Source organism: Bicyclus anynana, chromosome 7 (assembly GCF_947172395.1).
Source record: "Bicyclus anynana chromosome 7, ilBicAnyn1.1, whole genome shotgun sequence".
Taxonomy (NCBI): Eukaryota; Metazoa; Arthropoda; class Insecta; order Lepidoptera; family Nymphalidae; genus Bicyclus; species Bicyclus anynana.
This window is the reverse complement of record NC_069089.1, coordinates 9,658,069-9,719,016: the sequence shown is the minus strand read 5'-3', so window position 1 is coordinate 9,719,016 and position 60,948 is coordinate 9,658,069. Positions and strand designations below refer to the sequence as shown.

The following is a 60,948-nucleotide window of genomic DNA, read 5'->3' as shown; positions in this document are numbered from 1 at the left end:
AAAATTAAATATGAATCTTGGACCATGACTTTGTAAGAATTTGAGTTCCCAAGTCTCTTAGTTCATAGCATAAACAATTAGGTTTGATTTTTTTTTTCTCTACAAGTTAGCCCTTGACTACAATCCCACCTGATGGTAAGTGATGATGCAATCTAAGATGGAAGCGGGTTAACTTGCAAAGAATAGGATGAAATCCACACTCCTTTCGGTTTCTACACGACATCGTATCGGAACGCTAAATCGCTCAGCGGTACGTCTTTGTCGTCTAGTAACTAGCCACGGCCGAAGCCTCCCACCAGCCAGACCTGAACCAATTAAGAAAACCTCAGCCGGGGATCGAACTCAGGACCTCCGTTTTGTAAATCCACTGCGCATACCACTGCGCCACTGAGGCCGTCAAACAATTTGCTGTCACTTTCATATTGAATTTGCTGTATAATAAAAAAAATCAACTCGTATGATAACTTCTAGACAGTGAAAGAAGAACTAAGGGAAAATTAATAGATACAATTATATATAACATTTCAGCGTATATTACATATGTTTCAAAAAGATGCAACAACTCTATCCAGCTCGTCTTCGGTGAAGCAGAGCAACATAAAACAGAAGACGCGGCGTCGGTCTGTGTGGCTCTCTAACTTTGATGACATATAGTACTGATTTTCTTCAGGCGAATATCGGTCCATGTCCACACTACACATCTAATAATAAAAATTTAAATTTACTTTAATTTTATTTGAATGAATTGCGCTGTCTATTAATTCCGCTTTATCACTTAAACCGAAAATCGAAAGATTTTGAGTCAATTAATTAGGTATCCCAACAAAAACATACCTGTTAAAAAGGGACCAAGTTCCTATCGGCTAATTGTTCGCTTAAAAAGGGTTGAAATTCAATTAGCTATTTTCACAGGGTCATATTTCAGGATCTACTGAAGTTTTATCTATGAAAGTTGGCATACAGCTTTAGCACTAGTATGTGATTACGTAGGTATAATTTTATCTCCGTACTTGCAATAGGCACTGAGCTAAAGGTCAATAGTGGGTCGAAACGGTTCGTATAAATAGTGCACGGCATGCACGCGGCCTGTTGCCGGAACTTGGCCTTTTCACTGCCGCGCGCTTGGATATTATAATAAAATATATCCGATTCAATAGTATCCTACTATACTGATTTGTGGTAGAAGCGTGGGCTGCCCAAGTTTCAGGTTTAATAAAATTATGATGTTCTTACAGTCACAGGTTCTCGCTGCATTAAATTTAAGGTATATTCCTAAAATATTCTTATATTTTTAACTACTAAAACAAATAAGAAAATTATAAATGCTCTTAATCTATAAACTGCGTGTAAAAGCATCTTCACACTAGCGTACCCGCTCATCACGCGTGTCAACGTGATGTTACGTATCAAGGCAGCGCAGGTGAAACATTGTCGTCTCATCGATGAATTGCGTCTATGGACTGTTACCACAGTAAAAATATAATTCTGTGCTTATCTATATTCTGTGCTGTTACCGTTTACGAAGCGCTTTTGCTTTGTCACGGTATGCGCAGGCGTCGAATGAAGGCTCGAAATATTATGCTAATGTGAAGAGGCTTTAAGTTTTTTTTTTAATGTCCCAAAATATACAGTTTTGTTAGTTGTATTAAAAATTGATAAACCTTATTATCACATGTAATATTGTAACATGTAATATTTTCTAGAATGTTAGATGATAAGTAATTATTTGGCCAACGAAATCTTTTAGTATATTGCGAGATGATGGGTACTGCCCTTTCTCTTTGAGCGACGGCTTGTACAGTATACGCCCGGACATGCTCAAAATAGTATAGAGATATAGATCTTCGTGTCAAATTGACACCTTTTGCTTATCGGAGGCCAACAAAGGTCAAGGCTTGACCTCTCAGTTTTTTTCTGATTCCCAACGGCCGAAATCCACAAATTAAGTGAGCTACATTTTTAACACTTAGACGTAAGAGTAGGTATATCACGGCTTTTATCTATATATCTAGCTAAATTATCTGAATTTAGATTAAGTCGTACGTGACTTAAAAATAATTAGGTACCTTGTTTACTGATAATAAAAATCAGTGTGCATAAAACATATTTAGCATTACAAGTACTTTAAAGCTTACTTTTCCTTCTTCCTTATTATAACATGTCAATTCTTCGAAATGGCTGTTGAATTTAGCTTTTGGATTTTCATAATAACTCTTTAGTTCGCTGTATCGGCCTAAATGCTGTAAAAATAACAGAAAATTATTAAAATATAAAGAAACTTTCAAGATCCAATACCTACTATATTTATTTATATAGTATAAACTATTATACTATTATTTATATAGATTTTATCTTAATAGATACTATTACTACTAGTACTAGGTTAGACTACTATACTAGGTTTTTCCACTATAGAACTTGTACGTAAGGATTTATTCATGAATAAAACGTAAAAAATTATCGCCGATTTAACTTCGAGAATTAACAATAGTGTAATGTCAGGCTTACACACAACCGAATTGTACTATCGGACGCATCGCATTAAACGGATTACATCTACCGTAAAATTAAAAATACGTTTGATGCCATGCGTCGGATACGTAAAATGGGGATATGTGGACGCCTGCCTTAAAGGAGTTGTAAATCTCAAAATCTCATTACAGGATATAGTAGATTTCTATACAATAAAGTTATAAAGTATACTGATACCTCTGCATCTAACGCTCCACTTTTCCTGACAGTGTCTTGAGGGAATTCATTTGCAAATATTCTTCTTAGTTCCACGTCTTCGCTAAAATAATGCTAAATAGTATTACTTCCTGATAAAGGCATAATATTAATATATTTTTTAACCTTACATACCTAAGCACTTTTGAAGGTGGCGAAATATGTGGCGGAAAACACATCAACGTAAGGACAAAGTTATTTTTATTAAACTACGTCGCAAAAACTGTTTGTGAGTAAAAAATAGTATAGCTTCTAGTGGGTCGATTAGTTGATTAGTTAACTTTGTATAAATCTTAATAATACTATATGTATTTGGGTGCTATCTAATCGACTATATTCGAGACTAGCTGATGTCGGCAACTCCTTTTGCGTCAAATACTATTTTTCACAAATCCTGCGAGAACCATGGATTTTTATAATAAAAAAGTAACTAATACGGGGTCATCATCATGATCATATCAGCCGATGGACGTAGGCCTTATGAAGGGTATTTCCAATATCGCATGCGCATTCCGATGCCAAATTGACAACAGGCTGTTGAGTACTCGTGTATAACTGTCCGTAGAATTTCTCGACCTCACATAATATTTCGGGCTTTGAAGAAATTACCCTGCCCGGTCTTCAAACGTGTCAGCTACCTTTGGCCAATAGACAAATTTCTAGGAAAAACTTTTGAGCTTCGATTATTTTCAATCGCAATTTTAATACGCGGAATGTAGATAGTTTATACTGGGTATAAACTATCTATATTGCGAATTAAAGTCAAATCGGTTCAGTAGTTGCGAACCATCTCGGTCAAGTCTGCCTTCACTGCAAAAAACTATACTTTATACAGTCACGATATACCTACTAAGGTATATCGTGACTGTATCGGTCCATCCCTTTACACGCTGCTATGTCAAACTTACATTATCTCTCTGTTTTTACTTCGGGCGTTACAAATCTATAAATAGACAAATCCTTGCTTTGAATTTGGTACGACTTTGATCATTTATAAAAAATATCGTTAAGTCGTTGTTGTTTTTAAAAATCATTGAGTACTTAGCCGAGGTTCCTATAATATTAATGGATTTCTTAATGACAATATAATATGCTTAGAAGCATCTGCACATGAGATGTAATAACAATTTGTTAATGTTGGCAGAGATAAATGCAACCGATGATTTAAGTATTTTAAAAACTCTTTTACAAAGACTTCCTAGCCTCTCAATGCCGGGTCTCGGTAGTGTTCTCCAATTTTTCACGGAAGATATTCTGCGGTGGGTATACATGTCTAGTTTGGTAAGACTGGGTTTGGTTGTACTGGTTAGGTTAGGTAGGTATACAGGCGGTTTTGTGTGAAACTGAAAAAACGTTAGAAATGTAAGAACATATTAAACTGGTTTCGATGTCACACGTCTCTTCTATATTACTTTAAATAATTTACCAATGTGTTTATGCTGTGCTGACATTCCTTTACCCAATAAAAGGCTTTTAGGTTAACTTAGTACTACATCTAAAGTCAAAAAGTCTTCCAAAAGTAGAATATCTATTTATAATAGCCACTACAAACAGACTATACAAATGCTTTTTTAAAATAAATGTACAAGAAATTATCCAATTCAAATTTGAAATCACTCACTAAGTATATATTTCGCCATGGGTTTGCCTTACATGGTATTGAAGTACCTAAAAAAAGGCCATTAAATTATGCAATCATCCCCGCTTCTAGTAAGAAATATAGTAAGTATTGGTAAGCAATGTAGTTGGTAGTATACATATTTTAGTTTTGCTTGTATCAAATTACAGTGTTGCTTTTTTTGTCGTAGCTAAAAAAGTGGCATAATGTAAAACTCCTCTTCAAAGTTTGAGTTAAATATATTGTAACTAATGTGAGCAGTGATAGCCCAGTGGATATGACCTCTGCCTCCGATTCCGGAGGGTGTGGGTTCGAATCCGGTCCGGGGCATGCACCTCCAACTTTTCAGTTGTGTGCATTTTAAGAAATTAAATATCACGTGTCTCAATCGGTGAAGGAAAACATCGTGAGGAAACCTGCATACCAGAGAATTATCTTCATTGTCTGCGTGTGTGAAGTCTGCCAATCCGCATTGGGCCAGCGTGGTGGACTATTGGCCTAACCCCTCTCATTCTAAGAGGAGACTCGAGCTCAGCAGTGAGCCGAATATGGGTTGATGACGATATTGTAACTAATACAACTTACAAAGTAAGGTAAAAGGTGTAATACGAATTTCCACATAGGTAATTTATTTTAACATAAATTTTAGCACACTAGTTTTTTCCAACATATGTGTTTCGTAAATTCAACGTGTTGCAAAACAGGCAATTTTATTTTATTTTATGGGAGCAAATATCCTTACTATAATAGTTATCGACGATATATTTTAGTTTTGAAGTAATAAAAGATTTATCGGTAAGTAGCGTACGCAGTTATGCCCGAGTTTATTCAGTACCTCATATCGCGGGATACGGAAAAAAATATGCGCTATGTTACTAATGTTACTGATAGAAAGCTACGTTATGAGCAGATAATATAATTTCCATTGGTGAAAGTATTTATTTAATATTGTTTGGTGTTTCAGGCGTAAAAGGCGTAACAAACTAACATTCGCATTTGTATAAAGTAATGAAAATTTATGAAATCTTTAAGTGTATACCAATTTAAAATTATTATACAGGGTTATTAAAGGAGAATGAAACAACTTATAATAGTTATAATTTTATTTATCTAATAGTTAAATAATCGTTAAATAATCCGTCTATCATTAAATCTGATATCATCTTTCTGCGGTCGATAGCCGTTGGCATCGGCGACGTATCGCACTAAATGTTGACGTCCCTCTGGATCTATAAACCCATATTCACCTCTTACGACATAGTCACGTCCATTATTAGTGACAACACCACCCTCCTCCTTGCGATATGTACCATCTTTGGTCGCAAACCTGTAAATAATATAAATATTTAGATTTAATTATAACTAAACCGGTTTTTTTGCATTATTAAAATATTGAGAACAGCAGAATGGATATGGATTATTAGCAAATACACTTAAGTCTAGAATTGTTATTCCGAATATTACCACAGAAACGAGAACTACACGGGTGAAAACGTGAGACATAACTAGTACCTAAAATAATATATTCAAACAACACATATAGAAGCTCAAGTCAAGTGTAGAAGACATAATCAATTAATCTGTATCTACAGAGAACAAGACGGCTGGCTAGACTTTAAGTTTTTTAGACCCTACTTCGCGATGCAGGTGCAATAATTTTTGTATACAAACTTCTTATTAATTGAATGTATTGAAACTACTTCAATACATACTACTACATACTACGTCAGGCTAATAAGCAATTGGAATATTTGGAACAGTGGGTATAATTATCTACTAGAAGTGTGCGCTTATTTTCTTCTTTTGATTTAAATTTATTGTAGATAGAAAAATATACAATATGAATATAATATAAATTAGTGTAGTAAATTTTAGACAGTAATCTTTTTTTACAAAAGATACCAATTTTATTCAAAAGCAAAAATGCCAAAACAGACTGCATTCTGTTTACAGTTTAAAACTCAGAAAAGCATACAAATACAAATTATGGTTCTGCATGTTGTCAGGAGGTTTGTTGGCCCATTCTTTTGATATACCCTACTTCCCTATTATGTACACTCAATACATCACAGTGCCTAAAATATATTTTGTCAATATCTTGTCCTGTTAACGATTATTTTAATTTATAAGATGCCACACAATTTTATAAATTGCTTATAATAATAACATCGGAATAAATGTCACATAGACCATAAACAATATGATGTATCTATTTATTAGACAAACCTGTTTAAAAAACCTTGAAAGTTATGCTAACTAATTAAGCAAATTATAATATCAAACTAATCCGTCAGTCCAGTGGTTAGCTTATGTAGCTTCTAATATGATTCAAGGTAAGGGTCAGTCTTTGAATTATAATGATCTTTCTTTCAATAAATATTATTATAATAGTATTTAATTTCATTTTCATATATATACGTGTATATCAATGATATAATAAATACATGTCACCTAGATAAGATACGTAATATTTTGGAGCTATCTAAGAAGGAGTTAAGTCATTGGCTATATGCTTTACTACTATTATCTATGTATCTAAGCTTTACTATCCTAAAGTCTGTGGACGTTTCTTGATAGGAGAATGCTTCGTATAGTCGCCCTATAACCGCCATCACGCACTGGTGCATATTGGTGAGTCTAAGCTCCATATCCCCTCCCCTTTATGTTTTTCCCTGTAGAGGACTTAAGCTATAACGTTGATCAATATTCAGCCAATTATCATTAATAGTTAAACTTGAAATTTATTTGTGATTTTTCAAGAAGTTAGAATACCATTCTCCATGTTATTTAAGATGTTATTATAAAACTATTTTTTAATTCGATACTTATTATTAATTATCATATTTATGGTGTAAAAATTAGAATTCATATTTTAATATGAATTAGTTGCTTACAAATTATTACTGTTTTAAAGAATGTGGTTTTGTTATTATAATATACTCTTTTAATGCAAGTCAATAAAATATCTTATTAATTTTGTATATAATACACCGATTATTTTTGATTGAACTTACAAACTATTAAAATCCATCATCTACACACAAAGTGTACACATGTACACTTTTGAGCTTAACCCTTTCTTTAATTTGACATGCTTATTTAGTAATTCTGATGCTAGATTTAGACGGCTGCGTGGTGCAGTAGGTAGCACACCTGCTTTCTGCATACTCAGTCCTGAGTTCTCTACTCACTCTACTCTACTGTAATACGTAAACTTCAGTCCAAAATTTACATATACTTACTCAAAACTGTACGTTCCAAATCCATTGTTATTGTAGACTAGCTCTTTAATTTGACGTTCAATGCCAGACGAGCTGTGCACAAAAACAGTATAGAAGATGGCAGCGTAGAAGCAGAAGCGCACGCCTTTTACCTGCACAGTATAATTATACAATATGTCAAGGTCAATAGCTAATATACGAACATTTTGCTGGAATTTAAAAACAATGGAAAAAAATCGAATTAAGTATTATGAGAATGCAAATGCGGATGTATTTTATATGGTTTTATTACTAGACGTGACCTAAGTTCAAGCAAGCCTGTTCGGTTTAAAAAAGATTATAATTTTAAGTCTGAAACACGTTTGAAGGCAATACGTCTTTTTTGTTGTTATAAGAATTAAATAATTTAACCTATGATTTATTTCCAGTGCGTTATAATTATTACGCCATTATATTCAGGGTTAAAGGTCGGTCTCAACAATACCAGTGGGTGCTATTCTGTAAAAAGATTTTTATAACTTGACAGTAACAAAAATTTTTTTTTGGCAGGTATCGTGATGTTTGGAAGTCCCTACAAAAGGCCTATTTCCTGCAGTGGACGTCCATCGGCTGATATGATGATGAGGATGATGAACTTGACAGTTAGAGTTTCGAATTCTACTCTATCTCTGGTATCGTATTAAAATGCGAGATAGAGGCGAAATCGAGACACTGTCGAATTGCAAAAACATAATTACAGAATAGCGCTACAAGTGGGTTCCTGTGACCTATTATTATTAGGTATTCGATTCAAAAATGAAAAATGGTAAAATAAAAAAAATGGGTTGCATTCTTTTTTGTTTTTGATCTACAGAATGTGGTTTGACATATTAAAATGAAATAATATATTGATTATAAATACTCTTTTAAATTACAAATGGACACATTATTTTTTTTTATTTGTACTAAAATGTATGATAGTGAACTTACCATATTTTGGAAATGTTTTCCCACTGTGTCTAAGTAAACTGCGATATCGGCTCCACTGCCCACACCTTATATCCAGTTGTTCAAGAATGTCAAGTCTGGACTTCATTCCTTAACAAACAATGCGACGCCAAGGACTCTATCATGTCATTGACACCACCACACTTGTTACGTAAGCGCTGGAATGGCTTTTACAATTGATTGGCTGATTGGCTAAAAACTCGTAACGTAATTGCCTGTCTTTGCCACAGCTCTATTACAGAAACGCATAAATTATCTCGAGACAAGTTGGTCTCGAGTTTTTTTTTTTAATGACAAACTGAGCGTTTGTATTTTTACACTAATGATCGCGAACCAGCATCAGCTAGACTTTATTTTAGGAAGACTGTAATTTTTTTGTAGATTGTGGACATGTTTTTCATATTATGTTGAGAAAAATATCAAAAAGTTTTCTTATTATACTTGGGTAAGGATAAGGATTGGACCATGAAACCGACCTTCCTAAGTCACAACGGTCTAACTCCTTTTTAAAGCCTCCATAGCTCAGTGGTGGACCGGACTTATCACCCAGCGTTTTAACGGCCTCCATGACGCAGTTGTGTACGCAGTGGATTTTCAAAACCGAGGTCCTAGGTTCGATCCCCAGCTGGGCTAATTAAGGTTTTCTTAATTGGTTCAGCTCTGGCTGATAAGAGACGTACCGCCAAGCGAATTAGCATTCCGGTACGATGTCGTGTACAAACCGAAAGGGCTGTGAATTTTCACCCTCCTCCTAACAAATTACCCCACTTCCATCTTAGATTGCATCAGGTGAGATTGTAGTCAAGGGCAAAGTTGTAAAGAAAAAAAAAACCGAGGGCTGGTTTATTGTCATAACCACTTATAGCACATTATTCTCCGACTAATGGTCATATTAAAAAAAAAATCGCAAATATTATTAAAAAATAATAAATAATACAGTTGGCCACCGTACTTACCAACGGACTTAACTTAGAAGAACAAGCTGATAAACTTCCAACATTCCAAAAATAATATATGTCTGGCTATCGCAGGCCATTATAAGTTTTATTTAACAAACAAAGTATCTAAAATATAGAAATATACATATTAAAATAAGAAGGCACACAGAAAACGATAGAACGAACTACGTTCGGAGTACCTCTGCGTGATCGAATCAGAAATGAGGATATCTGCAAAAGAACCAAAGTCAGCGACCTAGCTCAAAAAGTCGCGAAGGTGAAGTGGAAATGGCCGAGGCACATAGTTCGAAGAGCTGATGGTCATTGGGATCCCAAGGTGCTGGAATGGCGACACGCACTAGAAAATGCAATGTTGGTCCTCCCTCCACCAGGTGAACTGACGATATCAAAGGAGTCGCAGGAACTAGCTGGTTGCAGGCGATTCGGGACCGTATGTAGAGTGTGTAGAGTGTTAGTTAGAGTAGGCCAGTTGTATAATAAATACGAGTATAATAAATAACGAGCCGTGATAGCCCTGTGGTGTACGACCTCTGCCTCCGATTCCGGAGGGCATAGGTTCAAATCCGGTCCGGGACATGCACCTCCAACTTTTCAGTTGTGTGCATTTTAAGAGATTAAATATCAGGGGTCTCAAACGGTGAAGGAAACACCGTGAGGAAACCTGCTTACCAGAGAATTTTCTTAAAACTCTGCGTGTGGGAAGTCTGCCAATCCGCATTGGGCCAGCGTGGTGGACTATTGGCCTAACCCCTCGCATTCTGAGAGGAGACTCGAGCTCAGCAGTGAGCCAAATATGATGATGATGATGATGATGATGATATATATATATATATATATATAGATAACAAAGTACTGTACAGTAATTAAAAAATAAACTATGAAAACCGTTTCCAAGTATTTGACGCAAAAAATTGTTAGAAGGACTGCTTTATATGCTCAGAGATTCACAGAAAGGTGAAGGCCAAATCTAGATGAACTTGAAATCGACAACTCGCCCAGTTTCCGATTTGATTAAAATTTTAAATAGTGGAATCGATTAACCTCTTTGACCAATATGATAAAATTCTGCGTATGGGTACAAATATTATTAGATTCTAGCGTACACCCGTGACTTTGTCCGCGTTGAAAACACTCAATACGTATAAATTTTTCTCTTGAATTATTGAAAAATAATCTATTGGAAAAAACCGCTTTAAAAGCTGTTTTGTAAATTAAATAATCCAAACGTACATGGACTATGAAAAGCGAATTAGTTTAGGTATCTACTATGGATATACAAAACAAAGAAAAGTTTGGTCAGCATAATACCATGTTTATTTATATTAAAATAATTTTACTTCCCAGCTCTTCATAGTAGATTCTGCCTTCAGAACCGGCTAGCTAAATAAAATAGTCGTACTAGTTTTCTAGTACAAAAACAAAATTAACCAAATCATGGTACTTACATCGATTTTCCTTATTCCGCTTGCCACTATAACAATAATAAATGATATATAGTATGTTCACTTAAAATATTTTTAGATAGATAAATTTTGATTTTGTACAATAAATATCGAATATTGAAGAAAGGCCGAAACAGAGACAAAATACGGGTGACAGAGGGCAACTGGGAAAAATCAGCAAGGGATCGATAATTGTGGAAAAGCTTGGAGGCTGTCTTTTATCTAAAGGACAATCATACGAAGTCCGAATAAAGGCTCTTTTTATTATGGTTATTTATGAAAATAATAAATAAACGGTTTTGATAGCTAATACATTTAATTTGATATTAATAGTTAGATACCTAACTTAGTCATAAATTCGTTAAATCTAAAATATTGTTGTAACTGAAAAACCGATAACAATTTGAAAAGATTATTGCCCTATTTATCCAAGTAGCGTTGCAACTACATTACCGGGTACACCAGAAGTATTTGTGCCCTGGAAAATATAAGATTTTATGGTTTATAAATAATTATTAAAATGTTTCCATAGAAAGCATAAAAAAACCTTTATTATTTAGATATTGTCTAACTTGTACAAGTAATATTAGTGTTTTGTATCTTAGTTGTTCAGAATATTTCATTTATAATACGAAGGTGTGTAATACATTGTTTAGCTTTGGGTTCATTCTTTTTAATCGAAGGAATGTACTTGGTATGTACAAATATAACATATTTTTATATCCCGATCGAAACTATTTAAATTATGTTCATTTAGCAATGAAGATGGTGAATTAATTTAAAATACGTACTAGTGGTAAGATATGATATCCTCTTTCGTTGGCAGAGTATAAAACAGACACTTTTTCTCCATTTTCATTAATGTAGCTGTATTTACCGACAACTGACAGATGCTCATTCGGTTCACCCTCGTAAGCTTTTATTCCCGTTTCTTCTCTTTCTATTCCATTTGATGTTTTAAATCTGGGAAATGCATTTTCATTAAAATTTGGCGTCTGTAGAAGAAACAAAGGTATAGACAATATTATATACTGTAAAGTTTGAATGAATTTGAATGGTATGTATGGTAAGAGGACAGACCAACCACGTTGGAGTATATACACTAAAGAAGCGTTCATTGCTTTAGTTTTACTGTAAGCCGTACTACTGTAAACAAAGCCAAATGAACTTCCCGGACTATAAATTGTATATACCTAAATCTATAATTTCCCTTTTCATTTTTGTATACTTATTTAGAGTTACGTCTGTCCTATTGATGTTGAGCTATGTCGGTGACTGGATTTTCTGCGGATCTCCTCATTTCTGATTCGATCATGCAAACATACTCCTAGCATCGCTCGTTCCATCGCCCGCTGAGTGACCCATACCCTTCTTATGAGGCCCATAGTCAGTGATCTAGTCACTATTTAATATACGTATAATAAAACATGCGAAAATATAAAAATATGCGGGTGAAATAGGGGTTAAAAGCTTACATCGATTTTCACGCTGACGAAGTCGCGGCCATTCACAAGTATAAACTAAAAGACCATTTCGTAAGCTTTAGGTTAGTTTGTACTTACCTAAATCTATAATTCCCCTTTCCATCTATAGTATACATATTTAGCATTATTGTTGCTTCTTTATCCTTGTCTAAAGGAGCAGAATTTGCCAGAACAATGATTATAAAGCAAACTAAAAAAAGGCATTGCTCCTAAAATAGAAACATATCGTAAAATATTTGAGATACTTGTATTTAAAACTGGTCACCTTTTTAATAACAAACCTTGAACATTTTAAAACGAAATATAATATAAACTGATATTCAAACAGACATCTGCACTTCTCAAGGGATTGCGTTGATGATGATGATTTTATGACTTTGAGGCACTTTTTATACAGAGTTGTTATGAATCCTGTTACCTAATAGAACATGATTTTAGACTTAGTCAAGTTTCGTTGTAGAAATCTACAATTATGAATGTATCATTGATATGTATCATTGGTATGAATTGGTATGTATCATTGGTATGAATGTACACATTGATTATGAATTATGAAGAAATAGTTATTTGTTCAACAAGAGAGCTAAGTTCGTTTTAATTGAGAGTGCTGAGTTTGAATCCCGAATAAGCACAGGATTCTATAATAGAGATTCAAAGGCGCAAGAAGCGAAATACTTTGCTCTAGTGTGACACATAATTGTTTTTAACCTTACTAGTGAAATAATACAACATGTTATAAAAATATATTATATAACTAGCACACCCGGTTAAGCTTCGCTTTGACTTTTATGCACTTCTTCCTTACCCTACCCTAACTCTACTCTACGTATATAGTAGGTAAGCTAATTACTAAAAGGTGTGCATTTCGGAAATCTAACGCTTTGAGCGAAATGTAATGGAATAGGAGGGTCTCAAAGTTACAAAATAAAAGCCTTTTATTTTAGTTCTCGAGTTACGAGCGCAATCATTTTTTTACTTATTTTAAAGGAAATGATCTCTTAATTAATCGCAAAAATTTTCTGACAATTTCAGTAAGCCAAAATAATAAAAATTGCTTTTAAATTCTGTAGTTTTTCCACCGCTAAAAGCGAAAAAAGTAAATAACCATTTATTTTTCCTAAACCAAATGTAATCGGTCCCCATGACGCTTAAGTAACTGCAAATTTAGCATGTTGGGCTCCCCTACTATTACTATTAAATGGCAGTAACAGCAGTGAGATTTATTTTATATCGATATTTTTATTCATCATCATCATCATATCAGCCGATGGACGCCCACTGCAGGACATAGGCCTTTTGTAGGGACTTCCAAACATCACGATACTGAGCCACCTGCATCCAGCGAATCCCTGCGACTCGCTTGATGTCGTCAGTCCACCTGGTGGGGGGTCGGCCAACACTGCGCTTACTAGTGCGGGGTCGCCATTCCAGCACTTTGGATATTTTTATTAGACTACGGCAATCCAATTCCGTCCTTGAAATTAATGGCAAGCGGGCCGGGACCGGGCATCACGCTGAAACTATTGAAATTAATTTGAAAACTGAGTGAATTGAAATGAATCATGGCACGATTTGAGATCACGCATGTTTTAAATATTTTGTATTATATAATTATTTTTTACATAACTATGATAAATATAATTTAAACAATATAAATTATTCCGTCCCCACTCTAAAATGTTTCTGATTTCAGATAATATCAAAAAACGAATTTAACAAAAAATCTCATCAAAAAAATAACTTTACTATATTTATGAAATTATTATTGAATATTGAAATCAAAACACTCTTGATGCTAATACATTTTATTTGACATTCATTAGGAGATTCATTAAATCTAAAATACTTTTTAACTTAAAAGTATGAAACCTATAACATTTTTCGAAAGGTTATGATTTGCCCATTTATCCAAGAAGCGTTGCAACTACATTACCGGGTACACCTGAAGTCACTGTGCCCTGGAAAATATAAGATTTCATGTTTCATAAGTTTTCCTAATGCTTCCATAAAAAGTATAAAAAAATCTTCCTTCCATATTAATACATAGCTTAACTTTTAGGAGAAAAAATAATTATTCTGATGTATGTCTCTAAGCTGTAGTACATTAAAATTGCATTCATGAAACAAAAGCTCAGACCAAATACTTATGGACTTGTATCGCACCCAAATTCACCAACAAAATTGTCGGTCGTATTTTAAGAGGGACGAGGTAAACTCACACATCGACAACTCGCAATACAGACACGTGTAAGTTTTACACAGACTAATAAACTTATTGATTAGACTCGTCACCACAGACTATTTGATTACATGAAAAATATTCAAACTTCATTTATTGAGCTTAAATACTTGAAACAAAAACACTCTTGATGCTAATGCTTTTGCAGTTCCGGCTGAAGAATTGATTCTGTTTATATATTGTTCTTATTATTATTATAAACTCGATAAAATGAACGTATATATACTTCATTTAGTAAATTAGAAGTCGTTGACCAGTTTTTATGTCATTCAACTATACAAACAGGCATTTTTAGGGAGCTCTTTACACGACGAATACAATTACAATAATGCAACATCAGTTCTATAGAAACAGTTTTTATAAAGGCGTTAGATCGTTGAGCTTATACTTTGACAACGGGGTACCTAACCTACCTACTAGCGAGGCAGGTCCTTAATTCATCTGAGTACAAAAGTGCATTTTGTAAGTTGGACTTATTATTGGTATATATGTCCTCTTATTATAAGCTTAGCATAAAGCTATTTGAAAATTAAATTATGTTCATTTACCAATGAAGACAGTGAATGAGTCTAGAATACTTACTAAAGCTCCTGGTGGTAAAATATGATATCCTGTTTCGTCGGCTGAATATAGAATAGAAACTTTTTCTCCTTTTTCATTAAAGTAACTATGTTGACCGATAACTAAAAGATGCTCATTCGGTTCACCCTCGTAAACTTTTATTCCCGTTTCATCTCTTTCTATTCCATTAGATGATTTAAATCTGGAAAATAATAAAATTTGGCGTTTTGACAAGAAACAAAGATGCATAGACAATATTATGTTCTGGAAAGTTTGATTTCTTTGACTTTGGATGGAATGATAAGAGGACAGACCAAGCGCGTTGGAGTATATTACTAATAACTAAAGGAACATATATTGCTTTAGTTTTAGTTACTATAAATTGTACATACCTAAATCTATAATTTCCCTTTTCATCTATTGTATAATTATTTAGCGTTATTGTTGCTTCGTTATCCTTGTCTAAAGGAGCAGCATTTGCCAGTACAACTATAAAACAAACTAAAAAAAGCCATCGCTCCTAAAATAGAAAAATATCGTAAAGACATCTGAAATACTAGTATATGAAACTGGTCACGTTTTAGTAACAAACCTTGAACATTTTAAAAACGAAATATATAAATTCAAACAGACATCTATACTTCTCAAGGGATTGCGTTGTTGATGATAATTTTATGATTATGAGGCAGTTTTTATACAGAGTTGGAATGAATCCCGTTACATAATATTAGAACTAGATTTAGACTTATTCAGATTTCGTACATAAATCTAACATTGAATATGACAAAAATATATTTTATTAAGAAGTGCTTACTCGTCTTTAATTTACTTGTTTATTTAATGTAATCCTTAAACTGCAAGTTATTCTGATACGTCAAATATTGAAGTAGGTACTTTTAATTTAAATTCTTTTGAACAATAAAAAATAAGAGCAAAGTATAATTTCAATCTAATAGCTCGCTCACATTATAATCAAATAATTGCATTTATTAATTTTTAATCGACTTCCAAGATATGTTCGACTTTTGGTATGTTTTTTTTCGTGTGTTACTCACTCAATGTGTTCACATAATTAAAGACTATTGAGTAAATTAATGTATTCATTAAATTTTCATCATAATATCTCTGCTAGATAATATAGAAAAACTATTTTTTCAACTAACGCTTCCAAAATTTGTCAATTAAGCTCATTTAGGTAGAGTAGAAGTTATTTATTGTACTTCTATTCTCATTCTATTATCTTAACATAGTAGAAATCCAAGTAGCTGTCTGTATTCTTACGAGATCTTGTATATATACTAAACAATGGATTTTTAATGCGGTTTTCGACAATGATTTAGGAGTAAGTTTAACTAACTAACTAAGTCTAACATAATAAAGAGTGTCGTGGTTTAAAGTTTAAGCAGACGAATAATTAGATCACAGAATCTAGAAAATGCTAAAACTAACGCTGTAATTAATTCCATAGTAGATACTCGTAGGTAAGAAATAACATACACTTATGAAATTAGTCCACGTATAATAATTTAACCATTGTATATGTACTATAACAGTTAAATATTTCCAATGTATATTTAAAATTAAATGCTTTTTCTGACCAATGCGGTTTAATTTTTCTAGAGCCTTATTTTCCAAGTAGCGATGCGACAAGGCTTGGAGGTACTCCAGATATAGGTTCCTGAAAAATTTAAACAATAGGTTAGGTAGGAAACTTATTTGTTTATTTTTAATCTACATTTTCTTTTGAATGTGTTCATTCATCAATGACAGGTATGAGGTAGTGGTTTTATTTTTGCTCACAAATTTGACGAAAAAATACAACCTTGTTTGTCGAATTATTCCGATCGATGCCAATTGATTAATAGGTACTGTTCCTACGATATTTATTATTATAATAAGTTCTCTAAGCTATAATAAATTAGCCAAAATAATAAAATAAACGGTGAAGGAAAACATCGTGAGGAAACCTGCATACCAGAGAATTTCTTAATTCTTTGCGTGTGTGAAGTCTGCCAATCCGCATTGGGCCAGCGTGGTGGAATATTGGCCTAATCCCTCTCATTCTGAGAGGAGACTCGAGCTCAGCAGTGAGCCGAAAATGGGTTGATAACGTAACGTAATATATTAATAATGATGAGCACTTACTTCCCGGATCGGTGGTGAAATGGTGTACCCGTTCTCATCAGCTGAGTATTCAACAAATTCTTGTATCCCTTCTGTGTTAATGTAACTAAATCGACCTTTTACTGAAATATACTCATTAGGTTGACCCTTATTGACAATTGTCCCTATTTCATCTCTCGTAATACCATTTGATGTCTCAAAACTGGAAATTTCATGTGACTTAAAAACATTTGTAAACAATACAGGTCAGCCATAAATCAAGATAAATGTATTAAATACCTGAATCTGTAATTCCCAGTTTCGTCGATGACATACTCATTAGATGTTATTTTTGCTTCACTGTCCTTATCTATAGGTAAAGCATTTGCCACTAACATTATGAAACAAAACACATACAAACAGCGCATCTAAAACAAAGACACAAGTTATGGATGTTTTTGTTGGTAAAATTTATAACACACCGTTTTACCTCAAGATTATAATTATTATTTATTACCTTGAACATCTAGTAATTTTAAATATTCAAACTAGATAGACATGTGATCTTCTCAAGGGTTTGTGTTATCGATGATGGTTTTATGATCGGTAGGCTGTTTTATACATTTTTATGGTCCGTTATTCAAGGATTTATTTAAAATAGCAGAAGCCCTGCGGTTTCACTCGCGTAGTTCCCGTTTCCGAAAGAATACGCAAACAACGTGGATGAAAGAATTTTCAAAATCAGTTTAGTAGAGATTATCCCCTACAACCTCACAAACTTTTTCTCTATATTGTATTACTATAGAAGTATAGAGTTAAAATCCTTTAATATAAGTAACGCTTATATAATAATAAACCGAACCTAACCCTGCAAACTATGTTTAACCAAATAAATTATTTCTTGGGTTTAAAATATTTTGGGGAGCACCCTCATCACTTAGGGGTGTGAAAAATAGATGTTGGCCGATTCTCAGACCTATCAGATTTGTACACAAAATTTCATAAAAATCGGCCGTGCCTTTTCGGAGGAGTTTGGTAATAAACACCGTGACACGAGAATTTTGTATTAGATATATAAGCAAGGAATGATTGTAGAAATACATTTTTGTATGTTGGAAAATGGTGAGACGATTTCTTAAAGTGTAGTAAATGTGTGTTTGCTTCTTGAATTTATCTATATACTTAGATAGCTGTTGAAAACTGTAACTACAATAAACTTTTTTAAAACTTTATTAAACTTGAATATTTTTTTCAAGTTTTAATAAAGTAATAATAATAACCCATTTTTGACCGAATGATTAGCACTGGCATATATCATATTGATGTCAACAGAGCTTATATAGTGCTAGTCGATCGGTCGGTGCGTCGTGCAATAATTGTGGGTATCATTGTTCCACATGACGATAATCCGGTTAAAACGGAAAAGGAAATATTATCTAAATACTTGAAATCTTGATCACAATCTGCAATGTTGAGTAACTATTATTGTTGCGAGTTATCAATAGCTGTCGCTTAACTGCTAGATCAAGCATCGGATACAGAAGGCAGTTATTCTTGAGACGTCACGTATTGTGAATAGGTCCCTCACTCTAGAGCCCAGACCACCAGTTGCTTGGACACTCAAATTGTCCAATAGCGTGAGGGTTATTTTTTTTTTTAATAAAATTTTTAATACTGTTTTGCATAATAACATTTATTTATCAAGTCCAAACACAAGGTAGCTACTGTGAACCGTCGAGGAGTTCTCTTCACTGTCCCTCGTCTTCATCACCAGACCCTTAATACAGTCACAACCCATATAGGTGGAAAGTACTCATCAATACAAATTAATCAAGCCCAAACAAAAGGTGACTGCTGTAAATCCTTGACGATTTCCATCGTCTGTGTTTCGGCTCCATCATCAAACCAACTCCAAACCTTCATAAAGTTGTAGTGGTTTAAAATACCTTATGGAAACACTAACAAACGTACTAGCCGTCTCTACAACTTTCGAAAGTTCCCCTCAATTTCTCCAGGATGCCATCATCAGATCCTGACATGAAAAAAATGGGACCACCACGGAAGTAAACCCTACAAAACAAAAAAAGAATTTTCAAAATCGGTCCATAATTGACGGAATTATCGCTGGACATACATAAAAAAAAAAAAAAAAAAAACATACATACAGCCGAACGTAGAACCTCCTCCTTTTTGGAAGTCGGTTAAAAAATAAAAAGAGAACTAACAAATAGATGAAAGTGAAAAAATAACCTATTTCAGCGCTATCTCGTTACTTTGAAGAACAATCTCGTATAGTTTCAATCACTCATTCAGACGTACAAAATGGATCATTACGTAGCGTATATAGCTTGAAATGAAGATAGGGCCGCGGCAAGTATATTACGTTATTTTTCCTTTTCATTAATTAACCTAAGAAGAAACACAGAGTGCAGATCAGTTATTATAGCTTATATTGCTTTAAGCATTATGATGCTTTTAATTTTAAAGCAGATTTTTAATTTCATAATGCAGTTATTATTTTCTGTATTAAAGAGACACCAAAGAATACATAAGGTGATACCCAATTAATATGTCTGATGAAATATACTTTAAAATGTTATTAATTAGGTAGTTAAAGTACAAAATTTATATACCTAGGGAAATAATTTATTTAAAATTAAATACTACTTTACAGCAATAAAATATTTATACACATTTTTTTATTTATAAATTTGTTTTTCTATTTTACGTCACTTGGAACTTCCTCAAACAAAGCCTTGTATTTGTAGTCTCATACATACATACATACAATATATATATTATATAATATATTGTATATCTTAGTTTTATATTTAATATTAAATATAAAACAAAGATATGATATACATAAATAATATACTAATTATAAATACTATACTTATTTATTTATTATTATAACGATCCTATATCATTTACAATTAGTTTATTCCATCAGTCGCTTATAATAAATATGTTCAAATTAAAACACTGAGAGCGATTTATTCTCTGCTTTTTCTCCAAACTTCATTTTCCAAGTAGCGTTGCAACGATGTTTGCAGGTACACCAAAGGCTGCCCCCTTAAACAAAAAAAAAAAAAATTGTGTATTCCAGTAGTAGATATGTAATGCATCAATAGAAAAGGTAGAATATGAAAATAGCATATTACAAATTAGCCCACAAGCAAATTAAGGTCAAAACTTATTATTACGCCTCGCTCGTGTAACGGATACACCGTCGCTTACTGCGCGCGATCACCTCGCCGACCGTTTGACAGTAAGCACGAGAGTTTTTGAAGTTAAATGAGTTAGTTCCAACGCCAAAAGTTGAAAATGTAACACTGCTAAAAAATCGTGTTTTAAAAACGCTGTCGTGTGAACATATATTTGGGAATGCATTTGTTGTATTTGAATGCTTTTTTATCGGACGTTGAAAAACTCTCGTGCGAATGAGGGCTAACGCGCCTGGTCACTTTGGATGTTCATTTTTGGGTAGGAACGTAAACGCGGTGTTGGTGGTTGGACGGTGCGGTAATACATAGCCGGTATGAACAGTTTAGAGCATTACATATTCAACGTTCTCTTAAAAATCAGTTAATTGTCAATCGTAACTTATAAAACCGGCTAAGTGCGTGTCGGCCCACGCGCAGTACAGGGTTCCGAAGATGTATATCACAAATTCCAATTTTTCTACATGGGTTTTTTGGCTAATCATAGATTAAATAAGCAGGCCTTGAAAAATGGTCACAAAAATCCACATTATTTTTTATAAAGTATATAAAAGATAATGTGGATATAACCGTAAACAAACAACGCTTACCGTGTATTTAGGTGGTAAAATTATATATCCATTCTCATCAGCTGAGTATTCAACCATTTCTTGTTTTCCTTCTGTATCCATGTAACTATATCGACCTTTAACTGCAATATGCTCGTTAGGTTGACCCTTGTTGACAATTGTTCCCGTTTCCTCCCTCGCCATACCATTAGATGTCGCAAAACTGGAAATTCAATAATGGTAACGTATAATGGTCAACATTTAGAACCCATATTAGGCTCACTGTCGAGCACGATTCTCCTCTCAGAATGAAAAGGATAATTAGTCCACCACGCTAGCACAATGCAAATTGGTAGATTTCACACAATTAAGAAAATTCTCAGGTCTGCAGGTTTCCTTACGATGTTTATCCTTTACGTTGGTAGGTAATAGTAAATTTTCTTAAATGTACTAGGTATATTTATCTCAACAAGACACGTACCTGAATCTGTAATTTCCATTTTCGTCTATTGAATAGTTATTGTATAATACCGTAGCTTCGCTGTCCTTACCTAACGGTAAAGCATTTGCTGCTAAGGTTATAGAACAAAATACAAATAGGCATCGTATCTAAAACAAAAACATAACTTAAGACTATACTCGTAGGTAATAATTTATTGTAACTGCTCACCGTTTTGTGATTACCTTGAACATGTTGTAATTTAAAATATTTAAACTTATAATCACGCAGACATCTATTCTCCACAAGGGTTTGGTGTGGATGATGATATTGCAATCGTTAGGCTGTTTTTATACAAGTTTTTGTGATCCCGTTATTTAATACTGCCAGGTATTATAGACGTATCCAAAATAACTAAATCTGTCTTATTCGCCAAAGAAGAAAACGTTTATTATGGAAGGTTATAACTTTTCAGCAATACATACATCAATAAAATTGAAAATTTCTGAAGGTCATGAAATTATTAATTAACCTTTCGATCAATATTCTCTTTCAGTGCTCTTTCATTTGAGATCCTACTCGAGTATATTTGCAGACATTCGGTTATTCTTCCTCACTTTAAAACCCCAGAATTTTTAAACGGCTCAACCGATTTTCATCACACATGTTTACAAATAAGTCCATATATATATAAGTCTTGCTTATAAGTCTTGGAAGCCAGCGGTTGTCGGGCCGTACGATTCGTCCAGCACCTGCATTCTGTATAGTTACAGCGATGGGACATCGCTCGTTTCCATGGCAACGTCATTGTTATTGACATTTTATTTTTGGCATCCCATAAAAATAAAGTTCAAATTGTATTATAACTTGTTATAGGGCAATATTACATCGACGAGTATAAAGAACAAGAATCGATCTCCTGGTTGGCACTTGTCGACGGGCGAGGAGTGCGCTTTAAAGATAAGCTGTAATAAAGACTAATCATAGCACCCGTGCGAAGCCAGGACGGGTGAGCGACCCGCCCCACTCCGGATAAAATAAAGGCGTATCATAATCATACAAAATACGTAATCAATGCAAGGTCAACTGTCCTAATGTAAAAGCGCTGCTCATATTTTATGTTTTCTCTATATTTTTTGGGCTCAGGAACAAAACATTCATCCATGACAATACAGATCAAATTTATTGGATGTGATATCGGGACTTTAGTCTTTTAGACTTATAAGTATATTCGTTAAAATCTTTCACGATGATGTTCCAAAATTGTTTCTAAACATACTTATTATAACAATTATATTATTACTTGAACATTTTTTTTATAGTGCCTATACAAAACTTGTAAATTTATATTTAGGAAATTTAATCTTACATGGAAATAAGGTTAACTCAACATACATAGAGTTCATAAGTCGAATAAACAGTAATTTATTGTAAAAGGAGCTTTACCTTTTAACTCCCCCGCTGCGAAAGCGCATCGCGATATTGCGGTCAGAGTGATACGGGGGTATTGAGATACCCCCGTTGGCCGTCGCAAGCCATTTTGAGCAATGGCTTGCGAGGTAGTGTGTAGATTGTCCCACCTCGCCCTGGAATGAAGACGCTAAACCGACTTTAGAACTTGTACTGGCGAAGTTGGATGCCTAAAATGATGACTTACACCCTACGCTAGAAGAAGAGGATTCCAATCTCGTCGCACTAAAGCGGGAGTGGTTTCTTGCGCCAATGTCCGGCCACCGCATACTGTTAAGCTGGATTTATATTTGTCTGACGTGTCGTGTTGTGACGCATCAGAACAGAATCGGTTTCATACATTTTGTATGCGACGCATCAGAAGCCGTCACGACATGTCACAACACAGAAGTGTAAACGTTGCCATACAAAATGTATGATACCGATTCTGTTCTAATGCGTAATTTTATTTGTAATCAATAATTGTAATCTGTATAATTACCATTTAATTCCTAATTGAATTTTGGTAAATTATTGTAGTACTGGGAAGAGCGGGACCTTCTAATACAGGTCCAGTACTTACAAGAAGGTTCCAACCCTTTATTAATGTTATTGTAATTTTGATAACTGAATAAAATATTCGATGTTGGATTTGATCTGAGGACTGTTGTTGACTTAGCATGCCGAGCTTATGGCGGCAAAAGGTAATTACACTGTCAACCTTTATTTTCCTCGTGGAAAGCGAGTCTTGGAACGCCGTCGTCTCCTTTCAAATCTTCTTAATCTTTCTTATCAAAGAGCGGGACTTTAGGCGATGGATCACAGGTATCCATCGCTAATGGAGACTGATTGACAAATCCACGAACAAAATCAAACAAAAAAAATGTATGTGTTCAATGTATGAAATGTCATACACAGGTATATGTCATTTTGGTTATTACCAACGTATTTCTGCAGTCGTACATAATATTTTAAATAAAATATTGTTGGTTACTTATAAATTTATTTTAGTTTAATACAAATGATTATGTTGTTTAATACAGAAACAATATAATCATTTTCCATATAAACTCGTTTTATTTTCCAAGCAGGCTAGCCACTACGTTCCCAGGTAAAGGTGCAGCAGGGAAAGGTATTATATCCTGAAAATAATACAAGATGATTAAACATAACAATTGTTAAGTACAAAATAAATTTATTAGAGGAAATATTAATACACATTGCGTATGTACTCGTACGCAGTGACGTAAACTTAATAGTTGCAAATATACGCTGCCTATCCTAAGGACTTACGAATCTGTATTCAACAAAAATGTAGGAATCCGATAAAATATAGTTCTGTTAAGGCATGAAACAAACAAACAAACAAACTCACTTTCGTATTTATAATATTCAGTACCACTATAATTAAGCTATAGAATAATATTCTTTAAAATTAAAATATTAAGACCACTTACTTCAGGGGTTGGTTTTAAAATGTTGTATCCGTTCTCGTTAGCTGTGTATTCAACAATTATTTGTTTTCCGTCTTCATCAATGTAACTATATCGACCTCTAACTGCAATAAACTCATTAGATTGACCCGTGTTGATAATTGCTCCTGTTTCCTCTCTTGATATACCATTCGATGTCTTAAAACTGGAATCGGATTAAGTAAATCTTTTAATAATATTTGTATATAAATAATATAACTTTAAAATAGTTTAAAAACTAAATCTAGTCTAGTAATCTAGTGGTAAGAATCCAAACCCACATGGGTTTAAATCACGAAGTCTCGGGATCTATTCCTGGATCACACTATGATATCAGCTTGGAGTTGAGAATTTGGTGGTATACCCAGAGCCCGTTAAGCCGTCGCACTCAGTAATTATCATTAACATAATATTATCTATACTCATATTATAAAAAGGAAGGATTAGATTGTTTGTAAGCTTTAAATAAGCTACAAAACTACTTAATTGATTTGAAAAGGTAGCTATATTTTATCCCCAATTTCCTACGGAACGGGAAATACGCGAGTGAAATTGCGTGGCGTCTGCTAGTAATTGATAGACACAATGTCCACCCTACAACAAGCAAACAGCGAGGTGGTCTTAAACTTCATGTTCCCTCTGCTTTCGCCTATTATTTACTTTAACTAATGAGAAGTGTTGTACCTGAATCTGTAATTTCCCTTTTTATCGATTGTGTAGTCGTTATTTACTATGGTAGCCTCGCTGTCCTTGTCTAAAGGGGCAGCATCGGTCAGTAAGATTATCGAACACACTACAAACAGATATCGAATCTGAAACAGAAACATGATTAATGGTACAGATGCTCGTAATAAATAATAACTGCTCACCGTTATAGCCCAAGTTACCTTGAACATTTTGTAATTCAAAATATTTTTAACAGATCACACATCTACGCTCCTCGAGGGTACGTGTTGTAGATGATGATTTAAGATTGATAGGCTGTTTTTATACAAGTTTTTGTAAATCCTGTTACTTAATACTGCAAGAAATAGACTTATCCAAGATAATTACTGAGTCTAACGTAATGGACTTAGAGCCTATATTAGTCAGACATACCTTATTTTAGGAAGTCTGAAAGTTTGTAAGTCTATGCTCCTGCCGTGATAATGGTAAGTACGATATCCAATAGTGGAGTTTGAACTGTGTTTTTAATCCAAACTAATATTGTAAAGAGGTTTGTTGTATTGTAGGAGTAATTTCTGGGTCTACTAATCTGATTTTGAATTCTTCCACAATTATTTTACCTGTGAAAAGCCACGTAATTTGTGAGTGTTATAGGCTATATTTTATCCCCGTATTATCACAGGAACTGGAGCAAAGCGGGTGAAACCGCGGGGCGTCGGCTAGTGTAATATACTTAAACAATACACACATCACTATCTAGCGCTAAGGTAAGCGTAGCTTGTGTTATGGGTACTAAGATAGCTGATTTTATATCATATAAATGTAATGTACATATATAGTAGAACTAAAAACACTCATGTTCATCAAACACTGAGGGAATCAAACCCACAGCCGTGGATGAAGTAAGCAGGGCCAGCCACCTTTAGAAGGTAGCAGGTTTCAATAATTATAATAATTCAGCTACCGGAACGCTAAATACGATTAACTTGGCAGTACGTGTTTGCCGGTATAGGGTAGTAACTATAGTCACCAGACAAGACCTTTACCAAAACTTACCCGAAAGTTTATTAGGTCGTTTAAACCCTAATAATAATAATAATAATTAAACATAACACCTACGCCAGTATGTAGAGCCGTATCACGGCCCAGTGAATATGACCTCGGCCTCCGATTCCGGAGGGCATAGGTTCGAATACGGTGCGTGCATGCACCTCCAACATTCAGGTGCATTTCAAGAAATTAAATATCTCGTGTCTCAAACGGTCAAGGAAATACATCGTGAAGAAACCTGCATACCTGAGAATTTTCTTAATTCCTTTTCTTAATGTGTGAAGTCTGCCAATCCGCATTGGGCCAGCGTAGTGGACTTATTGGCCTTACCCCTCTCGTTCTGAGAGGAGACTCATGCTCAGCAGTGAGCTGAATATCGGTTGATGACTACGCGAGTATGTGTTGCCGGTTGTCACTCGTATCTCTTCTTTGTAATGTATTATAAGAATACTAGTAGACGCCACGTGGTTTCACCCGCGTTGGTTCCCGTTCCCGTAAGAATACCGGGATGAAATATAACATATAGCCTTTGTCGATAAATGGACTATCTAACACTGAAAGAATTTTTCAAATCGGACCAGTAGTTCCTGAGATTATCGCATTTAATCAAACAAACAAACAAACAAACTCTTCAGCTTTATAATATTAGTATAGATTCATCTGCAACTTCAAAAGTTCTTGACTATAACAATTATTACAGTACCTAATGTGAGTCCACTCATTATTACAATCTAATAACAAAAATATCTTGTAATAACAAAAATACAATTATTTTGTTAAGTGCCTATACAGAACGTGCTTTATGCCTAAATTAGTACTTAAGCAGCTATTATTTGCATTAAGTAATCATCATCTCACATCAAGTTTCTAAGAGTAATATTTAATTATTTACCTGTTGTCTTTTATATTTTTGATTAATTTGAAACTTGGTAACGATGGTATAAAAATTAAAATAAACATGTTTTCATTTCAATTTAGCTCATTTCTCTAGAATAATTTCAATTAATGTAAAACTAATTAATTCAGTTTTTGTGACGTGAAGGAGTAACAAACTTACACGCTTTCCAAGCAGCACCTCTTCGCAGCAGAACCTGCCTTTCGACCGGTGATTAGAGGTCACAAATAGTTAAAATTGCTTAGATACTAAGCCTACTTGAAATAAATTAATTTTGAAAACTACACATAAACTACCTATAAAATATTAGTGTGATTGTACCTACTTAGCTACTTTATTTACAACTTCCAGCTATTGAATACAATAGAAATCAAATTTTGGTTGTATTCATTATTCATTTCGACATAATACAGTTGAAATAAGCAGCTGAATGGTTGTCAATTTGATAACATGAAACCACGACAATACAAGTGTTCGGTCTATTGTAAAATACAGCCGAGATCATCGCTTTGTCTTTTGTCAATAGCTGCCGCCCATTATTGATATATGGCGGGTATCGTAATCGTGGTGAAATTTCCTATCGAGGTTTGTTAATGCTTCTGTGACATATGACATTGGATCATAGGTGACTAACAAGCTTTTGTATCGCGAAGCTTGCAACTCCCTTACATAAGATACCTTTATTGCCAATGATTGAAATACCATCTGTTGACCAAAAGTGGAACGAATTGGTGTGAAATAGCATTAATGCAATTAGTGGTGTTAGGTTAACGGTTAAGTTATTGGTCGTAAACTGCAATATTCAAACTCGAGTTACTTCTTTTTAATTAAATTCTACGAAACAAAGGAACGTTGCTAAATAGCGGTCTGTTAATGCATATTAATTAATTAATCCAAAAAAGAACACAGATTATTCAATCATAATAATATTATGAGAGTCGAGAAAGAAATAATAAAGGAGGCGAAATGTTGTACGTTGTATGTAAATATTACACAGGTACCTTTGTAATGTGAGACGGTTACTATAATAATAATAGATGCTTTTAGTAGGTTTATTATTTTGCTATACTAAATAACAAATCGTATTAAATTCTATTACTATACTAATAAAGGTAGATATACATAACAAGTACTTCGCGGAAGTATTAGTATTGTACCGTATACTAGCTAACGCCGCGCGGTTTTACCCGGGTGGTTCCCGTAAGAAAACGGGGATAATATATAGCCTATAGCCTTCCTCGATAAATAGGCTATCTAACATTGAAATAATTTTTAAATCGGACCAGTAGTTCCTGAGGTTATTGCGTTCAATCAAACAAACAAAACAAACTCAAGCTTTACGTATTAGTATAGAGTATAGATATAGATATAGATTTCTACAAACAACATAGTTAGCTCAGTGAAAAGGCTATTGTTGCAGGAATTGCGGGCACATGAGGCTTAAAATCCATGTCGCTGGTCAACTGGCGAACTATAGGACATTGTTGTATGATTATTCTCTGTTGAAGGCCATGATTTTTTTAAGTCATCTTTCAAATAAAAAACTGCATCATAAACTATATATTCCTTTGAAAATAAGATGCCACAAACACAAAGCAAATATACAATATCTTTTCTTACCCCCGACGCAAAAATAGGGGTGTTAAGTATAAGTTTGACATCGATATTTGTCTGTATATGTGTTTGTCTGCGGTATAGTAGCTTTCAAACTGATGGACTAATATCGATGCGATTTTTTTCATTGTTTTTTTCAATTTGAAAGCCAGTTTCTTTGCGGTCGTTCTTAGTTATGTTTGATTAATGTAGGCCCAACAGTGTAAGAGTATCACTAAAATGATGTAAGGCATTTTTAACCCCAGACACAACATAAAGAAGGGTGTTATAAGTTTGACTGCGAAACAATCGCAGTACAAAGTGCCATAGACCAGAAAGAAGAAGACAAGTCTGACGGCGATGGCAGTCTGTGTGTGTGTCTGTCTTTCGTATCGTAGCTCTCAAACGGATGGAGCGATTTTGATACGATTTTTGTCATTTGAAAGCCAGTAAGTAAATATTTTTCTTTTTAGCCAACTCACATTATTGCAACACCTTTTATACATTTTTAATATTATGAAAAAAATATCGGGCTTTTTTGGATTTTAAAAATATAAAATTTATACATCTTTTATCATACATCTTTTTTACGTCGAGGTAAAAACACAAGTGAAACACAAAGTTTCAAGCGCCACCTATCGTACTCTGTGTAAACTTTTACGCTCTCAGATTAAGACTATCGATGATAAAGGCTTTTGGGTTGAAGGCTTTTACGTTCATAACTTTGGCGATGAGTTTTCGGATATTTATTTAAGATGGCGTTGTTCACAAAATTGTGAACAACGCCATCTTAAATAAATTGTCACAAGAGCAGTATAGCAAAGATTACAGTGTAGTATAGCCAAGATAGCCCAGTGGATATGACCTCTACCTTCGATTTGGAGGGCGTAGGCTTGAATTCGGTCTGGGGATGGATCTCCAACTATCCAGTTATATTATGTGCATTTTAAAAAATAAATATCACATTTCGCAGCATACGAGTAGCTAAGATTTTCATAACTCTCTACGCCAGAGAGAATTCTATGCCAATCTGCATTGGGTAAGCGTGGTGGACTATAAGCTTAACTCCTCTCATTCTGCGAGTAGGCTCGTGCTCAATATGGACCCAATATGGGTTGTTAATGATGTTAATGAATTATTATTGTTTGTTTTAATTTTTACATTCATTATTTAGCTTAATCATATTAAGCTAGCTGGCTGGAAGAATTCGATCGTTCCTTTATTCATCAAGGGCAGGTATTCACCATCGAAATAAGGCAAATAGGAGCAAATCACCTACATCAACAGAGTCTGCCTTCCGAACCGGTGGTAGAATCTTTACAAATAATCAACGTATCAAAAGTGCTTGTAAACTGAGCCTACTTGAAATAAATGAAATTTGAATTTGAATTTGAACCTTTTGATGATGTAGGCTTGCCCAGTTGCTAGAAACCAGCCGTTTCGCCAGACACGTAGACACATGTAAGTGTATTTGAATAGATAAGATAATAATATTCATACACCAGCTAAGGTAAAATTTATAGACTCAATTCTATTTGTACCATCGTGTTCGACCTACATTTTCGTAAACAAACGATCGATTTTCGCCAAAACTGCACTTGGCCGCGGCATCGATTCACCAATTTAGTGTTTCGTGCACACCAAAGTCAATTTAAACCGAAAAAAACGTTTAACACCGAAAATCTGAAGAAAATTGCCTAATTGTATAACAGCGTGTTTGTCTGTTTTGATAGTCGAAAGCAGTCAAATTACTGCGTAGGCCACGGATATATTGCTAGAAGCGTTAGCTTTAGCGTTTTCTGTTCTGTGGTGTAGATGATACGCGGGTCGAGTTCAACGGTTACCGTGGCGGCGGCAGTTTCGTTCGAGCGGTTAAAGTGGCTTTTTCTTAAACTACCTCCAAATTGGTGATTCAATTACCCACCTAGATGTCGAAGAAATTATTGAATTATACATTGATCTGTACAAACTGCCCAAAAACACACGTCCCAAGTGCGCAACTAAAATATATCATATACTGCTCATTATTAGAGCCGTGGTAGCCCAGTGGATATGACCTCTGCCTCCGATTTCGGAGGGTGTGGGTTCGAATCCGGTCCGGGGCATGCACTTCCAACTTTTCAGTTGTGTGCATTTTATGGAAATAAATATCACGTGTCTCAATCGGTGAAGGAAAACATCGTGAGGAAACCTGCATACCAGAGAATTTCTTAATTCTCTGCGTATGTGAAGTCTGCCAATCCGCATTGGGCCAGCGTGGTGGACTATTGGCCTAACCCCTCTCATTCTGAGAGGAGACTCGAGCTCAGCAGTGAGCCGTATATGGGTTGATAACGACGACTGCTCATTATTAAAGTAGCATAAATAAAAACCATATTGTGAGTAGTTATAAGTATCGCTAACTATGGGCCTCATAAGAAGGCTCAGAGAGAGCTATGTTAGAGGTATCTCTGCGTGATCGAATCAGAAATGAGGAGATCCGCAGAAGAACCAAAGTCATCGACATAGCTCAACGAGTTGCGAAGCTGAAGGCACATAGTTTGAAGAGCCGATGGACGTTGGGGTTGGGGTCCAAGGTACTGGAATGGCGACCCCCCACTAGTAAGCAGTGTTGGACGATGGACGTCCACTGCAGGCCTATGTCCTGCAGTGGACGTCCATCGGCTGATATGATGATGATGATGATGAATTGCTTGGAAATGAAAGGTATTAGGTACATGACAGGCTACATATAATACCTATTGTTAAATGGTGATAAAGTAAAAAAGAAACAACCTGGCTGAGTTTGTTTTAGGCTCTTCTCGGATCTTTTGGAACCCTCGTAACTTGAATTTTAAGTTTTCGACTAATTATTATCACCATTATCTTAAGTATAATATTATTGCCTGATGTTTCAAAATAGCATGTAAACTAAGCCTATAGCCCATTTATCGAGGAAGGCTATAAGCTATATATTATCCCCGTATTCCTACGGGAACGGGAACCACCACGAAACCGCGCGGCGGAAGCTAGTGGATCATATTTGAAAGAACTTCAGTTTTTCTCCATATTTTGTATAACATTTTAAACACAAATGAATCATATTTTTATTATAATAAATCAAATTAATGTAAATAAAGTTCCGGGGAAAAGTGTATCCTGACTTTTCCACACATGGGATAATGTGTGAGTGTTGACTGCTATTAATTTTTATTTAAATTATTTTAGGTATAATTCAAGAGTAGGTATTGATTTTTCTGATTTATATTCTGCGTGATTAATTAATAACAGATTAAACTTTATATCAATGTTCTTGCACTCGTATATATTTGAAACACTAGCGGACGCCTGCGACTTCGTCCGGGTGGAATTTAGTTTTTCTCAAATCCCTCGGGAACCATGGATTTTTCCGGGATAAGCCTATGTGTTAATCCAGTCAATAATATATCTCAATACCAAATTTCAGCTAATTCTCTAAAGCTAATCGAGGCGTGAAAGAGTTGTTACTCTTTCATATTATCAAAATCATCAGTTTTCGTAAATCTCGGGAAATCATGGATTTTTTCGGGATAAAAAGTAGCCTATGTTTTATTCCAGAGTAAAATCTATTTCCATTCCAAATTTCAGCCAAATCGCTTCAGTACTAGCGGCGTTAAAGAGTAACAAACATCCAATCATACGTCCAAACATCCATACAAACTTTCACGTTTATAATATTAGTGGGATAATAATTCTCAATTGCAAAAAAGTTCGTTGGTTTCTTTACATTTGCCACTTTTTAGGACAGCTACTATTAGTAGGAAATGCATCAAATTGCAGTAGATTTCAAGGTATTTTTAAGTAACTATGCAAAGCACATGGGATGAATAAATAGTTAAGACATCAGGAGCAAATAATAAAAGAGTTACAAAGTTCTATAAAAAATTATCTTTATTTATCTCATAGTTACGAGTACTTAAAAAATAAAATAAATCACAGTAGGATTATACTTATCGCTAAGGATCGTTGAGTCAATCGTTTTGTTCACATGTTATACATGATTCGGTTGTATATTAATAGTAAGCTCGAGTCAGTGGTCGTGGTTGGGAAGTTAACCGCGGAAGCCTTGGTACTGGTTTTGCTGTTGTTGAGTTTGGGGATTGGCTGCGATGTACTGGAGCGCGCGGGCGATGGCTTCTGGGATTGGTGGGGGAGTGGGAAGATGAGCGCCTTCAGCACGGAAACCTGTGGAGGAAGTGTGTCATACAGTTCACTTAATAGATGCAAAAACACATGCCTTTGTGTGTACACTGCCTAACCTACTTTGGATTCGTATCTACGCCCTCGGAATCACGGCTCTACGTACTCTTTAAATAATTATGGTCTTCGCATTTCTTTTTTTAATTTATTAATACATATTTATATTCAAATTATGTAAACACACATTATGTAATTATGTTACAGGTTAGAAATGCAAACATAATAATTATATCGATGACATCATTAGGTTAGTATTGAACTCGCAGTTCTAAGCAGTCGTTTGTAGTATCAATCATTATGATAAATCACTGTACGCATTACACATTGGATGCTAGCGTAAAGTTTGCAGTATTTTACTAAGCATACGAGGTTTAAGCCCTACACCTTAGGTTAGGCACATGAAGGCACTTTATATGACATGTTTTAACATGCCTGCAAAATGTGGCTCTGTTTATATGCTATACTTTTATATTATTTCTATATTTAAATAGTCCATCAATTGTATAAAGGCTGTTTCATGAAATAAATTATCTCAAGCTGTCAGTCTTACCGTTCTCGTCAGCGATGTATGTGACAGTGATGGGGATACCCTCGGGGCCGGTGTAGCTGTAAGAGCCTTGAGCTACTTGCGCCTCGGCGTCCTTGATGCCGGCGTTCTTGAGGTACCCCTGTTCTTGGGCTTGGATGCCGTTTCCGGTCTCGTAACTGTAATTGACATTTTACTCGTATTAAACAATATTAAAATAAATAATTTACGAACATAATTATACGCTATCTGATTGTTTACCCATTAGTAGGGAGAAAAATGTTGTTTTTTCTGTTTATTGTTTCCCCTGTGGTTGGCAAGGCTAACCTTTGGACTATTTCAGTGCCTGCTTTTGAGTTACATGACCATGGAATAGGCCAAAGTCTCAAATAATCAAGAATAACATGCCGTTATCCTGTCTAAGTCTATCGAGTCGCGAAGCTGAAGTGGCAATAGGCAGGCCACATAGTTCGAAGAGCCGTTGGACGTTGGGGTCCCAAGGTGTTAGAATGGCGACCCCGCACCGGAAAGCGCAGTGTTGGTCGACCTCCCACTAGATGGACCGAGGACATCAAGCGGATTGCAGGAAACCGCTGGATGTTGGCGGCTCGAGATCGTTATGCTTGGAGGTCCATGCAAGAGGCCTATGTCCAGCAGTGGACGTCCATCGGCTGAAAATGATGATGATGATGATGATCCTGTCTAAATTAATAAACTTATCTAATAAAACTTTCAGCTTAAAAACATTTTGAGGGGTTATAAAAAAGTATCTATTGTAGTACGAGTATGTAGTGATTTTAAATGGCTTATCTACCTACTTGAGGAGGGCGCTGCAAGCGAACTGTGGAACATTGGCTCCGTACGAAAAGTGAATTATAAATTTAAAAAACGCTTAATATTTGTCGTTAATGTGATAAAAACATTAAGTGCAGTGTAACTCACGAGTAAAAACGTTAGCAACGCAAGTTATTGAGAGAAACGAGAGAACTTACGTGTTTTAAGTGACTCCAGTCGCGGGATTAAAAAGTACACAAACACCAACAAAAATATCCGAAACAGCACAATAAACAACGCGAACTGTGATTATATAACTAACTGTTCTATAAATACTAGCGAAACTACCCAGAAAGTACACAAACAAGAAGTATTTTAACAAGAAAGTGAAACACAAAAAGTGAAATAAATTACAACAGTGGGACGGTGTGCAAACAAAACGAAATTGTAGCAACCCGCCAATACTGTCATACATATCAACGTAATATCAACATAAGATTGCAAATTTTCGGAACTACAAAATAAGAACAGACAGCTGAGTGGTGCGAACACCGGACTTATATCGCAAACGAAATACCAGTCGCCGCACCCGGGTTCGAAACCCACCATCGAAGAATAGTTTTTTTTCAATTTGTAAAATTTGTGACAATATTCTATTAAAAAAGAATATTCAATTTGGAAATAATTTATCTAAATAAAATTTAAAAAAAAAAAAAAAAAAAAATAAAAAAAAAAAAAAAAAAAAAAAAAAAAAATTCTCGTCATATTCCAACTTGATCCTCACCACGGTCAACTACTAAGGATACTAACTACCACCTATTGCTCTTGTTAGTACCTTGGCTAAAGACAAAACTGGTGGCCAACTAATTCGTGATTTTAAGCGTCGCCTATCCACAATAAAATAAAAATAATCATGGAAGAAGTGCTCAGAGCGCTAAACTCAATAAAAAATGAACTCAACGAACAACGCTTGGAAATTAGAGCAACTGGCAAAAACGTTACAGAAAAAGTCACGGAGAATATTAACAAAATGCTCGAAGAAAAATTTCTAGTATGGGAAGAAAAACATGAAAATCTTAGAAAAGTAGTGGAAAACCAGGAAAAAAGGATATATTTTTTGGAAAAGCAAGAAAGAAAACGTAATCTGGTGATATTTGGGATTGAAGAGACAGAGACATCGTACGAAAATTTAGAAAGGAACATTATTAATTGGGCAGACCAATATTTTTCTATCAAGCTAAACTATAGCGACATACAGGAAGTGAAAAGAATAGGAAAAAAAGGAGTAAGACCGCGCCCAACAATAGTATCCTTTACAACTCTAGGCATAAAAATAAATATTTTGAAAAATAGATATGCGTTGAAAAATACCTCCTATAACGTGAAAGAAGACTATCCAAAATACGTGGTAGAAAAAAGGAAAGAATTACAGGAACAAGTACAATTAGAGAGAGAGAAAGGAAACAAAGCCATAATTAAATATGATAAACTCATAATTCTATCAAAAAACAATCCTAAGCGAAAACTACTGTCCTCACCACAAAATGTAACAACTCCTAATGCAGAAGAGACAACTCCTATAAATAAAAAGAACAAATTGCGTAAATCTGATGCATTGGTACAAAGATCAAATAGCATTACTGAGGGGATTATGAAACCGAGCATGTTAAATTTCCTAATCAACAAAAATGCGACTAACTCAGCTTGTAGTCAAGACAAACAATAACAATTAAGCGCCTCCTCCATCACAGATCATAAAACCAAACAAACGAAAGAACAAAACATATATCTTCCAACCCGGCTGGTCACCGTGGAAGATCACGACCATAACCCTCTAAAGATAACCATTCCAGCACAGGAAAAAATCAATATAAAAACACACCAACTACAAATTGCAACATACAATGTCAGAACCTTATCGTCATACGAACGGCTACTGGAACTTGAAGAAGCAATAAAGGAAATCAAATACGACGTTATAGGAATTTCTGAAATAAGAAGGCTTGGTACTAAAATCGAAGAATACGATAACTTTATACTATGCTATATAGGCAATACACCAGGACAATACGGGGTAGGCTTTGTTATAGAGAAATCGCACAAAAACGACATAGAGAGCTTCACTGGCATTACAGAGCGTGTCGCCGTTCTAAACATTAACATTCGAGGCTTAAAGATTACCATCATTCAAGCATATGCACCAACAGAATCAGCAAATGATTTCGAAGTTGATGATTTCTATAACACTGTCGATAAAGCATTAGAGAACACCCACTCGACCGTCATACTAATGGGAGATTTTAACGCAAAGATTGGGTTTCGTAAAAAAGAAGAACACTTAGTTATGAAACAATACGGCTATGGTAAAAGAAACGAAAGGGGCCAAAGACTAGTGGACTTTGCACTGGAACATAAGCTAACAATAATAAATACATGTTACAAAAAGAAGTCAAATAGACGGTGGACATGGAGGTCACCAAATGGCGAAACCAAAAACGAAATCGACTATATACTATCCAATCAACCGAAAATATTTCAAAACATAGGTACTCTAAATCTAAATTACCCGTCAGACCACAGGATAATTAGAGCGACAGTTAAATTAACTAAACCAAAACAGAGTAGAGTCAATTTTACAAATATCCAAGCAAGCCAACTAAAGAATGAAGAAGAAAAAAATAACTATAACTTTGAATTGTCATCAATGCTATCTGATCGGAGAGTTCTTCAAGAAAAATCCTCAGTTCAAATAAACTATGACAACATAACAAACGCTATTACCAATAGTTTGAAAGCAGCCCGAGTAAAGAAAGATGAACAGAAACACCATAAAATTTTATCGGCCCGTACAATGACACTTTTACAAAGAAGAAAAGATTTACAGAAAACTAAAAACAAGTCGCGTACTCTAAAAAACGAATTAAGTGCACTCTATAAAGTAGTGTTTAGATATATACGGAATGACTATGCAAAATACAGACAAAACATCATAGAAAGATATCTATATCACAGTGGGAGCACAAAAAAGGCATTTAAGGAGCTACGAACAAATAAGTCTTGGATAGAAGGATTGAAAAAATCAGACAAAGAACTAAATAGTAGAACTGACATCATCACTTTAGCAACGGATTTTTATACAAAATTATATAGTGATAAAACAAAGACATTCACAAAACGAAACTTCGATAAAAGACATCATGTTAAAGGAAAAGTAAGACCAATACATGAAGCTGAAGTCTTAGATTCTATAAAACGATTAAAACTAGAAAAATCCCCCGGCTCGGACAATATAACAAATGAAGCATTAAAAACAGCACAGAACATTTTGGTTACTCCACTTACTGACTTATTTAATCAGATTCTACTAAACTTTGAAACACCCAGACAGTGGTCGGAATCTAACATAATTTTAATATATAAGAAAGGAGACCCAGGGGATATAGCCAACTATAGACCAATCAGTTTACTACCAAGTCTCTACAAGCTGTTCTCTGCTATTGTAAATAAAAGAATTAGTCCGATAATAGACTCTAAACAACCTGTGGAACAAGCAGGCTTCAGAAAAGGGTTTTCCACTATAGACCATATACACACCCTTGAGATAATAATAGAAAAGTATCTAGAACATCATAGACCACTGTATTTAGCATTTGTCGACTACCAGAAAGCCTTCGACACAGTAACACACGCAAGCATATGGGAAAGCTTAAAAGAACAAGGAGTTAGCGAGGTTTATATAGAAATAATTAAAAACATATATAATAATAACACAGGAAGAATAAAGCTAGAAACCTTGGGCCCATGCTTTCCCATAGAAAGGGGCGTAAGACAGGGTGATCCACTATCACCAACCATATTTATTGCCCTCCTTGAAACCATCATTAGCAAACTGGACTGGAAAAATCTAGGACTCTATATACAAGGTTCCTACCTAAATCACTTGAGATTTGCAGATGACATAGTTCTACTATCAGAAACCAGCTCACAACTGCAAAAGATGATCAATTCCTTACAGCTAGCCAGCTCAAACGTAGGACTAGAGATCAATCTAACAAAGACTAAGGCAATGACGAATAGCTTTAAAACACCAATAGCCGTAAACGGAAAACTTCTGGAATACACAGAAAATTACATCTATCTGGGTAAAGCTATTAGTTTTGATAAGAAGAATAATGAAAAAGAAATAGAAAGAAGAGTACAGCAAACATGGAATAAATACTGGAGTCTCAAAGAGATTTTTAAAAGTAACATGGCGATACCCGTTAAAACCAAAATTTTGAATTCTAACCTCCTGCCAGTGTTGACATACGGATGCCAAACTTGGAAATACACGGCCAAAGCAAAAAACAAAATAAAAACCTGCCAACGTGGCCTTGAACGTAGCATGCTAAAAATAAAAAGATTGGATAAAATAAGACACACAAAAATAAGGTCTATTACAAAAGCCACCGACGCCTTGAGCTATGCACTAAAACTAAAATGGAAGTGGGCAGGGCACGTGGCTAGACTGAAGGATCAAAGATGGACTTATAAGGTCACTTTGTGGAGAGGCCCACAAGGCAAAAGAGGCAGAGGAAGACCATTGGCGAGGTGGGAAGATGAAATTAAAAAAGCAGCTGGCCCATATTGGTACCAAATAGCACAGGACAGAGACAATTGGACATCTTTGGAGGAGGCCTTCACCCATTCTGGGGTTCTTGTGTAAAATAAAAAGAATTACTAACGTTTTAACATATAATTAAGTTATTATAAAACTCTGTAAATTTATGCAAGAAATATAAGGCTTTTTTATTTTTATTTTATTATCTACCTACTTGTCTACCACATTACATTTAAAAAAATGCAACTAAAATATGCAAAAGATATGTATCCAATTTTTTAAAATGTTTTTAAAACCAGCGAGATTTTGTCAGAGCGACGCAGTACAGGTTTTGCAGACGCTCTTATGTCTCGGGAATTGATAACAATCGTTGTTTAACCATATAAAGCAAGAAGAAGGATTGCTATCAACAAAACAATTTTATTTTAAACTAGCAGACCTCGGCGACTTCGTCCGCGTGAATCATGAACTTTTCCGGCATAAAAGTAACCTATGTGTGCAAATACAGGGAATAATCTACCTATTAGTCCAAATTACAAGGAAATTGATTCAGAGGTTTCGTCGTAAAAGAGTAACAAACATCCATCCATACTTCCACACACTATTAATTTAATTCAATTACACTAATTTTACTTTATTATGCTTACGCAGAAATAATCCAAATATGTGAAAAAGTGGGGTTCGTTACACCTTGTATGTGTAAAAGTTGTATGTAAGTGAAACCGCGGGCACAGATATGTTCGAATGATGAAACCCAAATTTCAAAATGGATGTAAATTAAAATAGGCTTACAAATGGTTCTTTTGGTGCGAAACCATTTGTTTCGCATGATTTTAGATTGATGTGCTGTTACTCTTGAATTTTTATTGGTTTTGTAATAATTATGCGCCATTATTTCAATTTTATGATGCGACTAACTGACAGTAATAAAGTGAAATATTTCACTCAAATAAAATGTCTTTGATTAATTGATTGCAAAACATCGACTAATGTCTTAATCTAATTTGTTTGTTTTAATCTAAATTTAGCTCACTTACTATACATTATATATTCCTCCGATAAAATATTATGTAATTATGACTTCACAACATATTAACATATGAAATGACACCGGGCCAGGTACGTTACGTAATCAGGGCTTGGCTGAGAACACTATCTTTAAGACGACTCCCACAATTTAAGGTTTAATATACTTGACTTTAAAGGAATGCCCATTTATGATCCGCTGAGTTCATATTTCACAACGATCGCATCACTAAATTTGATATGAGCCGAGGGAAATATTTCACAGCTACGAGTATATTTAATTAATGGATATTTCTCTATGTCAAATTTATGATGCTGCAAGTCTTGGGTCGTTTGGTGCGTTTGCACAATTGAGTTGTATAATAGACAGCATCATTTTGGTAGATTTATTGTGGCATTGCCTCCGTTTTGTGTTAAAATTGGATGTTGTATTTTATAACATAAGAAGTAACAGTCGGTATGTATAAACTTGAACCTATCAGAAAAAGCAATTACAAGTAATGTTTAATGTCAAGATTGAGATTAACTAACATCAAATGGGATTGATAAATAATAATTATTATTGGGAGCAGCGTGGTGGGTTTGTGCTCCATATCCTTTTTTTCATTCTTCGTTAATTTCATAGTTCACGCATCCCGCCCGGAGACTGCTCAGCTGTGCAGTCCATGGTCGGGTATGTGGAACTCACCGACTGACCTGAATACCCACTAATATCTAGCGGGGCTACCTGTGTCCTATTGGGATGTAAAAGGAACTCCAAATGCCGCAATAACTTCAACCTAATTTTATAAATCTTTTCAATTATATTTAAATTTTAGGATCCAGAAGAAATAATTTATTTAAGATTATATAAGATATTATATAAGATAAGATTAGAACAAAAGCCATTAACAAATATTAAGTTAATTTTGGGATTTAATGTCAAGGGGAGATGTAATTTAATTTGGCAGCGTGCTAGCCTAAAAAGGATAAAAATTTTATCTTGCGTCTATCTGACTGCATATTTAAATTTGTTTGTTGAGACATAATAACTTCTCAAATTGACCCGATGCGAAAATTAAAATGGTACTTACAAGGAAACATCCAAAGTTTAAAAGCCTCTATTACTCAATTGCTACGGCTAATTGGCTAAATATAATAGGATTGTAGGACATAGATTCAACTGTTCCTCTATAATAATCGTTACAGCATTCAAAAACACTATGAAAATATAATGAACTAAAAATAGGATTGCATTATGTTATTTTATTATATTTTCATAGTGTTTCTGGATCTCAATACTATGCATCTATAACATCAGATAATAATGCCAATTCCACCATGTATTACATTTAATATGATTTCCATACAATAGCAAAGTACGCATAGTTTTGTGTTATTCAAAGACAATGCATGAATACATTACCAAATTCGTATTAGCGTAATTATAGACTACTTAATAATTCTACCAATTAATTACGTCCCGTGAGAATAATTACTTATATTATCAGGGAGAAAAAGTAAGGCAATTAATTTGTTCCCGTGCGAAATATTACTTACTATCTTTGTGGTAAAGAAAATATTGCAACGCTCAAACTAATGTTTCGTTGTAATATAGATTAATAAATTATTTGTAAATTTTATTGTACATACTTTTATAATTCTAAAGTCTAATTAAAATAAAGAAGTTATATTAATAATATTTACATATATAAAAAACCCTGTGGTGTTTGTAGTTGAGCTTCTCTGATATGCCTTGACTGATTTTAATGTTTCTCTTTGTGTATTTCGTAGGTTGTGTATAAATCTTAATGTTTTTTCTACCTTTCTACCTTATCTCTATAGATATATGGCCACGTTTGCTGGGTATATTTCAAACCTACACTCTTCATCAAAATGAGTTGAAACTTTGATTTGGTTATTACAAAGAAAACATGACAAAACACAATGACACACTCGTTAGGAATACGACCATTATCATAATGCACCATCCTTCGTCAACCTAAGGATTGTAATTAAGATGGAAGCCTGATATCTCTAAAATTTTTGTAAAACCAAAAAATTGCATTTTCAGCAAGAAATAGTCTGACTAGTATACTAGGCAAAACTTCGTTGGAAAATCTAATAAAAATCCTCTCAGTATTAGCAAACGGATTGGTACTTGGAACTCAGCTTGCGTCAAATTCTGTTTTTTACAGAAACCGCGAAAACCATGGATTAACAACGATGTTTGTTATTACGGGATTAACATGGTTTGTTATTCCGGGATTAACAACGAGTCTTCATGGATATAATCTATCTTCAGTCCAATTTTCAGCCAAATTAATTTACTTGCACAAAAAATCGCCTTTATAAAAAAAATTGCTATGGTTTGGTTTGTTAAATATAAAATCTATATTAGTATATTACCTCCACTGATAGGAACCATCAGGGTTGATTTCCTGGTTCTGTCTAACGATGGGAATAACTTGGTACTGTGGCTGCGTCTGGTATTGGTTGAATTGTGGGGCGGCATAGCTTAAGGCCACGAGGGCGAACAGAGGGATGAACTGGAAAGATGAAAATAAGGATACTAAAAAAAATTTATATAAAACTTAAATCATCATTCATCATTATCCACCCATATTCGGCGCACTGCTGAGCTTGAGTCTTCTCTCAGAGTGACAGGGGTTAGGCCAAAAGTCCACCACGCTGGCCCAATGCAGATTTGCAGACTTATACACGCAGAGAATTAAGAAAATTCTCTGGTATGCAGGTTTCCTCACGATGTTTTTCCTTTTTCCGTTGAAACTCACACAAGTGAAAAGTTGAAAGTGCATGCCTCGGACTGCATTCGAACCTAAGCCCTCCGGAATCGGAGACAAAGGTTCACTGGGCTATTACGGCTCTTAAAAACTTAAATATTTTCTATTAATCTTAGAAGACAGTAAACAGTAGCGAATATAGAAAAGCAAGTAAAATTACTAAACTGGTTAGTCTTGTAAATAAAAATAAATTCGAATTAAGTGTATAATTTAAATAATATATATAATTTATTATAATAGATATGATAATCTAATAGATATCTATATTACGTTATGTACTAACTACTATTAGGATAAGTTAGCTTCAATTTTTATTGTTAAATGTAAAATAATGATGATTAGATAAATTAATATTTTTGAAATGATCCTCATTGTATTTAATTTATAAATTAAAAATATTGTGTTATTAAAGTATTTTTCAATCTTTAATCAATAAGACATGATTTATTATATATTTATATAGGTGAACTGAAATATCCTTCTTTCTATATCACTCACCGATTTCATTGCTATTTTTTTTTAATAGCTTAATCTATATATGTGTGATCCTCGGTGGATGTGTAAGACTGGAATGATTTTTCAGATCTTCGCAGCCGCTTTTATACGAATCGGCGTTTGCGCTGCGTGAAATTGGAGTATCTCGATTCGAAGGCGCATACGGCGCGAACGTAGTACATCAAAGAGCTGCCGCTTGCCTGCATCATGACGAACACATACTCATACTTTATTCTTTAACAATTACACTTTTTTTTTTACAATAACCGGAACTATCTGTGTTGTTAATTATTTAAAAATTATTCATATAATAATTCTTCTTCTATCTTCCATTCAGAAATGAATGATTAACGCCAATCATATTTTAACTTAAGAAAAAATAATTTTAATGTTCGAGATGTTATGCGTTGACTCACAGAATATCTGGTGCTTTTTTTTGTTTGTATAAATATTTAATATATAAATATCTATACTAATAATATAAAAATTGTGGTATCTCTGGATGTACTAAACTGATTTTGAAAATTTTCCACAAGAAAGCCACGTTATTTATAAGTGCCAGAGACTGTATTTTATCCCCACATTCTCACGGAACCAGGAACTACGTATGTGAAACCGCGGGGCATCGGCAAGTATTTTAAAAAATAAAGTTTTTGTAAGTGTACTCGTAGATAACTATAAAAGTAATTCATAGAATAGTAATTCATAAATGTAATTAATTAGATGAAAAATCATAAAAAAAAATGTAAACATAAGGTGTGTAATGTGAATTTATTGTTTTTAAAATTATTATTTATTCAAAACAACAATTTCATAAGCTTCTAATGTAGTCAAACTATTATTGTATGTATATTATTTGATAATACGTATATTGGAAGCTACGTTCGTTTCGCACTCTATCGATAAAAGCATTTTACAACACCTTATCCAATTAATGATTTTATAAGCAAATTGTAGTGGATGCCCAATTAGTGTGATAATATACAATACTCGTTTCTTTATAATCACATAATGTTTTAACCATATACGCATCAACTTGTTAGCAAAATTATTCATATTGTATCCAAACAAGTATCTACACCATAAAGATATTTGAAGCCAAAATTATTGTAATTATCCACATAATTACTTCCTTCTCACGAAAGCCGAAGTTCGAACGTGGTGCGCGGTGCATAATACCATCATTTTAATGCAGCGATTATCTTATTGTTATGGCTGTTTTTTAATAGAAATAATCTTAGCAACTCATGGTTTCACCTACGTAATTCCCGTTCCCTCAAGAATACACTAATACTCGTAAAATATATAGTAGGTATGCGTTACTCGGTGTCATTAGATTTACATATTAGGTCTGTTTCAAATTGGTGCAAATTACGTGCACAGCAATGGATTTTAGTAAATAATTATTATTTTTTCTAAATGTGTCTCTAAGGCTATAGTTATATACCATTAGGCCCTTCAGCATTGATTAATCCTTTAATAAGTTAAGCTTAAAAATCCTCGACATTCCCAGTCCTAAAATTCCAACTTCCGTATCCGATTATAGTGAACGGATTTAAAATGAAAATATGTGGCTCAAGTTTCTTAGTCATACTATGTCTACCGAACTGTGAATCCTCGGATTACAGCCCTACATATCACCTGCTACGGTATTGAAACTCGAACTTGTGCCATATAAATGTTATTCTAAAATTTTCTTATTTAATTAGATTTAAAAAGTAACAAACAGCAAAAATATCACTCATTGAACTGTGTACTCGAGGAATGAACGTCTAACCCGTAAAGCTATTAAAACTTGAACTTGCCTCATCATCATCATTTTCATTATCGTCGTTAACAGCCGATGGACGTCCACTGCTGGACATAGGCGTTTTGCATGGACTTCCAAATAAAACGGTCTCGAGCCATTGCCCATTACCAGCTTCGCGACTCGCTGAGCTATATCAGTGACTTTAGTTTTTCTGCGGATCTCCTAATTTCTGATTTGATCACGCACAGAAACCCCAAGCATACAAGGCCACAGTTAGCGGTCACAGGTCTCGGATCCATAAGTCATCACTGGCATCACGCACTGTTCGAAGAAATTTCGGACGTAAAGATGTCGCGGAGTTTCCCGAGCGCTGTCCAACCGAGTTGAATTTGACGGTTTACCTCCATCTCAAAATTGGACCGTTAAAAAAAAAAAAAAAATTCGGGGTAAAAAGTCCGTAGAGTTTTTTATAGGATCTGGATGAGAGAGTTGTCGCATGGATTCGTCAGTTTTTCGAAGATAATAGCAAAGCAGATTACCTTAATATCATAACTAGCCGTCGCTCCGCGGTTTCACCCGCGTAGTTCTCGTTCCCACGAGAATATTCGGATAAAATATACCAAATGACACTTACAAATAGCTTGGCTTGCTAGTGGTAAAAGAATTTTCTAAATTGGTTTAGTAAATCCAGAGATTACCTATTGATATATTAGCATATTTTTAATGTAAATAATATATTTTTGGTATGCTCATAATAAGTACAAAGTAATGACTGTCACTATCAAAAAACGACACAAAGCAAGTGGTTACTAGTATAAATCTATGTTACACACCTTACAAGAAAAATCATGATTATCTTTTTAAATGATTTCAATACCACGCGTCTACAAATAGCAAGTCGTTACAATGTTTAATGGCAACTTATTGCTATTAACAGTCATTTAATAAACGTTAACGTCAATAAGTCAATTAAATGGACGCTCCATCGGCTTCCAATATAATGGTATAATAGAGATCCGTAGAGATTATTAACCAGAACCATCGATGATAACATACTCGTAACATCTTTTTATAATATACTATCTATAATATGTACTCGTGAGAATATGGACATTCATAAATAACGTGGCTTTCTAAAGGTAAAAGAATGATTAAAATAGGTACAGTAGGTCCAGAGATACAACACCACAAACTTTGCCACCTTATAATATTAAATAGATGTGTATGTAAATTTTCTATATACAACGTGTCCCAAAATTCAACGATAAGCGGGCGCCAAAAGATTGACCTGCTCATGAGCACTTAAGGAAAAATAATAAAAAAAATATACCTAAATTTTTTTTTTAGTTACAAAATAAATTTTAAAATTCTTTGAAAATTTACACCTTGTATGATATTTTGAACTACCGCAGCTACAATTTCTTAAATATGCTTAAGATTTTTTTTGTATCGGAACCTAAGTAGTACTACTATTCACCACAACTCTTAAAAACACCACAATGCCCGCAGTTTTTACACAAAAAAATATCAAAATATTTTTTTTCCCTCAAATTTTTAAAGATTTTTACTTTCAGTCTACTTTGACTCATGGTCTTGCAAAAAAAAGTATGAACACCGCTATGGCAAGTTATTTTCAAAGTTGACGCAACTAATCAAGATTTCAAAATAGTATAATACCCTAGGATAACTAGTCACAAAAAAAAATATGCGTACCATTTGTAAACAAGAACCAAATTTCTTAATTGTTCTTGTTGTTAGTAATAAATTTTACTATGTTCCAAAAATGTGTTTGTTATTTTAATTACACAACATTAAAGTAAATGTTCGAATTGTTTTCCACCGGCATTAATACAGGCACGACATCGCCTTAAAAACGACCGTTTTATTTTTCGCGCATATCTTCTAGCATTGATATGTGCCGCAGCCTGAGTGATTTTTTGCCGAAGCTCGTCTAATGTCGTAATCGGTTTTGCGTAGATCCTGTCTTTGAGACAACCCCAATAAAAGAAATCCAGGGGGTTTAGGTCGGGTGATCGGGGTGGCCATAGGATAGGACCAAGTCGCCCGATCCAACGCCCCGGATACTCGTGGTCTAGGTATTGTCTCACAGGACGAGCGTAGTGAGCTGGGCAACCATCATTTTGATACCACATATTTTGAAGGTCGCTTAGGGGGACGTCTTCTAGTAATTCTTGCAAATCATTTTGTAAAAAGTTCAAATAACTGTCCCCATCTAAGTTTCCTTGTAATTCAAAAGGCCCAATCACTTTTCCATTTAAAATGCCCGTCCATAAGTTGACCTTAAATTGATATTGGGATTTGTCTTCTCTCATCAGGTGCGGATTCTCATTGCTCCAGCTGTGTAGGTTGTGAAGATTTAAATAGCCATCTTTCTTGCAGGTTGTTTCATCCGACCATAGTACTTTATCCAAGAACTGAGGATCTTCCCGATGCTTTTGAAGCATCACTCGGCAAAATGCGATCCGCAGTGGATAGTCCCGTGATAGTAACGTTTGTACACGTCTGTAATGATATGGGTGTAGCCGATGACGTTTTAGTATTCGATGTGCTGAACTTTTTGGGATTCCCGTAGCTGCTTCTATGGCACGCACTGAGGTAGTTGAATCAATGTTTATTTCATTGAGAACTTCTTCATCGCATTCCGATCTAGGTCTTCCAGCGTTTCTTCTAGCTGACGGCAAACGACCCTCCGAAAACGCTTGATGCACATTCATAAATACCCGATAATCTGGATATCTTTGAGCGTTTGGGTACCTTTCTCGATACAATCTGCTAGCAGCGTTAGCATTGCACCGACATTCTCCATAAATGAGATGCATGTTAGCGTATTCCATCGGCGTGTATGGTTGCGGCATGATAACGCTAAACAGTCCAAAATACACCAAAAGTCCAATTCACAAAACACAGGCACAGTCCAAAATAATGCCAGGTCAGTTCAGTTTGCAGATCACTTAAGTCCAGTCCAAAATGCAAAGCCAAAAGTCGTTAGTACGAGAGCCACGTCAATTGAATACGGAAAGTTGCGCAGTAAACAAAGGAGCAGAGCGTACTGACTTGCTGGGAACAGGATTTTCTTTACCTGCATCATTGTCATTCAACAAAGAACATCTGTCTATCCCTCTCTAACGTATACTTATCGCTATCTTTCTCTCTCTCTCTCTCTCTTATTTTTAAATGTTATCGTTCGTTCCATTAAAATTCTAGGAAATTGCAACGTATGACTCACATCATTTTATGCATAAAGTAAAAGTGATTTCTAGGAGCAAAAACATTTTAGAAATTTAGTTCTTGTTTACAAATGGTACGCATATTTTTTTTTTGCGACTAGTTATCTTAGGGTATTATACTATTTTGAAATCTTGATTAGTTGCGTCAACTTTGAAAATAACTTGCCATAGCGGTGTTCATACTTTTTTTTGCAAGACCATGAGTCAAAGTAGACTGAAAGTAAAAATCTTTATAAATTTGAGGGAAAAAAAATATTTTGATTTTTTTTTGTGTAAAAACTGCGGGCATTGTGGTGTTTTTAAGAGTTGTGGTGAATAGTAGTACTACTTAGGTATCCGATACAAAAAAAATCTTAAGCATATTTAAGAAATTGTAGCCGTGGTAGTTCAAAATATCATACAAGGTGTAAATTTTCAAAGAATTTTAAAATTTATTTTGTAACTAAAAAAAAATTTAGGTATATTTTTTTTATTATTTTTCCTTAAGTGCTCATGAGCAGGTCAATCTTTTGGCGCCCGCTTATCGTTGAATTTTGGGACACGTTGTATGTGTTTGTTACCTTTACACCTTTTTTACATGAATTTAACACCTGCTAAACGCCTGGACTGATATTGGAGACATTTTCTGTGTAAATAGTATGAGAAGGTCTCTTGATAAATTTAAAATTAAGATTATCCAATTATTTCCTTTAATTTAATTTTAATTATGCGATTCATTAAAAGAATGTACGAAGATATAATAAAAAGAAAATGTTATCTACTTATGTTTTCTCCAGCTTCATTGATCTGTATGTTTATATCCTATAAAAACAGATAGACCGATGAAGCTTATATTATCTTCTAAATCCAAAACTTTCATAGACTTTTAAAATGTAGATTTTAAAGTTGCAATATACTATACTCTTCGTCTTACTGAAAATTAGGCGTAGAAACGTAATCCGAAAATAAATGTATTATAGGTAGACAAAGTAGCGGGCGTCTGCTTCTAGACGATATAGTTAAAATTCAGACCCCAGTAGTTGGCTATTTAAGTATGACTTTCATAATTTCAATGAAGATAACATACAAAGGTTCAATATTATTTTAGATAACCGCTAAACGCACCACGCTAGATCAAAATATCATTAGCAGTTTAACTAATAATGCTTTACTGCATAACCCGTCACTGCGAGGCGTGCCCTCTGGCGGTTAATATAATAATTTGTGAGCCTTCACAACGAGCCGATTACAATAACTCCCCATTACGCTACAACACGGTATTTTTGATCATTAATGTGTAAAGGCCAAATCTCTACATACTAAAGTATCTGATGCAGTTAGCATTGTTTCAATTTGAAAAAATCAAAAGTTGAAGCCTCGCCACAACGGAGGTAACACACTCGGTTTCGGATACAAAAACTGTAGCCTGTCTCATCGCTACAACAATCTTTTCCAGACAATAACCTTTTTTGAGAAAAAAAATATATATATGCTACCTTCCATAAAACGAGAACGCCAGATCCCAACCCGAAATTTTTATCAAAAAATGTAAATTAACTAGAAGTACTCAATTTTCATTTTTAATAGAATTTTATTTTAAAATTACACAAATTTTTTGGTAAATTCTGGGATGAAATATTTATCAAAAAAAGTAATGAAATCCATTCCATTATCCAATCCAATCCATTATACTATTTCTAGAGACATACCTACACTTGCATTTTTTAAACTTTCATTACGACTCCAGGTTCTGGTCTTTAAAAGAAATTTTTTTTAAAAGAAATTTTAAGTAGATCCAGAGAATACCCCTTACAAATTTACCTATTTATAATATTAATGTATTACGTAAGTTTCATTATATTAGCAAGTAAAAATATTTAAGACTAATGTAAATGACATGCCTAAGATGTTCTTCAGATGTTTAATAAATTTATACGGGATTATCCGTTACATACATGGGAATTAAAACTTGATAAAACGTACATATTGATGAGGAATCATTTAAATCGATTGAATTCCGATGAAATAATACTTACTTGCGATTACAATTTTAAATGTCAACGAAGGACAAGGATTCAGTTATAAGGAAATACTTTAGTACTCTTTGTCAGTGATAGATCACACAAAAATTAAATGTAAATGTAAATTTGATAAAATTAATAGATGAACGATTCATAACAACAAAAGGTCAAAGTAAACGTTTTAAATACAAAAATAACAATGGATTATTATGATCATTTTGTTAACTCCATGCGGAATATTGACGGCCGGACCAATTATTTATGTTATTTTAGATTACTTCGTGTAGTTTTTTTGTGATAAGATGGACTCACCCTAACCTTGTCAGTTTCTATTAGCATATACACTATGAAAATAGTGCTTCACTAATCATAATATCTTTAAATACCTGGCCTAGCCTAAAAACAATTCAATCATTTTCAAATACACTAGCAGGTACTCGCGAATTTGTCCGCGAGTTCCTTTAATTAATTTACTTACGAATCTGTTCCTGGAATTCGGTTTCTTTACATAACTTTTACGATATGATGGAGCCTATGTTTTGCTCTGGACAACGATTTACTCTGGAACATTAAATACCTATGAAAATCGTATGAAAATCTGTTCAATAAATACGAGTAAATATAGTCAAAAAATTTATATCTAAGTCAAAAAAAGACAAATAATTTTAAATCGTTTTTTGTATTCCGTTACTCTTCTTTGATTACACCAACTATATAAAATGTACTAATACACACTTACACTTTTAAGATTCTTAATTCCAAACAAATTTGGTTTTGAAAACAAAATTTATTAATAAAATTATGATTATGAATAAATACTAACTTTAAATTTACTTTAAATAACTATTCAATAAAGTAATAATTTTTGACGTCTTTGTTTAAATTATTGCTGTAGAATATTGTATATCTTTATTTAATTTCACTCCAACAAAAGCTATCAAATTATTTTAATTAAAACAATTAACATATTTTAGTAAAATGGAATGTTTTGTTTTGATTTACGATTTATAATTGTGATAACTTCTTTATATAGAAATAAAATATTTACAACGACCAACATTTGTATTACAGCTAAAATTATAAATCGACAATGATAGCCGTGTGTATATTCAAAAACTTATTTATTTGAATTTATAAAAAAGTCAATGGTATCTTAATTATTATAGTTTCAATGTAGTAAGTAGCAAAAAGTTATAATATTAATGCACTGCTCATTTATTAAATTGGTTTTTGACAGATGAAATCATTGTTACATGAGACCCAATAAATTCAACTCATTCTTTTTGTGTTCATCATCATCCTGCTTTCAAGGGCAGATACGTAGAAATAATATGGAATTTATGAATCATTTATTTTTTACCTCATTAGTTCATAATAACTTGCAACTTTATGAGCCTTATAAAAGACTTCAACGCGTTTACGGCATGCCGGAAAGAATGTGTCGTCTTTAATTCAGAAAAAAAGATAAATTTTATAGCGTTATCTTTTGTCATCTCTGTCTCGTTAGCCCAGTGGTTATGTGCCTTTGTATCACAAGATATCGAATTTGAATTTGAAAAGTTTGGTTGTGAAATATACAGCTTTCCAAATTTCTAAGACAAAAATTCTCAGCATGCAGTTTGTGTTACACCCCTACGTTTCGGAAAGCACGTTAGACCATAGGTTGCGGTTACTAAAGTAGGCTGATAATAATGAAACTCTTACATCAATAATACATTTTAATTTTTTTATTCACATAAGAGTTTAATTTTACCTGATATAGTGTGTATTGAACTATCGCAAATCCGCGAAATGAGTAACGTTCATTTCATTCAAAGAAATGTCCGAGTAAATACTTCTATATCCAGACAGATATCAGCAATAAGTAAGTCAGTCAGTCAGATAGTCTAGAAGTCATTATTCATAAAATAATATTTTCTCTATAGTGTGACCAATATTCCATTTTGCTTTCTAATTAATCGTAAAACAGTAGATCAAACTATTATCGCATTTTGGTGTAGAATTATGGAGGTTCTATGTACGTTATAATCCAATCAATAAATATAAAAGATAATATAGGGTCAAAGTTCAATTACGGTCCCGCCGCAACGATACTAAGCTAAAAAAGTCCATCAAATTTGCCTAATACTTTGTATTTTTTTAAAACAATTGTTTCACAAATAAATCACGACTGAATTGTTAAATATCACGTCCTAATTGAAATCGGGATGTCTATGCCAAACGTTATGATATAACATTTAAGAACACAGTTTATGTAGCCTTGACATAGCATGCAATGAACCATCTCTCGTATCGTAAAAAAATATCATTTATCAAAACTACAATCAAATTGATTGCTGACAGATTTTAGTATATAATCCAATCCTAATTGATTTAATAGGTGAGTTTTATGACGACAGTTTGTCATTGTCATGGGCATATTATATAAATCTCTATCATCGTTTGCTGCACTTTACTAGAATGGTAATTCGCTGTAATAACAATTAGTATGATCGTCTTGGATCTCATTTGTTTATATTACTATAAACAAATGCTTGTTTTCATTTTGTGTTGCTTAGCCACGTCTTTATACTTACGATTTAAAAAAGGTGAAGGTGTAATTTATTAAATCACACCAGTATTGAAAATGTATCATCTATTATTATTTACATTTGTATTTTTCAAATAATGTTGATATAATAACAACAAAAACACTTTTGAAAATGTATAACAAAACATCCACTCCTCGAGTTGTGGGACTTTTTAATGCTCAAGCAGGTCCAGCACTCAGATCTCCAAAGTACCTTATTATTATCGTAATCCTGTAATAATTAGTATTCCTAACGAGATATCAGCGCAGAGAAATAGACAAATGTCAGCTAATAAGCGGAGCTGTAGAAAATATACCGATTCCTCTTTCATTGTGTTCGGAGAAAAGATATGGGACTGGGACAATTCCGCCGTTATTGGCGGACTTTTGTCTATTTCTCTTCACGAGGTATGTCGTTGGTCGCATGCTGGGGTACGGTGGATGTAACCGAACTGAATGATAATTAAAAATAATTTATAGATATTAATATTTTTTAACACCACACAATATTTTTTTAACAGATTACAATAGAATTGTAATCTGTCTTAAAAAAAGGTTTTGAGGATAAAATATTATCTCGTAATTTATAAAAAATGTTAAAATATTACAACAAAAAAAAGAAACTAGCAAACTTTAATAATTTCTTAAACATTGAGTTACATAAACTTACATAATATTTAATTAAAGCAAACAAAGTAACGGGATGTTATTAAAACGTTAGGGATCACGGAGATTCACAATTTGTAATTAATTTATAGTCTCTGACATTTACAAAGGACAAGCAGTAAACCAGTAGCTTACTTGTAAACAGATATCCTGCGGTAGGGTTATATGTAAATAATATTTTCTTAAGTACATTTTTATTATAACGGCAACCTTTTGCAGAATACATAGTTATTTATGCAGTACACTATTATTATATTGTAATTAATTGTAATCGGAAAATATTATTTTTTTGCAATAATAATGTTACAGTGTAATAAAGCTTTTTTCTTTCTTTCTTTCTTCTTCTTTCAGTGTATACCATGTCTGCCTGATTTTAACTAGACATGAATATCTAGAGCAGTCTCATTGGTTAAATGGTTAGGTTACGTGCCATGGCTGATATAAGTTCCACATCACTTCTTGTATTTAAAAAGACAGGCTCTTCTTTGTCGAGGGCCAAGATCAACAAAATGACATTGACAAGACTTAATAAGCAATAACAGACTTTTATGGCTAAATTCACTAGTCAAATACTTGCGGATCTCTAAAGACGAGAAAACTGAGACATAATGTTTTCAATGCAACCAATCTATAAACTAAGGCAATTACTCATTCATTCAAATCTTCCGACATAAGTAACCATTGACATTTGTCTCATTTACAATTCCACTCGTACTTATTGCGGATCTCTCAATCAAACCATCAATGGAATAGAATAATTTTACGTAAATGTATAGAAATCTTAATTTGTAATTTAAATTTCTATGAAGTGTACTAACTGAAGTTAACATTCAATACGCAAATACTTTCGCGATACATTTGAAAATATAAACAGCACTCAATCAGTACACATGTCTCAAGAAATGAATGTCACATACTCGTAATGTATTTAAAAACAATTTACCATATGATATTTGAAATTCTAACAATAATAATTAAGAAAAAAAGATTAAGAGTCTTTAGGTATATGAGTTTACACATAGGGTTAGGTGTTTATACATATCCATAGATAGTGATTTAGCAACACCACGTATAAAATTATAAATGGAAACTCTGCCAAGAATAATTGAAAAAATGCTTTTATAATTTCGTATCATCATCATTTTCATAATCATCTACCCATACGGCTCACTATTGAGCACGAGTCTCCTCAGTCAGAATGAGAGGGTTTAGGCCTTATTCCACCACGCTGGCCCAATGCGGAGTGGCAGACTTCACACACATATAGAATTAAGAAAATTCTCAGGTTTGCAGGGGTTTCCTCACGATGTTTTTCCTTCACCGTTTGAAACAAGCGATATTTAATTTTTGTATACGTACATATCTGAAAAGTATCCATCCTACCTCCAAATCGAAGGTAGAGGTCATATCCACTGGTCACGTCTCATAATTTCGTATACCCTGTTTTTGTTCACTGTATATATGTAGGTTATACCATAGTTTATATATGTATATACTTTGTCAACACAGCGCTATAATGCAGAAAAAAAACCAGTACATTTTATTGCGCGAAATAGCATCAGTGCATCAGAAAGGTTGTAAAAAGGTCGACATGTAATCTGATTCATTTTAAAGAATGGCGACAAGATAATAAACAATTTGTGAATTATACACGAATCTTTTGCACAGTATGGCGCAGTCACACATTATGACATTTACCTGCAATATCGAATGTCAAAATATTAGCGCGCAAGAATCGGGCTAAGATTGATGAGTTTCTGTGAATTATCTACGCGGAGCGATCGAACGTCTTCCCATAATTGCCTTACAATAATTGACCCCATTAGCATTCAGTGATGTAATTTAAAGGTAATATAATTAGCTATTTATAAGGCAAAGTCGGAGACAAACACATACCAAAAAATTGTGAACAAGATCGAATGGAGATCGCAAAAGTTATCTGTACCAGTTTCATCAACTTTATTATCTGATGATATTGTATATAAATAAATTAAAATAAATTAACATTAAAATATAATTTAAAAAAAATAAAGTACATTAATTATATGGTCAACATATAAAGCATTCTTTCAACACAGTATACCTCCCAATCTATCGCTGCCCTATCTATCTTCACAACAATCTATATTAACAGTGATTATTGTCAAAGTTATTCTTATGTTGTTAGTTGTAATTAATGGATGATGACTTTGATAATTCTTTTTCTTTTATTGATTTATTTGTTTTAATTTTTACCAAAACAAAATATAATTCAAAATACCATTAAAAATTTATGAAAAATAGCCGCCCTCCAGTATCGTTCTTAATGGAACCTTTGCGGCATCACCGGGGGATAGCAGCCCTCCCATTATTATATATTCCCGGGGCATATTGAGTGCCCAAGCACCCGGTGTTCAGGGCTCCAGATTGAGAAAAATCCTCACAATATGCGCCGTCGCAAAAAACAGTGTCTTCTGTATCCGACCCTTGACCCAAAAGTCAAGCGAAAGCTTAAGGTGTTAGTCGAAGATTTATATCGCTTCAAGACTATTGACTACAATTGATAATATTTATTAACAATAACAATTAATTTATTAATATCTATTGCTACGCACGAAGTTTGACTCTCCCTGGATATGGGATTTTCTCGTAAAGTAACTAATCGTAAAGATCTGTCATTTTGATAAACTGCCAGTTTATAAACATTGACGAAGCATAAAAATACCTAGACATAAATGTCATGAACTCACGACACGATGAAATGCCTGACAGTGATGCAACTGTAAATAACTAAAATATAACAAAGTATAGACGTTGAAATACAACATTCCCACTTAGTGCATTAGGTATTTATCTTAAAATATTAGGTATTGAAAGATGAGTCAAGGCAGTCGTAACGAACATGTTATATTAATGTAAGGAATATTTTGTTGTAGATTACCAACTGTATTTTCAGCTTCGTACTGGCATTCAATATAAGCTACAGAATGTTTTTTTGACGTGACAACGTCTTATAATTCGATGGAGCCGTCTGCACACTCGAAAAAAGATGACGTCATGCGTTGTCCCCTCGCTCTAGGGCTGCCAAATTTTTTTAAAAGAAATAAAGTATATTCTGGTCTATGAAGATTATTAAACAGTATTTTAGAAAAACGAACATTTTCTTTTGAAAAATGCAACCATTCCATCAGTATTTTCTTATGACGTTGTCACGTTCAACTATCGTCAGTAAACTGACTTTACAGACAACTGTTTTTTTTTTGCTCACCAACTGTCGTCGTACCTTTTTACCATTTCCAGCCTTTAAGATATCTAAAAATTGACTTTAGGCTTCAATAGTTCTCGAGACGCAAGGCTAGACCCTAATCCCAAAAGCTCAGTCTTCGATCCCCGTCCTTTGAAATTTTGTTATACTCACTTTGATTTAGTAAAAAAGGAAAAGGTATCTAGTCACTTTTTAAAATACTTATTTATAAATATGTAATGTGATATATTTTTTGGAAACTTCAAATCTTCTGGCAATAGATATTACTCGTATCTGTTTGGTTTAATGTCTTTTGGTGGTATTTATAAAGATTTATAGTACGCAACAAAAGATTAAAAAGCTAAACTGATTTTATGAATCACAAAAAAAGCTACTCGAATTGAAATGAATCTAATTCACATGTGAAACGTCTTAAATCAAAGACAAGGTCAGTATTTGAAACTAAGGTGCCATAAATAGTATTGCATATTTTGTAACGCAATTTCATAGAATAAAGCTGTGAAGGTTAGAAGATGATTTTGTTAATAGATTGTTACACAAAACAAATCTATATAGCAAAAGCTAAATGTCTGCACATTGAATTAATCAAACAAGATTTTAATGGAAACGTTAAAAAAAGAGAAGCTGAAGACAAAAATCTAGTATATGAATTTCTATCTTTGGATTTCTTGTCTACATATAAATCTTTAGATCTACTAAAAGATTTTCACAGTCAGATTTAGCTAAGTTACAGATTCATCAACTATGGACCTTATTAGAAGGCTCAAAGTCACTCAGCGGGCGATGGAGCGAGCTATGCTTGGGGTTTCTCTGCGTGATCGAATCAGAAATGAGGAGATCCGCAGACGAACCAAAGTCACTGACGTAGCTCAGCGAGTCGCGAAGCTGAAATGGCAATGGGCAGGCCACATAGTTCGAAGAGCCGATGGACGTTGGGGTCCCAAGGTGAGGACCCCGCACCGGAAAGCGCAGTGTTGGTCGACCGAAGACATCAAGCGGGCTGCAGGGAGCCGCTGGATGCTGGCGGCTCGAACCGTTTTTATTGGAAGTCCATGCAAGAGGCCTATGTCCAGCAGTGGACGTCCATCGGCTGATAATGATGATGATGATGATGACAGATTCATCAAGGCCGATTGTAAGGGGAAAAGTTTAAGTATTAAAACTTAACCCCATGCACAGGCAACTGCCTAGCTATAGTGTTCCGCAACTTTTTAGTGTTAAAGGTAGTTTTGAATGTACGCCATGAAAATTAAACATTTGCCTAATATTTATTTATTACCATTACACACATCACTGCTCCGTGCTCAGCCCAAATATAAGCATAACTGCTGTTATGGGTACCTTAATAGCTATTTTTTATCCTATACATTTTTATACATTAAATAAATACTTTTATAGGTATTAAGGTATCATCCTAAATCCAAAACAAAAATACACATACATACACAGACTGACTCTCCAGTGACACCGCTGAGATACGGTACGATACTTACAAAATCAGGAATAAAACACAGGATAAAAGAAATAAAAAGTATTTTTTAAACTTCCATAAATTGGTTCACCCCAAAGAAAATACTACAACTATGACTTGATTTACATGGAACAAATTATGCAATATAGCCTCAATTTCGATTGAAATCATCAAAGTTTCATGTACTTTATAAATTCAAACCATTACTCGTCTATCATTCGAATGAAAACCTATAATTATTGTCTAATAGATTATATCAATTTGTTCACTTACAAATATTGCTATCCGCCCATATGGTGAACCATAAAGTTTAATTTGAACTCTGAACTAAGATTAAATAATGTTAATACTCGTATGTCAGTATAGAAAAAAATTAATCGTGATAGCCCCGTGAATGTGACTTCTGTCTTCGATTTGGAGGGCGTAGGTTCGATTCCGGTCTGGGGCATGCAACTCCAACTTTTTAGTTATGTGCAATTGTGCATTTTAAGAATATCACGTTTCTTAAACGGTGAAGGACTTTTTAGGAGGGGGTATAATCATCATCATCATTATCAACCCATATTCGGCTCATTGCTGAGCTCGAGTCTCCACTCAGAATGAAAGGGATTAGGCCAATAGTCCACCACGCAGAGAATTAAGAAAATTCTCTGATGCCCGAATACCTGTAATCGTAGTCATCATTTATTGAAGGTGGTACCAAGCTTTACGGTCCGTCGCCTTTTCTCTCGCAATGAAGCTCTTCTAGCATATTCATGGAGCAAAGATTGGTGACCTGCCTCTTGTGCCTTTGACGTTCATATTGACGTATCGTCTCAAACAAAAATTTTTTTTTAATCTAAGATGGAAGCGGGCTAACTTATTAGGCGCAGGATGAAAATCCACACTCATTTAGGTTTTTACATGTCATCGTACCTACCGGAACGCTAAATCGCTTGGCGTTGTACGTCTTTTGTCGGTAGGGTGGTAAATAGCCACAACCGAAGCCTCTCACCAGCCATACCTGGATCAATTAGCGAAGCCTCAATCAGCCCAGCCGGGGATCGAACGCAGACCTCCGTCTTGTAAATCAACCGCGCATACTACCGCGCCACGGCCGTCAAAACAGTAACGTGGTTGTTCTAAACTACGTTCCCTCTTCCAAAAGGAGGAAGGCCTGAAATTGTAATGGGTTTTTTTTACATTATTTAGACGAGTGCTTGACTGCAATCATGCTTGACAGTAGGTGATGATGCAGCATATAGTGGAAAGCGCTTGCTTAGAAGATGCCTATTCACTCTTTACTTGAATATACCCATATAGGTGGTAGGGAAAACGGAAGCTGGAAGGGCATTCCATAACTTCGCAGTGCGGATCAAGAACCGAAACGCTTCGGGGGACATCAACTACGTATGGATGCAAACCTCTGCGATGCCTGGCAGTTCTATGGTAAAAAGGTGAAGAGGGAACATGTTAAAAAAATTTCCTGTACGCACTCTCCGAAATAAATCCTAAAGAACACCGACAGACAGGTAACTATTCGGCGATGATCCAATGATTGCAATGTTGCACTCAATGCTTTCTTCAAAGTTGGACGATATTGTTTTTTTTATTTATTTAGTACCAATATTAGTCACACACAAAAGTAAAAAGAAAAACAGTGGACATGGACACACTTATCTCTGTAAGAGATTTCTGCCAGTGACCCTTATATTGTAACACCTAGAAGCTCAATACTCATCGGAGTGAATAAACACGCCTGCGTTTTGGTAGCGTTAAATTTGACTAAATTTCTGTTTCCTGATTCTTACAATGTTGATATTTAAGAGTTATTCTAGACCATAGCGCGTCCCACCTCAGGTCCTACTGTCAAGTGAGATTGTAGACAAATATGATTTCATGGAACGAAAAAATATTCCTATAGGAATAGAATGTCAGCGTGTAACAGGGCTCATATCAAATTTAAAATGAACAATATTAATTTCGTATAGTACATGGAATAAGGATCCGAAATATATGAATATTAATTATTCAAAGTTTAGGATTTCATACAAAACTTAATAAAAAAAATGTATTTTTAAAATTTTTCCAAACTTCAAAACACTGTTATCCATTTGTGACGTCCCGATGTTACTTGATTTCACTAAAGCAATAAACGTCAAACTTAATAACTTGTAATTTTGCAAACATTAGTTTTAGTGCTTACGTGACGTCATGAAACATAAAATAAAGATCAAAGCGGATAGCGTTTTAGCTCCTATTGTCAAATAATATTTAAAAATTTAAATTTTTATGTAATCACGTTGCAAAAAATATGATAGGTATAAAGCCTATTGCTAGTAAAATGATAAATATATAGTAGAGTGTGCTGATATTAAAGACTAGTGGATGAAACTTTTTGTCACATCAATATCGTGAAGGATAATATAATATTTTCTATGTTTATGTACCTACCCATAATTTCATAAGGTAAATCTGTTTAAAATATCAAGAGTATTTACTTACTTACTTTGCTAATAACATATTCTTAATATGCAATAGCTAGAATTTAATAACTGATAAGTAGTAAGAAATGAAACAGATAATATAATTCATGAATTTTATTATATCGAACAATCATTTCACAACTTAAATTAATAATTAATTTGAACTTACTTTAGTTCAAACTTAAAAGATGATAATAATCTAATGAATAAGATAATGGATTAGTATAATTGCTATGATGAAAATGATAACATGAAATATTAGACTCTATTATTGTTACACAAATAATTTAGAATCTGCGCAATTATATTTAGAAATTGAAGTTTGTACTAAATCCTCAAGCAGGATGTTATGGCAATAACTAATAACAGTAAGATAATATTAATATGCAATGAATTTGTTAATAACAGTCATTCATTTAGATTGATAATAACATTA

At 34.0% G+C, this 60,948-nt stretch overlaps 9 protein-coding genes across 9 annotated transcripts in view; all 9 read right to left on the bottom strand.

Moving 5' to 3' along the window:
* Positions 1 to 545: 545 nt before the first annotated feature.
* On the bottom strand, positions 546 to 5,055 carry LOC112056546 (uncharacterized). The gene is made up of 5 exons (XM_052882652.1): positions 4,931 to 5,055; positions 4,349 to 4,395; positions 2,710 to 2,791; positions 2,136 to 2,240; positions 546 to 701 (listed from the first exon to the last, which is right to left on the bottom strand). The coding sequence occupies exons 1-5, from the start codon at positions 4,964 to 4,966 to the stop codon at positions 546 to 548; spliced, it is 426 nt and encodes a 141-aa protein (XP_052738612.1). The 5' UTR covers positions 4,967 to 5,055.
* Positions 5,056 to 5,430: 375 nt separating this feature from the next.
* LOC128198255 (larval cuticle protein 16/17-like) lies at positions 5,431 to 8,688 on the bottom strand. Its single transcript, XM_052882565.1, has 3 exons — positions 8,536 to 8,688; positions 7,588 to 7,718; positions 5,431 to 5,672 (listed from the first exon to the last, which is right to left on the bottom strand). Exons 1-3 carry the CDS (start codon positions 8,536 to 8,538, stop codon positions 5,474 to 5,476), a joined length of 333 nt encoding a protein of 110 aa, XP_052738525.1. The 5' UTR covers positions 8,539 to 8,688; the 3' UTR covers positions 5,431 to 5,473.
* Positions 8,689 to 11,303: 2,615 nt separating this feature from the next.
* Positions 11,304 to 12,778, bottom strand: LOC112056449 (endocuticle structural glycoprotein ABD-5-like). The gene is made up of 3 exons (XM_024096919.2): positions 12,517 to 12,778; positions 11,746 to 11,917; positions 11,304 to 11,432 (listed from the first exon to the last, which is right to left on the bottom strand). The coding sequence occupies exons 1-3, from the start codon at positions 12,561 to 12,563 to the stop codon at positions 11,379 to 11,381; spliced, it is 273 nt and encodes a 90-aa protein (XP_023952687.2). The 5' UTR covers positions 12,564 to 12,778; the 3' UTR covers positions 11,304 to 11,378.
* A 1,409-nt stretch (positions 12,779 to 14,187) lies between these two features.
* Positions 14,188 to 15,839, bottom strand: LOC128198276 (larval cuticle protein 16/17-like). Its single transcript, XM_052882651.1, has 4 exons — positions 15,831 to 15,839; positions 15,631 to 15,758; positions 15,260 to 15,440; positions 14,188 to 14,396 (listed from the first exon to the last, which is right to left on the bottom strand). Exons 1-4 carry the CDS (start codon positions 15,837 to 15,839, stop codon positions 14,343 to 14,345), a joined length of 372 nt encoding a protein of 123 aa, XP_052738611.1. The 3' UTR covers positions 14,188 to 14,342.
* A 917-nt stretch (positions 15,840 to 16,756) lies between these two features.
* On the bottom strand, positions 16,757 to 17,995 carry LOC112057780 (flexible cuticle protein 12-like). The gene is made up of 4 exons (XM_024098325.2): positions 17,859 to 17,995; positions 17,642 to 17,769; positions 17,384 to 17,564; positions 16,757 to 16,916 (listed from the first exon to the last, which is right to left on the bottom strand). Exons 1-4 carry the CDS (start codon positions 17,865 to 17,867, stop codon positions 16,863 to 16,865), a joined length of 372 nt encoding a protein of 123 aa, XP_023954093.2. The 5' UTR covers positions 17,868 to 17,995; the 3' UTR covers positions 16,757 to 16,862.
* Positions 17,996 to 19,983: 1,988 nt separating this feature from the next.
* Positions 19,984 to 21,862, bottom strand: LOC112056356 (endocuticle structural glycoprotein SgAbd-5-like). Its single transcript, XM_024096812.2, has 4 exons — positions 21,798 to 21,862; positions 21,595 to 21,722; positions 21,156 to 21,336; positions 19,984 to 20,416 (listed from the first exon to the last, which is right to left on the bottom strand). Exons 1-4 carry the CDS (start codon positions 21,804 to 21,806, stop codon positions 20,363 to 20,365), a joined length of 372 nt encoding a protein of 123 aa, XP_023952580.2. The 5' UTR covers positions 21,807 to 21,862; the 3' UTR covers positions 19,984 to 20,362.
* Positions 21,863 to 23,995: 2,133 nt separating this feature from the next.
* Positions 23,996 to 25,418, bottom strand: LOC112057821 (endocuticle structural glycoprotein SgAbd-5-like). The gene is made up of 4 exons (XM_024098759.2): positions 25,361 to 25,418; positions 25,158 to 25,285; positions 24,459 to 24,639; positions 23,996 to 24,143 (listed from the first exon to the last, which is right to left on the bottom strand). Exons 1-4 carry the CDS (start codon positions 25,367 to 25,369, stop codon positions 24,078 to 24,080), a joined length of 384 nt encoding a protein of 127 aa, XP_023954527.2. The 5' UTR covers positions 25,370 to 25,418; the 3' UTR covers positions 23,996 to 24,077.
* Positions 25,419 to 32,568: 7,150 nt separating this feature from the next.
* On the bottom strand, positions 32,569 to 43,259 carry LOC112049779 (endocuticle structural glycoprotein SgAbd-2). Its single transcript, XM_024087847.2, has 4 exons — positions 43,103 to 43,259; positions 42,210 to 42,349; positions 33,446 to 33,600; positions 32,569 to 32,880 (listed from the first exon to the last, which is right to left on the bottom strand). Exons 1-4 carry the CDS (start codon positions 43,109 to 43,111, stop codon positions 32,747 to 32,749), a joined length of 438 nt encoding a protein of 145 aa, XP_023943615.2. The 5' UTR covers positions 43,112 to 43,259; the 3' UTR covers positions 32,569 to 32,746.
* A 17,352-nt stretch (positions 43,260 to 60,611) lies between these two features.
* The window catches only part of LOC112049694 (endocuticle structural glycoprotein ABD-4), a 9,233-nt gene continuing 8,896 nt past the window's right edge, over positions 60,612 to 60,948 (bottom strand). Inside the window, exon 4 of the mRNA XM_024087730.2 lies at positions 60,612 to 60,948. This exon is cut by the window's right edge and continues 277 nt beyond it. The gene's annotated coding sequence lies outside the window, so the exon portion shown is untranslated.

Excerpts from the sequence above, each read along its gene's own strand:
- LOC112057780 (XM_024098325.2), bottom strand. Across the intron at positions 17,565-17,641 it reads ACTGGGAATTACAGATTCAG|TTTTGAGACATCAAATGGTA; the intron begins GTATTTAATACA and ends TGAAATTTCCAG. Across the intron at positions 16,917-17,383 it reads TTTCACCACCGATCCGGGAA|GAACCTATATCTGGAGTACC; the intron begins GTAAGTGCTCAT and ends TAAATTTTTCAG.
- LOC128198255 (XM_052882565.1), bottom strand. Across the intron at positions 5,673-7,587 it reads TTTGGAACGTACAGTTTTGA|GTTTGCGACCAAAGATGGTA; the intron begins GTAAGTATATGT and ends TATTATTTACAG.
- LOC112049779 (XM_024087847.2), bottom strand. Across the intron at positions 33,601-42,209 it reads GATGGTTCCTATCAGTGGAG|TTACGAGACCGGAAACGGCA; the intron begins GTAATATACTAA and ends TGTCAATTACAG. Across the intron at positions 32,881-33,445 it reads ATACATCGCTGACGAGAACG|GTTTCCGTGCTGAAGGCGCT; the intron begins GTAAGACTGACA and ends CTTCCTCCACAG.
- LOC112057821 (XM_024098759.2), bottom strand. Across the intron at positions 24,640-25,157 it reads AAGGGAAATTACAGATTCAG|TTTTAAGACATCGAATGGTA; the intron begins GTACAACACTTC and ends ATCCGATTCCAG. Across the intron at positions 24,144-24,458 it reads TTTTAAAACCAACCCCTGAA|GATATAATACCTTTCCCTGC; the intron begins GTAAGTGGTCTT and ends TATTATTTTCAG.
- LOC112056546 (XM_052882652.1), bottom strand. The coding sequence starts at position 4,966 with ATGTGGAAATTCGTATTACACCTTTTACCTTACTTT. Across the intron at positions 2,792-4,348 it reads CATGGCGAAATATATACTTA|CGAAGACGTGGAACTAAGAA; the intron begins GTGAGTGATTTC and ends GCATTATTTTAG. Across the intron at positions 2,241-2,709 it reads GTGGAGCGTTAGATGCAGAG|CATTTAGGCCGATACAGCGA; the intron begins GTATCAGTATAC and ends TTATTTTTACAG.
- LOC112056356 (XM_024096812.2), bottom strand. Across the intron at positions 21,337-21,594 it reads AATGGAAATTACAGATTCAG|TTTTGCGACATCTAATGGTA; the intron begins GTACGTGTCTTG and ends TTGAATTTCCAG. Across the intron at positions 20,417-21,155 it reads TTTTACCACCTAAATACACG|GGGGCAGCCTTTGGTGTACC; the intron begins GTAAGCGTTGTT and ends TTTTTGTTTAAG.
- LOC128198276 (XM_052882651.1), bottom strand. Across the intron at positions 15,441-15,630 it reads AAGGGAAATTATAGATTTAG|ATTTAAATCATCTAATGGAA; the intron begins GTATGTACAATT and ends ATTATTTTCCAG. Across the intron at positions 14,397-15,259 it reads TTTTACCACCAGGAGCTTTA|GGCACAGTGACTTCAGGTGT; the intron begins GTAAGTATTCTA and ends TATATTTTCCAG.
- LOC112056449 (XM_024096919.2), bottom strand. The coding sequence starts at position 12,563 with ATGCTAAATATGTATACTATAGATGGAAAGGGGAATTATAGATTTAG. Across the intron at positions 11,918-12,516 it reads AAGGGGAATTATAGATTTAG|ATTTAAAACATCAAATGGAA; the intron begins GTAAGTACAAAC and ends TGCATTTCCCAG. Across the intron at positions 11,433-11,745 it reads GATATCATATCTTACCACTA|GGCACAAATACTTCTGGTGT; the intron begins GTACGTATTTTA and ends TATATTTTCCAG.